Source organism: Dromiciops gliroides, chromosome 3, assembly GCF_019393635.1.
Source record: "Dromiciops gliroides isolate mDroGli1 chromosome 3, mDroGli1.pri, whole genome shotgun sequence".
Taxonomy (NCBI): Eukaryota; Metazoa; Chordata; class Mammalia; order Microbiotheria; family Microbiotheriidae; genus Dromiciops; species Dromiciops gliroides.
The window spans coordinates 300,407,871-300,479,959 of NC_057863.1; the positions used below are offsets into that span (position 1 = coordinate 300,407,871).

At 38.1% G+C, this 72,089-nt stretch overlaps 1 protein-coding gene across 1 annotated transcript; it reads right to left on the reverse strand.

The window, feature by feature from the left end:
• Positions 1–15,266: 15,266 nt before the first annotated feature.
• Positions 15,267–58,326, reverse strand: MBTPS2 (membrane bound transcription factor peptidase, site 2). Its single transcript, XM_043996837.1, has 11 exons — positions 58,098–58,326; positions 55,264–55,412; positions 54,483–54,621; positions 48,301–48,404; positions 47,753–47,880; positions 36,702–36,820; positions 34,922–35,102; positions 25,458–25,552; positions 22,616–22,811; positions 17,913–17,988; positions 15,267–16,441 (listed from the first exon to the last, which is right to left on the reverse strand). Exons 1-11 carry the CDS (start codon positions 58,170–58,172, stop codon positions 16,219–16,221), a joined length of 1,485 nt encoding a protein of 494 aa, XP_043852772.1. The 5' UTR covers positions 58,173–58,326; the 3' UTR covers positions 15,267–16,218.
• Positions 58,327–72,089: the final 13,763 nt, after the last annotated feature.

Genomic DNA, 72,089 nt, shown 5'->3' on the forward strand with positions numbered 1-72,089 from the left:
TCTTCTGGGAACACAGAGGCAGTGATTCCTGTGTACTCTGCCCTTGTCAGACCACGTTGGGAGTATCATGCTCAGTTTAAAGAAAGTTGGAGAGTGTGCAGAGGTCAGCTGGGATAGTGAGGGTCCCAAGTAGTAGTAATAATAATAACAATAATAGCTAACATTTATGGAGGACTTTAAGGTTGGATATGCATTTGGCATATATTATCTTATTCGATCCTTACAAGAACTCTTTGTTATTATTATTGCCACTTTACAGATGTGGAAAGCTAAGAAGTTCAGTGACTCACCAGGGTCACAAAGCTAGTAAAGTGACAGAGGCAAGATTCAAACTCAAGTCTTTATGATCTGATGTCCAGCACTCTGTATACTAGGTCACCAAGATGACTCCTAGGACCATCTCCAATGAGAATTGGTTAGAGGTACTAGGCATATTTAAAATGAAAAAGACAAGTCTTAAAGGACTCATGAGAGCAGTGTTCAAGTAGTTGTGGGGCTGTGATGTCGATTAGACTAGTTCTTTTTGGGCTCAGAGGATAAAACCTGGAGCCACAAAAGAAATTGCAAAAAGGGGAAAATTCAGACTGGATGTCAGGAAAACAATCCCTAGCAATTAGAGCAGTTCAGGTGTGACGAGTTCCTCATAATTTGTTGTTCAGTTGTGTCTGACTCTTGGTTTTTGTAAGTTTTTAGTTCTTCCAAGGTGGTATGATTTAAGGAGAGGTATGTTTACTACTCTCTGGGCCTATGCTCTGGTCTGTAAACAACTACAGGCCTGATTTTCTGCCCTGGAATTGTGAGGAGCATCCTGCTCCACTGTGGCTGCTTGTGCTCTTCCCCTGCCTAGGACCACCACCCAAGACTGTGACCTGGATAGTGTGGGTAAAACAACAGAGTCCTGCCTCAGTGCTAGCAAAGAGACCCCTGTAATCAATTTCCTTCTGGCCAACTGTTAGACCCCCTTACTGTTGGTGGGCTAAGAGTTCCAGAAGCTGCTGCTGATTCAGTGGCTCCCAAGGCCTGCTCCTGGTTTGCTGGGTATGGGTCTGCACCTGCACTCCACTGCGCTCCATTCTCTCCCCGGTACAACAGACCTTTCCTGCCGACCTTCTAAGTTATCTTTGGCTGGAAAAATATTTCACCCTGTCCTTTTGTGGGTTCTGCTGCTCCAGGAATTGTCTTATGGCATTATTTAAAGGTATTTGGAGGGGTCTTAGGGAGAACTCAGGAAAGTCACTGCCTTTCCTCATCCATCTTGGCCCTGCTCTCTTATGTCAGACTCTTTGTGACCCCATTTGGGGTTTTCTTGGCAGAGATACTGGAGTGGTTTGCCATTTCCTTCTCCAGCTTATGTTACAGATGAGGAAACTGAGGCAAACAAGATTAAGTGACTTGTCCAGGGTCACACAGCTATTGTCTGAGGCCAGAATTGAACTTAGGTCTTCTTGACTCCAGGTGTTAAGGAATATTAAGGGGTCCCCTAAACTTGTCTTTTGAATTGCCATATTTTCAAAAACACTGGACCCAGAGTATGTAGGAGACCCTGAATATGTCAAGGACAAAGCCTCCCTTGAGCTGACATCATTTGTTGTCTGCACCCTAAGCTGGACTCCCTTGTGTGTCCTTGGGAGTTGATAGATGCCAGTCATTTTGCACCAGACTGAGAAACTGCTTGTGAAGCTGAAAGGGACTGTTGCAGATAAGCAAACCATCCTATCTTCATGGTCTAGCAGTTCCCAAGGGAAAAGAAAGTCACTTTTGCCCTCTCTTTTCTCTTCCCCTTCAGGAGGGCTTTTGTCCTTTTTCCACTTTTACCCCTTTCCATGCCAAGCCTCTTTAGGAGGAAATTTCTTGTTACCCCCATCCTTCCTTTGTTGTACTGTTAGAAATATGCAAATTTCTATATGAATTGTTAACTCTTTGCTCTGCTTTTGGGTTCCACATGCATGTTCATTTCTCTTGTAATAAATTTCTTTGTAACATAATGTCTCATAGACTTGTGATATTGTTTTTGGTTAACAAAGTCCCCGGTGATCCCTCCACTGCACCCCCTTGATGTCTTCATCCTTGGGGGGGGGTCTTCCTTTAAACTAAGGCTGAATGACCATTTTGAAGGTGGACAAGGGGGCCGATGATGTTCCTACCAGTTCTAAATTCTGTGATTGTGACTAGGGGCAGCTAGGTGGCACAGTGGATAAAGCACTGGCCCTGAATTCAGGAGGACCTGAGTTCAAATCCGGCCTCAGACACTTGACACTTACTAGCTGTGTGACCCTGGGCAAGTCATTTAACCCTCATTGCCCTGAAAAAAGAAAAAGAAAAAAAAATTACACCAAGATTGTGACTAGTCTCATTTCCTCAGGAATAGAGTCAGAAGAAAGGACCTCCTACAGAGGATGCTTTTCCTTTCAGCTTTTGTTTCTGGTAAGCAACTGTAAACAGTTATCTTTTGATTAACTTACCCATCATGGAGCTGTGGGAATATAGACGAGGGCAGGCCAAGCTCAGACAGAGCCCGTAGTTGCTCTGCCTGCTGTCTTTCATGCTTTCTCTCTTCTCCTTTGTGTCTGATCTCTAATCCTGTAGTTCCCATGTCCAGTGGTTGAGAGCTATCCCATGCTTCTGTCCCTTCAATTCACTTCAGCTTTTTGACTGCATGGGTGGAGCTGACTGGAAATATAGAGTCCCAGGCCTGAAAGGGGGCTAAGACCTTTAAGCAGGTAATTAAAATTTTTACATGGCTGTAAACTCACCTGCCTAGCAAGCATCCTTATCTTTTCTGAGTGAAACCTACTTTTCCATTTCCCCCAATTCATATTCAGGCAGCACATTAGCCAGGTTCCCATGACAACAATCAAGGAAGTAAAATCGCAAATCAGAATCTCTGAGGTGTAGGAAATCTCAGAGGCTATCTAGTTCAACCTCTAGTTAACCTTCTGTTGATTCAGCTTTAATTTATCCTGTTATAGCTTGTTTGTATGTAGTCTTTCCCGTAGACTCTGAACTCCTCAAAGGTAGGGACTGTCTTTGACCTTTCTTTGTGTTCTAGATCTTAATAACTGTTGACTGACTGATGGACTCTTTGCAATGTAATAATGATAATGATGATAACTAACAATTATATAGCCCTTTAGGTTTACAAATATGTCATATTATCCTCACAACCCTGGGAGGTATGTACTGATGTTGTTCTCATTTAACACATAACGAACCTGAGGCAGACAAATGGAGGTTAAGCGACTTGCCCAGGGTCACACAGCTAGTAAGTATCTGAGGTTGTATTTAAACTCAGGTTCTCCTGATTGCAGGCCAGGCATTCTATCCATTGTGTCACCCCTGACAAGTGGTCATCCAGCCTTTGGCTAAAGACTTCAGTTCAGTAGAATCCACTCTTTTAGGATTTTCAAGATCTTGAGGGAGGAGGAATCTCTCCCATTTATTGTGCATTCCAATTTTGAAAGGCTATAATTGCTAGCTCATGCTATTCATTCCACAAAGTCTAGATTTGCCTCTTTGCACCCTCCATTGTATTGCACTTAATACTGCCCTTTGGAGCCAAAAAGAACAAGTCTAATCTCTGTTCTTCTACATCCCCTCTCTGCTGTCCCATCCTTCCCCACCCTCTTCTAATAGTTAAAGGCAGTTTGGATGTTTCCCCATCTCTCCTTCTTTAGACTGTAAGGGGCTAAAATTCTAGCTAGTCTGTCTAAAATATCTAATGAGTGGTTGCCAATAAATTATAAGCTTTAGCAAGAGTTTAGACTTTTAAGCATTTATTAAGGAGAATAAGAATTTGGTGGAGAGAAAGAAGCCTAGATTCAGTTATCTATCTCAGGGAGCCAACGTCACCAGCTCTTCTCCCCCAAGGTCCTCCAGAAAGAGAGCGAGAGCGAGAGCGAGAGAGCAAGTCTTGCTTCTTTTAGAGACAGTACCCAAGAGCAAACGTCACTTCCTGATGCCAAGGAAAATTGAATGGCTTACCCTCAGACGCCTTCTCCTCATGGCGGAGCTTTCCTACAGTAACTCCCCAGCAGGTGGCATCATTCCAATTGTTACAAGACTAAATATTCATAGATCCTTAAACGGAATCATTTAAAGTTAAAATTCAAGTCCCTTCACTATTCTTTTTTTGTTTTGTTTTCATTTTTTGGCCAGGCAATGAGGGTTAAGTGACTTGCCCAGGGTCACATAGCTAGTAAGTGTCAAGTGACTGAGGCCGTATTTGAACTCAGGTCCTCCTGAATCCAGGGCTGGAGCTCTATCTACTGCGCCACCTAGCTGCCCTCTCCCTTAGTGACTATCCTCTGGATAGTCTCTACTTTTTCAATGCCCTTCCTAAAATATGGCACCCATAATTGAACACAGGGCAGCTAGGGGGATAGAGAGTCAGAAAGACTCATCTTCATGTGTTCAAATCAGGCCTCAGACACTTTCCAGCTGTGTGATACTGGGCAAGTCTCTTAACCCTGTTTGCTTCAGTTTCTTCATCTGTAAAATAAACTGGACAATGACCAAGGCAATCCCAAATGGGGTCATGAAGAGTTGGACATGACTGAAATGACTGAGCAACAACAACATAATTGAAAGAATAGTCCAGATGTCTGAATAGTGAACTGACGTCTTATTTGTTTAGCTTACTGAGCCATGCCACCTCCAGAGCAGCATTATGAAAAATGTGCTGAGACAACTACTCATTATTAAAATTTAACAACAATAAAGAAAAACTATCATGAATATTAAGACTAGAATAACAGCCTGATATTTTGTAAATATAGAGTAGGTTCACCAGAGAAAGAAATCCAAATTTAACTAACTCTTTCCCTATTTATTTATACTTTTCCTAAATATAGGGCAAATTCCATTCCATAGAATCATAGCTTTAGACCTGGACTTCAGAGGTCATCTATTTTAACTCCACCACTTTGCAGATGAGGAAATTGAGGTACAAGGAATGACTTTTCCAAGGTTATACAGGCAGTAAGTGGTAGACGTTGGCTTTGAAGCCATATCACCTTACTCTAAATCTGGCCTTCTCTTGAGTTACAGATTTAGAGCTCAGTGAGAATAATCACAAGAAGTTTGCTAAAATAATGATCTAAGTAATAGCAGTTTTCTGGGTGTAGGTATCTAATAACATATGTAATGTCTATGTTTGAGCCATGTCAGTTATGAAGCAAATCTCTATTTGTGGATGCTTAGTTTACCCTCACTGATTTCCATTTTTAAATGGGTGATATGATCTAGGATAATGTCATGCACGTTCCATTTTAGGACTGTAGGCAATAAGAAAATGGAATCTCTCCCAGTCTCATCAGATAAATGTGCACACAGTAAAAATGTGTATGTTTTGTGTATCATTGTGTTTATACGAATGGGGAGAATCAATAAAGGAAGACAAATTCATATGTGTTATTTGCTTATTATCTATCCATACCCTTATTATGTCACCTACATAGTACTTAAGGTTCTGTAACATAGAATTGGAAGAACTTTTGTTTGTGCTTTTGGTATACTGTGCTTTAAAAGTATATTTAGGGGGCAGCTACTTGGTTCAGTGGATAGAGCACTGGCCCTGGATTCAGGAGGACCTGAGTTCAAATCTGGCCTCAGACACTTGACACTTACTAGTGTAACACTAGCTGTGTGACCTTGGGCAAGTCACTTAACCCTCATTATCCCACAAAAAATAAACAAATTTAGATACTTGGTCCTTGGCTTCAGTGAGTGTAGTGTCTACCTGGGGAATAATGTATCCCTAACACAAGGACCTATAATAGACAGTGATAAGCACATTAATGAGATTAACAATCAACCAATCAGTAATTATAATAATGCTAGCATTTATGTAGTACTTTAAGGTTTTCAAAGTGCTTTACACATACTTTCTCACTTTATCCTCACAAGAACCCTATAAGGTAGGTACTATTAGTATTCTCTCTCTCTCTCTCTCTTTTTTTTTTGGGTGAGGCAATTGGGGTTAAGTGACTTGCCCAGGGTCACACAGCTAGTAAGTGTCAAGTGTCTGAGGCCGAATTTGAACTCAGATCCTCCTGACTCCAGGGCCAGTGCTCTATTCACTGCGCCACCTAGCTGCCCCTTAGTATTCTCATTTTACAGATGAGGAAGCTGAGGTAAATATAAATGACTTGCCCAGGGTCAAATAGCTAGTAAGTGACTGAGGAAGGATTTGAACTAGGGTCTTCCTAACTCAATGGGCTGTGCCCTGTTCACTATACCATCTCCTATATAGTAGGCTCTATGCTAAATGCTAGAAATAGAAAAGTGAGAGTTCTTGCCCTCAAGGAACTTATGTTCTATCAGAGATGTACAGAATGTTTACAGATAAATAAATACAGGTGAATATGCAATAAAGTGCTTTGTCTGGTGATGGTGAAGGGAGCATGTAGCTAGCACTAAATGGGACAATCAGAATAGACCTCTTGAACGTGGGACCTGAGCCTTAAAGGGAGCCATCCCAAGAAGTGGAGGTGAGGAGTGAGCACATTCCTGGCACGGTTGACAGTTTGGGCAAAGTTACAGAGACAGGAGATGGAAAACCAAGTAGACTAGTTTGGTTGGAGTGTTAAAGTGGGGAGTAGTTGGTAATCAGCCTGGAAAGAGAGGCTGAAGCCAAGTTCCCAAAGAGGAGTATTTTAACTTAAGAGTCAAGAGGGATCCAACCAAAGCTTAGTGAGCAGGGAGTGACTCTATTAGAACTTTGTTTTAGGAACCTCACTTGGGTGGCAATGTGGAAGATGGATTGAAGAGGGGAGAGACTAGATACAGGGAGACCAAATGGAATATTCTAAGCTAGAAGTGATGGGGGCCTGAATTAGGCTAGTTGTGGTAAGTAGACAGAAGGGGAAAGGTGCAACAGATGCCTTGAATGGATCAGGTGTCATTGACAAGACTTGATGATTGTTTGGGTATAGGAAGTGAGAATAAAGAATAGAGGAAAAATCCTAGTTTATGAGCAGCTGGAATAATGGCAGTGCCCTCAACAGAAATAGGGATGTTGGGAGGAGGGATGGACTTAGGGAGATAATCAATTTTGCTTGGGTATATTTTGAGAAGCATCTGGGACATCTGGGTAGAGATGGCCAGCAGGTACTTAGAAATGTGAGACTGGAGAACAAGAGAGAGATCAGGACTGGTAATCTGGCTTTGGGAGTCATCTGCACAGAAATGGCCATTGAAACCATTGGGATTGAGGTTGCCGAGAGACGACAGAGAGCCAGAGGCCTCCTTCAGGAACACCACCATTAATGGCTCAGGAAGAACATAGGAAGAAGATGGAACCATGAGCAAGGTAAAACGACTAGGATAGTGTTGTGTCTTTGGAGTCAAAGGAAGAGAACTAGCATCATCTAGGAGGAGGAGGTGATCAACAGTGTAAAAAAGCTACAAAGAAGTCAAGAAGGATGAGGACTAAAAAAAATGTTCTCTGATTTGGTGGTTAGGTCACTGGTGACTTTTGAAAGAGCAGTTTCAGTTGTGGTGGCAGTAGGGGGAAAACACATTGCAAAAGGTTGAAGAGTGATTAGTGTGTTGAAGAGTGGGTGTTGTTGAAAGGGAGGCATCAGATGTAGAAACTTTTTCCCAAACAGTTTAGCAGTTAAGGGGAGGACAGGTAGGAGTGTGGGATATTAACTGGATAAGATAAAATTGTCCAGCGGAGGCTTTCTAAGGCTTGAGGATATATAAGCATGTCAGCTGCCAGAAAGGAAGTTGCCATTAGAGATGGGGCTGAAGATACATGAAAAATAAAACTCCTTGGAGCATGATACTAGAGGCTGTGGCATTAAAGGATTAGTCAGAGGGCATTTGTCTTATTGAAGAATAAGGCATACTTTTATCTGTGGCCAGGAAAATGGAACCAGAGTGACAATGCTATGAAGGTTCCGTAAAAGATGGGGAAAGGAGTTGAGGGAGTTCATATTCTGAGGCTCCAATCTTCTTAGTAATACGTAGCATAAGCAATAATGTAGACACACTAACTGTTGGGGAGGAAATTAGAATTGGGTGAGTTTAAAACATTTTAAAATAAGCAACATTTGTCTCAAAGATGTTAAATGGAAATAAAAATACAAATGCATTTTAAATTGAAAATTTATTATAAGTAGAAAAAATACTAAGATGAATTGCAACAAATACAATTCAAACACATATTCAAATTTCTTGACTTTAACATTGTCAGAAAGCAAGACTTTCTGAAATTTACAAATAAACAGTATATGTATGGGATGGCTAATCCAGAAATGCAGCATTCCAGAATTACTCATTTAATATACCCAAACAGATGAAGATAAAGATTACATACTTCTTTTAAAACTTAGAGAACCATCCATTTTATACATTTAAGATGAATGACAGACAATCCACAGGGAAAGGTATTAAAATCACAAAGCATAGGCAGCAAGCAGATTTTTCAATGAATAACACTGAAATTATATACATATTTAATGATACAGATGTACATATGCACATATAATTGAGGATAAAACATCCAGCATTTTTTGGAAATGAAGTCTAGTGTATTCCAATGAAATATGGTTAAAGAGAGAATTGTTCAAGTGTCCTATACATATAAAAATACCACATATATCCTTCCATGTGTAAGTTACAGTATTCAAGGGTTCCTTAGGGGAAAAAGTTATTATTAAGCCAACAATAGAGTTAACATACATATGTGAAAAGATCTAAACTTGATTGCCAAATATGATGGGAAGAATCCATGTATTTCTAGGTATTATGCTGAGAAAAATGAATTAATTGCACAGAAAACCCTCAAAACCAGATTTTTTCTCTTTACATAAGAATCATTAGATCTGTTGAAGGGTAAATTTTCCAAGTGAAGTTTCTTTTTTTGTTGTTTTTGTGAGATTTCTTTACAGCAATGAGAAAGAATATTTTTCATTTCCTTAAGTATAAACTGTGACTATACTGCTGTTTTTGTTAGATATTAATACTTATATCTAACATTTAGGTTAAACATATACAAAATCCTCCCCGCCCCCCCAAAAGAAGAGCTTCCAAGTAGGGCATGCAAGAGACTGCACCAGAGTGAATGAGGCAGAAAGGAAGGACTATGGGAATGAGAAAAGTTATGGCAATGGGAGAAAATAGGAGGAAATGCAAATACTCAGTAACAAATTAACTTACCATCACTCACTAACACATTCCTTAAAAAAAGGAATTCATCTAATTAGTTTCAAAGAGCAAACTCCTGGAGGGAATAAGGCACAGGTCAAAAAAAGGATGACTCCACTGCCCGTCTTTGGGCTTCTGCACTAGCTGTCCTCCATGCCTAGAATGCTCTGCTCCTTCTTGGAATCTTCTTTTCTCTGGATTCTTTCAAGACTCAGTTCAAGTCCTACATTTTGCTAGAGGCCTTTTCTGTCCCCACAGCTACTAGTGTCAGTTCTCAGATTCATCTCCTTTGATCCTATATTATTTTGTATGCACCTAGTTTCTTTCTTTCTTTTTTTAAGACATATTTCCTCCTTTATTAGAATGTATAATCCTTAAGGTCAGGAGCTGTTTTTGCCTTTCTTTGCTTGCAGAACATTAGCACGATGCCTGCACATAGTAAGCTCTTAATAAAAGCTTTTTGACCAATTAAAGAAACAAAACAAAACACCAGGCTAAAGGGAACAACTTTTGACAAGGAAGAGAAACTTTAACTTATATGGACATTTAGTACCTAAATTCTTATGCTGAGATTTTTTCTTTGCTTGACTCCTCTTTTTCAAAAGAAAAATCTAAAATATTAGGCCAAGCCTTTCTAGTTATTTTATTCTGGGCCATGGCCCTCCTCCCCCAGCAATGGTTAATCATGCTGGGACAGTTTTTAACATGTTAGAAACTGCTGCATCAGCACATGGACCACTGATTTATTTCAAATATTCCTTTTGACTTTTTATCAAAGGATACCTGTTAAATTTTTAACCATAGCATGTATTTTTTGGTTTTCCAATAAGGAACTTGGTGCCATTTCTTTAGTTTTCAAGTTTATAGCCCCTTTCTTCCAAAGGCTGTTCACATTTTTAGAATTTTTACTTCTGTTATATGAAAATATCTCTAGATAATTCCCACAAAACTAAAAATTTACAGAGTTCAATTTCATTTTTCTTGTTTCAGTTTAGGTCTCTTATAGATAAAGGAGAAAAACCACCAAAATATTTCCAGTCCCTTTATAATGACTTGGTTCTTTAGAACAGCACAAAGGTCCATTTTGATAAGCCATGCTCTGCCTAGACAATGGAGTCTTGCCCTACTAATAATCTTTCAATTATAATATTCCATAGGCTGCGTGCTTTTGGATTTGGATCATGTCCATGAGGAACAACTGGCTTCAAAACCCAAGTTTGGAAAAAGTTTAAGTATTATCTTGTCCAAGAAGCTTTCTCTGATCTTCCCATCTTAAAGTGATCATTTCTTTCTCCAATATTCTCAGAGTCCTTTGTCTGGCTCTCTTCTTTTTCCTTATCACATTCTACCTTGAATTGTATTTCTGAACATATTATGTAACTTACCAGAGTAGGTTGCAAGCTCTGTGTGGGATGGAGTTTTATTTTTTTTATCTTGGTATCCCTAGTGTACATAGAATGCATTTTAATAAATAAATTAATGCTTGTTGAAAGAGGGGTAATCTAGGCAAGTGTTGGCTCAGAGCTTTAAAAAAAATGCTTATGTCAAAATAAGTTAGGCTACAGACAAATGAGAAAGAATTCTTATGAAAACCAAAGTCATTATAGTGATGAGGCAGCGAGGTGGTACAGTGGATAGAGCACTAGGCCTGGAGTCAAAAAGACCTGAATTCAAATTTGACCTCAGACCCTATCTGTGTGACCCTATGCAAGTCACTTAACTTGTCTGCCTCAGTTTCATCAACTGTAAAATGGAGATAATAATAGCACCTACCTCTCAGGATTGCTGTGAGGATTAAATGAGATATTTATGAAGTGCTTATTAGCACAGTGACTAGCACACAGTAGGTACTTAATAAGCACCTATTTCCTTCTTTCATTCAAGTAAGTTATTTATGATGCTAAAGAATATTCTACATATATAAGGGAAGGCCTGATAGGGAAGGAAGTATATATTTGAAAATGAATGTGATGGGAACAAAAATGAAATTGAACTATGTTTTTTTTTTAAAAGATAAATGTGATGTAAAAGCAAAAAGTATTACTATAACTTTTTTAGAGTTCCACATTTTTCTCCCTCCTTCCCTCCCTTTCCTCCCCCCTCCACAAGATCACAATCAGGTTATACATGTACAATCCACAAGTTATAACTTTTTAAAAGAGAAAACCAGTATACTCCAACCTATTCTTTGTGAAGTAGTTAATCAAAAACTATTTCTAAGACAAAGTAATACTTGCAAATGTTTTACAATTTATTCTGTTGAACCAAACAAGCTCAGCAGAACATGAAATTTATAGAATGTTCATCATCTCCTGAAACTTGGGAGTCATGAAATAAAGGCATTATTTCCCCTTTAACACTAAAGTAAATTACACAATAGTGAACCTGGGTAATTAGAGTTGCAGCTTCCTGGATCCATTTTTCTCTATCTCCACCCTAAGGAGTACAACCTATTGTACCATTAATAAGGTCAGAAATAGAGGTTTTCCTTTCATTGAATTCGTCATGCTCTGATAAAATATACAATGGATCATTCAAATGAGTGAAGCCTCAGAAGCAAAATAAACATTTTACATACATAGATTAAAATAGGTTTATTGTCTCTTCAATAAAATGTAACCATATAATCTATTTAATTTTTCCCATTCTTTTGAAATGATGAATTTATTCAATTCAGCAGCAGGCCAATAGTCCAGGAATAAAACAGACTCTCTACTTAGCCCAAGTAAGATGAAATATAAACTTCAGTACTAGAAACTGAATTTTGATTTTCTTTCTAGCCTAACTTTCATATACTAGAAAAGTCCTATTCCTTCTTCTGTCCATTGTAAACATAGAACTCACACTTCTTTTGTTTTTGTTTTTTTTTGTTTTTTTTTGATTTTTGTTTTTTTTTTGAGGGCAATGAGGGTTAAGTGACTTGCCCAGGGTCACACAACTAGTTAAGTGTCAAGTGTCTGAGGCTGGATTTGAACTCAGGTCCTCCTGAATCCAAGGCCAGTGCTTTATCCACTGCGCCACCCAGCTGCCCCCTAGAACTCACACTTGAAAAGGGCTCAGGAATATAAAAGGGTTTGCCTAGAGGAGGGAGAACAACAGAATCAGTTATTACAAGGTAAAACAATTCAGGCATGAAAACTCCCTTAGCCAGTGACCATTTGCACAAAGTAAAATTACAGTTGTTCCTAACTTGTTTTGATAACTGTAACTAACTAGGTTTTAATGAATTACAGCCAGAGCTTGGGTGGAACAGTTTTTTGAAAGAAATATTAAGATATGGAGGTTTAAGAACTTGATACAGTGTAAAACTAAATAGCTAAAACCTCTTTCCTCAGAACCCCTCAAAAACTAAAAAATTAGTTTAATGTAATTGTTAAATTTTTAAAAATTATTTTTATTTTGTTATATGCAAAGAAAGTACTTTGCTATACCTAAAGGTCAAATATGTAACCAGAAACATAAAAGTAGTTACTGCAGAGGAACCGTATTTAGAACAGGCATCAAGAAATGTCTGAAATGACTTCATTTTAGACAAAAAATATGAAAGGATTCATAGGCAATTAAGATCTTATTCAACCAGCAGAGGAGAATTATTTTATATATATATATATATATATATATATATATATATATATAGAAATGGAATCAAGTCAGTATAAACATAAAGGACAAAATATGGTTCCATGTTGTTATTTATTAACATCAGTTGCCAGCAATTAAGTTGTCTCCAAGTTGAAGCCTAGCTTTCTTAGTGTGGAGGAGGGAAAGACCAGGTCTCCTTATTTTGCCCAGGCCAGAAGTTCAGCAGCCACTGATAGGTTAATCTCACTACTGATCAGTATGGAAACTTTGCCCTGCTCTGTTTCTGATCCAAGCTGGTTAGACCCTGTTTAGGCTGCCTACTAGTCCCCTTCTCCCAGGAGCTATCCGTGCTGGTTACTGTATTTGGTGTGGACACCTGATTGTCTTTGGCCCTACTATAGCTCAGAATTCCTGAGATTCAGCCTTTCCCAGCAGCAGGGAATACAGGCATGCATCTCCATGCCTGGGCATCTCTCTGTGTCTGTCTCTCTGTTTATCTCTGTCTCTCTCTCTTTTTTTTTTTTCTGGTGGGGCAATGAAGGTTACGTGACTTGCCCAGGGTCACACAGCTAGTAAGTGTCAAGTGTCTGAGGCCACATTTGAACTCAGGTCCTCCTGAATTCAGGGCTGGTGCTTTATCCACTGCGCCACCTAGCTGCCCACACTCTCTTTTGGTAAAGAAAAGGATTCACTGTACATCTAATATAGTATGGTCAATAGACTTTTTAGACAAAAAATATTTATGCATCACTTACATGTGAACATTTAATCCATGCAATCTGATGATTGTGATTGAGCCCAAGAAGTTGACAAGAAATCTATACATACATTTCAGTTTGGAATAATGTACTGATCTCTATAGAAATATGACCAGAAAAGTAAAATTCAACGTTTTTCCAAATTGAGATGCTTTACAGAAAACAAATTCAAGTGTCTCTAAGAAAAAAGGAAAAATAGAGATATGGCACCATGGTTGGAACACTACAGAGCTGGAAAACAGGGTTTCTGTTTAAATTAAATGGCAGCACAAAGACAACTTTCTTCATTCCTAAAATAATTCATTTTCCTAATCATGCTAAGCCATTAAAAATGCATAATAAAACACCAAGACACCTAGTTTGTCATGCCTATTATAGATAAAAAAAATTGGTCCAATCATGGAGTTCCTCCCTTCCTTAGCTATCTTCTAAGATATCAGAGGTATGTGAGATCCAAAGGGAAGGAAGTAAAGACAGCATGAGACACAGAGCAGACTGTGACCCAGTGAAGGATAAAGAAAGTCAGTCTAAAACAGGGAGGACACTATGTTCAAGGGGAGAATTGAATTTTATTTTATTATATTTGGGCAGGGCAATGAGGATTAAGTGACTTGCCCAGGGTCACACAGCTAGTAAGTGTCAAGTGTCTGAGGCCAGATTTGAACTTAGGTCCTCCTGAATCCAAGGCCAGTGCTTTATCCACTTCGCCACCTAGTTGCCCCTCAAGGGAAGAGCCTGTAGTTGTCAATGGCTTCACATAATTTGAATAGGGCAAAGAGAAACTGTAAATAGTAAGTTGCCTTGAACAAATTGGAACCCTTGTCCTCAAGAACTTTGTAATAATTTGGACAACAGAAAACTCAGGGAGATTCATTCTATACATTTATTATAACAAATGGTCACACTATTAGTGTCTTGGGAAGGAGTGCATTGAAAGAACTCTTCCCAAGTTCCTGGGAGAATAGATGATCCTCTCCTAAGGCCTGGTGGCTGTGAAACCACTTATTTCCAGAATGGCTGAGCTGAGCCATACTGATTTTTCACCATAATAAAGTCCTAAGACCCAATCTCTTCTAGTTTTTGACATCAAACTCAAGGATCTGTTTGGGCTGGAATGGGATCCCATTCCTCTATTTCTACCTTCCCACTTAACTGCCTGCCCTGAAAAGTATTATAAAACTTATATTATAAAACTCTGAGACTAGGGCTAGGACTAATTGAAGCAGCCACAAATGCCTTTACTCTAGTGGAAAGTCAGACTCCAGCCCAACCCGTCAGGCACAAGAGAGTAAGGGCCCTGAAAGAACATGGTACTCATAAAACAACCTTACCTGTACTGTCATTTGTAGGTTTAAAAACCACGATCAAGGCCGACTGATAGAATGTTGCACAAGTGAAGGACCTGTGCCTGAAGCTCACAAATAAACTCACCATGAAGGCTGCTTTTTAAAGATGAGGTGATACCTCCTCCAAGAATCAATTGTTGTTACAAAGTGTTAAAAAAAACAAACCCAACAAACCTCATGGGGGCAGCTAGGTGGCCCAGAGGATAGAGCACTGGCCCTGGATTCAGGAGGACCTGAGTTCAAATCCGGTCGCAGACACTTGACACTTACTACCTGTGTGACCCTGGGCAAGTCACTTAACCCTCACTGCCCCACAAAAAAATAAAATAAAACAAAACAAAACAAAAAAATCCTCATGTTGTGGTAGGTCCCAGTTTCAACCTTCTTTATTCTCCACGCATATTTGGAGTCACATAGAGGGTCTGAAAGATAATGTCTAGATTTTTATTTCTTTTTATGTCATTAATTTATACATACACACACAAGTCCCTGAACAATTCGGGGAAATTTTTGAACACTGTATCTATATAAAAAAAATTTTATCAAGAGAATAATGTTTAATCAAGAGCTGCTTTAAAAAACAAAACAAAACAAAATTTTTGGTCTGGATCTATAGTTGCATCAGTGTAGGGAACATATGGTGGGGAAACTCCCTCTAATAGTGTTAATCAGTAACAATTCTGCAACTTACAGTCTTGGCACGCTACATAGAGCATCAAGGACATTGTCTTATCTAGGGTCACAAAGCCAAGTTATGTGTCAGATTCAGGATTTGCACCCAAGTCTTCTTGACTCAGAGGCTAGACCTTTCTCTATTACCCAAGCTTCCTCTTGTGACAAATGATCCAGCACTAAATTAAAAACACTGAAGACCAAAGATATTCTGATTCAGTTGTGAGCAGCCTAGAAGATTCTCAGCCTTCCAATGTCGTTACAGACTATCTCTTGCTTCCTTCAAAACCTGATATACTTCACCTCTTCACTTCTATTCCCTTACCCTGAAGGGGTACTTAGATATGACACTACTACTTAGATATGACACAACAAATATTTTTTATAGATGAATTTATAAAGTCCAAATGAATGTATATGTTGTCACAACCAGGCTGAAATCCTTTGAGTCAGAGACCAGGCCTTTCATGTTTATTTTGTTATTAGTTGGGTATCAAGGGGTATCGTGGAGCATACCTAGTACAGACCTCTCAATTTAGTAGTATCTCATTAGTTTTAAGGAAGTTTTTTAGATTTCAAACCAAGCAAAGTTGTTGTTGTTTTTTAATCAGCAACAAATGTTATGGGGTTTGTTGTTGTTTTTTCTTTTTTTGCACATGATAGCAATTCACAGATTTTGTCAAATGAGTCCTGATACATACACATATATATTATCGAGCTGTCACCATCCAGAGTCCCAGGGCCACATTGGCAGCCAAAAGTGTACTACCAGCAAGCAAGATTAAAAATCCTAACAAATCTCTATTTTGCTTGTCTATGATCAGTGAACTAAGGGTGGCTTCAAGAAAAGAGTTTAACATCCACTGTCCATCTAAAGCAAAGCAGGGTACAGCATTAATGACAGCCAATGCTCCTGAGAGTGAAATCAGGTATCTGGTTATAAGTAGTTAAGCAGAATAAACAATAAAGGCACCAACAACGTATTTATCATCGAAAATGATACTTGAACAATTCCAGGGAGTTTTTTAACACCACCAAATGTAAGACTACAGTGGCCTTTCCCACTTAAAGGGAAATCACTCTTTTCCTGAGCTTTTGAAATACAGAAGAGGATATTCCTTTTTTGAAAATCAAATGAACATATCTTTAAGTCTGATTAGTTTAAAGACACAGGTAATGAAAGAAGACAACTTTTTTTCTTCCTTTTATCATTAGCCTGTATAACTGGCTATAATGATACAAAAAAAGAGAATAGTTGAGGAGGGAGAGGAAGTAGAAAATAATTACTTTTTGACCTTGTGGATGTCATGATAGGACAAATGAAAACTTTTATTTCTTTCACATTATTCAATGTAACTTGTTAGAGGTAGGCTGTAGAGGGATAATTCTCTAAGATAATGGTTATACAAATAAAGATTATAGGACATATGGAACAGTCCTTTTGGTAACTTGTGAATTAACTGCTTATATAATCTTTTTTTCATTCCTTTCTCTGTTAAACCTTTAAAGTAAGAAACATAGGAGAATGTAAAATCAATACAAACTAACATGTCTTTCAAAATATATATTGCAGTTATCATCTAGTTTATTAAAAACCTGGTATCATATTCATTTTCTCCCTAATGTCTTTCACATATAAAGAAGATACTATTGATATACCATGTGACTGGATTTAGTTTTCAAGGAGGTGGTAAACAGATCGATGCTGTTCTGCTTAGTTTCTCATGTGTTCCACTTTAGAAGCATCCCCCCTCCCTCAATGGCACAGACTAGACAAAGAGTTAACTGTGTTTCCAGACAGTCTGTAGCCATGACAAAAAAATCAACCAAATTAACTGGCCCAAATGGGGGCAGAAAGCATGTCTCTGCCCTCATTAACAACTCAGAGATGTTTTACCCATCTGAGGTAACCAGCCATAAGCCAAATAAACTGGAAGGTTTCAGATTCACCCATCCAACTCTAATGTGGCTTCTACACATTCCCAAGAATATCTTATCCTTTATTTTCCTCCCTAGAAATCTTGTTCCCTGTCTCATATTCAAGCACACTTTTAACACCTCTACAATTTTAAAGGGACTTCCTTCAGTATAAAGATTCCTGTCAGGTCTATCTATTCTAAAGATAAAAACTTACATTTTTAGAGCATTTAAATATGCATGATCTCAGTTGATCCTTGTGAGGAAGGCAAGTATTATTTTGCCCACTTTAAATGGAAGGAAACAGGTTCAGAAAAGTTTCATGACTTGCCTAATGATTCAGGTCTAAGTGATACAACTGGGACTCAAATCCAGTGAGGGTTGTTGGCCCTCTGCCCTGCTACCTAACTACTGTGTTCATACTCTAAGCAACACACTTTTCATACGAACCTTTTGTATATAGTAACTTACACACTTGAAAGGATACTTGAAAAATGTCTCTATTACCACAGGTAGATCAATGCTTAGAAAGTTGAATCGTGGGATGAAACTGCTGAGACTCACTAAAAAAAGGAAAGTGGTGATGATGAATACTATTAATGAGTCAACTGATAACACATTTAATGATATAAGCATTTATCCAAAGTTGATTAGGACTCTCCGACCTTCCAATCTGAGAGTGGGCAAAAATATTTCAACAAAGGAAATTCTTCCTCAAAATTACCTAGGAACGTTAGGAGCTTCAAGTGAAATAGTAACAAAGGAGAGAATCCCACTGTTTCTTGAGGTGTTGCTTTGGGTCAATACATAGTAACAGATACACTCCTAGTAGCACGTACACTCCTATTTAAGGTGGGAAATGGGGTCAAGCTGAGTGTATCCTGGATGTGATTAAAAACAAACCAACATACAAGAAACCAGACAGCCCAAATGAGTGTTATCGCCTTTAACATGGCCACACCTTGTCCTTGGCTTTCCTCAACAAGCCCAGATCATTCTAAGCCTTAGCTCAACATTCTTTTTTTTTTTTTCCCTGGGTGAGTCAAGAGAAACAAGTATTCATTTATTTGAATTAATTCACTATATATCTTAGATATCGGATTTTTCTCCCCAGTTAACTCTTTACCTTCTTTTTGTTTTATTTTTATTTATTTTAAATAATAAACATTTTTATTTATAGTTTTGAGTTCCAAATTTTATGCCTCCTCCCCCACCCCCACCCCAAAAGTGGTTAACAATCAGTCTCAACATTATTCTTTTTTTTTAAATTTTTTTTTATTTTTTATGGGGCAATGAGGGTTAAGTGACTTGCCCAAGGTCACACAGCTAGTGTCAAGTGTCTGAGGCTGAATTTGAACTCAGGTCCTCCTGAATCCAAGGCCAGTGCTTTATCCACTGTGCCACCTAGCTGCCCCCTCAACATTATTCTTAAAGGATCACACTATTCTTTTTTTTTTTTTAGTGAGGCAATTGGGGTTAAGTGACTTGCCCAGGGTCACACAGCTAGTAAGTGTTAAGTGTCTGAGGACGGATTTGAACTCAGGTACTCCTGACTCCAGGGCCGGTGCTCTATCCACTGCGCCACCTAGCTGCCCGATCACACTATTCTTATATATTCATGCTCCCTTACCTGCCCTGGCTTCCATTTTCAGTATACATCTTTAAAAAATTTAACTCAATACAACATGTATTTATTAAGCAGGTGCAAAGTCCTATGCTGGGTACCAGAGATACAATGACAAAATTAAAAATCTCTTCCTTCAAGGAGTTTACATTATGGTGGGAGCGACATACAACACTTATATGGACAAATACAAAGTAATTTCAGGAAGGAGATGGGCTGTGGGTAGATGTTTTTCAGTTGTTTCAGTCATATCCGACTCTGTGACTCCATCTGGGGTTTTCTTAGTAAAGATACTAAAATAGGAGCAGCTAGGTGGTGCAGTGGATAAAGCCCTGGCCCTGGATTCGGGAGGACCTGAGTTCAAATCTGGCCTCAGATACTTGACACTTACTAGCTGTGTGACCCTGGGCAAGTCACTTAACCCTCATTGCCCTGAAAAAAAAAAAAGATACTAGAATGCTTTGCTATTTCCTTCTCCAGCTCATTTTACAGATGGGGAAACTGAGGTAAACAGGGTTAAGTGACTTGCCCAGGGTCACACAGCTAGCATTTGAGGCCAGATTTAAACTCAGGAAGATGAGCCTGACTTCAGGCCCAACACTCTATCCATTGTGCCACCTGGCTGGCCCTTTGCATAGACAACATTGGTTAAGTTGATGAAAGAGTTGATCTTGAAGAAAGGTAGGGATTCTATGAGGAAAACGAAGAGGAGAAAATACATTCCAGGAGTGTAGGAAGAGAGATGGGAGATGAAATGTTGATAGTTGGTCTGGAATAACAACATGGAGTGAGTGAAAGGGAATAACAACATGAAGTAAGTGATATGAAATGTCTATAAAAGCAGGAACCAGACTGTGGAGGGCTTACAGGCTGAGGAGTTTGTATTTTATACTATCAATAAGCAGCCACTGAAGATTCTGATCAAGGGACTGCCATGGTCGGACAAGCGTCTTAGAAATATTTATTTGGGTGCTATATGAAAGGTGGATTAGAGAGGGGAGAGAATATAAGTAGAGAGAGCCATGAAAAAAAGGCTCTAGTATAGAACCAAGACATTGTACATACTAACAGCAGCACCATGAGGATGATTAGCTATGAAGGATTTAGCCACTCCACTCAAGACAAAGATCCAAAACAACTGCAAAAGACCCATGATGAAAATGCTATCCTCCTCCAGAGAAAGAAATGATGAACTGAATGCAGACTGAAGAATACATTTTTTACTATATTTTTTCTTGGGGTTTTTGGTCTATGGATTTGGTTTTTTTTAACTTGGCCAATATGGAAGTATGTTTTGCATGACTTCATGTGTATAATCAATATCAAATTGCTTCCCTTCTCAAGGAGGGGTGGAGGAGTAGGGAGTGAGAGAATTTGGAACTCAAAATTTAAAAAAAATGAATTTAACTGAAATATTTAATGAAGTAAATTAAAAAATATTTTTAAAAAAGGCTACATAGTCCAGGCTTGAGGTGATGAGAGCCTGAATTAGGGTGGTGGATTTATAAGTAGAGAAGGGGAATCTATACCAGATGTTATACAAATAACAAATGTGCTAACTGATTGACTCTGGGTTAAGGAAGAATGAGGAGTTCAAATGTCACTGAGGTTGTTGTGAACCAGAGTGAATGGAACAACAGTAAGTGCCCTGGAAAGTCATAGGAAAATTTGATCGAGGGGTGGGTTTGGGAATAAAGATAATGTAATGAGACTGATGATGTAGATTACAACCCATTTGACACATCTGGCTCATCCTGAGTGACTTACTCTGTTTCACATAAGAAGTGAGAAAGAGGGAGAGGCAGTACTCTTTCTTCTTCACTGGTGTTAGCCCAGAGGGCCTTATTTAAAACAGTCAGAGTTGACTGGGGGCGGGAGTGGGGGTATGCTTTGGGGTGTATGTGAAATTTTCTCAATGGTATTTGCATAGCTGTGGCTTCCAGATTTATAGGTTATATTTGCCCTAAAGGGCCAATGCCTAGAATGGGGTGAGGAACTGTGAGCCTGAATAACTGAAGGAGGAGTTGGTTGTGTTACAGACAAGTCCCAAGGCTGCTTATCTTGAGGAGAGTGGGATGAAACCCCTCCTCTCACTCTGATTGGTTGATAATACAGTCACAAACCTTATTTTGGATTTCACTGCTCTATAGAATAACAGGGAAAAACTGGAAGAAGGATAAGTTTTTAGGGAAATATAATAAATCAAAAAGCAAATATCAGAGTTGGAACAGACTTCAGTGACCATCTCGTCCAATTCATATTTGAAAAGGAATCCCCACTCTAACAATCTGGTCACCCAACGTTTACTCTAAGACCTCCAAAGACAGGGAACTTGCTAATAAGGAAGCCCTTCCACTTCAAGGCAACTCAGATTGTTGGGAAGTGTTTTTCCTCAAACCAAACCTATATGTATCCTTGCAACTTCCATGTATTATTCCTGATTCTACCAGTGGAGTCAAATAGAATAAGTCTAATCATCCTTCCACACGACGGCCCTCCAAATGCTTCAAAACAGCTATCATGTCTCGTTAATGTCATCTCTTCTCCAGGCTAAATATTCTAAGTTCCTTCAACTAATACTCATTTTATGAATTCGAGACCTAATATCATCCTGGCTGGCCTCCTCTGAACACTCTTCAGCTAAATGATATCTTTCTTAAACTGTGGTGTCACAAACTGAAAACAGTACTCCCAGATGAGGTCTGACATGGAGAGAGTATAGAGGGATTATCACCTTGTTTCTGGAAGCTATAACACTCTTCTTTTCTTTTCTTTTCTTTTCTTTTCTTTTCTTTTCTTTTCTTTTCTTTTCTTTTCTTTTCTTTTCTTTTCTTTCCTCTCTCTCTCTCTCTCTCTCTCTCTCTCTCTCTCTCTCTCTCTCTCTCTTTCTTTCCAGGGCAGTGAGGGTTAAGTGACTTGCCCAGGGTCACACAGCTAGTCAAGTGTCAAGTATCTGAGGCCAGATTTGAATTCAGGTACTCCTGAATCCAGGGCCAGTGCTTTATCCACTACGCCACCTAGCTGCCCCCCTAGTATTTATTTTGTATAGATTTCTTCTGAGACATATTGTTTTGTATCTTATAATGAGACAGGTTTCCTCCCCAGTAAGAATGAAAGCTCCATGAAGTAGGAACTGTTTGATTTTTGTCTACTGACAGTGTCACTCTGGTCCAAGTGCTAGTTTCTTAAGTAGCTCTGAAAGGTACTGGGAGAACTAGATGAGCTAGTGGCTGTCTGCACTGCCAGCTAACACAAAAGACTCTAGATTTGAAATGGAAATTTTGTAGGAGAGGTACAGTTGGTGAGAAATGAAAGATCTCCCCCACCCCGCCCCTCCACACCCATCACTGTTATATATTGTCCAGGGATCCAGAGAAAAATGGCCAGGTAAGGATTCTAAGCACACTTTTAGTTTGCTGCCTAGATTTAATTTGACTTGCTTTGAGCACATTCTCAAAGAAACCTGTGAAAAAAATTGTTCACTTTAGAATAGAATCAATGCAAAAGATTTTCCAAGAGTATTTGGTATTTCAGGGATTCTCCAGAGTCCTAACATAATTACTAACCTGTATACTGAAGGTGCAGTGGATGTCCTACAAACAGCATGTCAATCTGAGATGAGTGTTTCACTCTTATTAATCGAGTTTGATTTTCCAAAGACGGTGTTACACATAAACTTGAAATAAAGTCCTTCTGACAATCTGCATTACTCCTACACACTTGATTGGCTTCAATTGTTTTCCGGGCTGGCAGGCAGGCATACTAGAAATAAATTTTTAATTAGTCATAAAATCAAAAGCATTAGATCATAGGTATGAGTCATAACCATACCAATTATGTCTCCTTATAAAAACAAAAGTGATTTATTTTCAGGAAAAATACAGGAAGTTACATTCTCTCATACAAGATGATATAGTACATCTCTTATTTTGATACTTTTAGGCTTTTTTGGCATGGACCCCCTTTGTAAGTCTGATAAAGCCAAGGATCCTTCTGAGAATAACTTTTTAAAAAATTCACAATTGAAGGAATACTACATTTCAATAAAAGGTTAATGGAAATAAAGATGTAATGTTTTTCCCATCCAAGTTCACAGACCACATGATATCTGTCTGTGGACCCCCAGCTTAAAAACACCTGCTTTTAATGACTTGTGATTTCATAGGCCTGGGCACTTTTTCAGATTTTTAAATTCTATATCTTTCACAGAGGCTCTATCCAATACATGGGATGTATTCTTTAGGTTCTTTTAATACTCTGAAGATTCAATTGTATCACTCAAGCTATCTACTATTTTTCTTTTTTGGGGGTGGGGTGGGGAAATGAAAATGATAAGTACTTTTTTTTTTTTCTGGGCAATGAGAGTTAAGTCCAGGGTCACACAGCTAGTAAGTGTCAAGTGTCTGAGGCAGGATTTGAACTCAGGTCCTGCTGAATCCAGGGTTGGTGCTTTATCCACTGAGTCATCTAGCTGCCCCTACTACTATCTTTCTTAACAGCTGACCAATCTACCTTGTTTTGGTGGTCATATTTATACATTAGCTAATGCCTTTTACACCATAACTGTTTTAACCTAAATGCCTCAGTAAGGGAAACACTTCATAAAAATAGAATGCTACCATCATTCATCTAATTATGGGGACTCCCCTTATTTAAAATGGCATCTCAATGAGCAAGTACTTTTCCCCTCTTGCTCTTAGTTTACCTGTCAAATGAAGTGATTAGACAAAGGCATGGCAGCTATGAAGTTCTGACACAAGATAGCAAGGTTTGGCCTATACAGAAATCACCTGAATAAAATAAATGGGTACTTAATGCAGGTATGTCTTTCTCTAGTTGTACTGAATCAATGCCATTGAGAGGTATGAAACAGACTATGGGAATGCAGGAAATTAAGTCCCTAAATATTTAGTTCCTACATTATTTCCTTTTTTCCCGCTAAAATCTTCTGATGCCTTATCATGGTGTGATGTGACCTTGGGTAAATAAAGAGGATGGTTTAGGGAGCACAAGTGAAGTCTTACCAACCTGGAAAGACTTTGATTATGGACTTAGCAGAGAGCAAAGTGCCTGTCAAATGAGCACTAGTTTAGTCAAGTTCAGAGATTTATCACCAGAAGATCAGACATCAGGTGATCAAAAGTTTTCAGTCGTAAAAATTCAGTAAGAGCAGTTACTAAATAATTTTGTATTTTTTATCAGTGGAGGTGATGGAAACTTGGGCCTTTGCATTCTTTGCCTTTCTAGCCTTATCTTATGTACCATAATCTATTTTACATAGGAATATTTTTACAAACATGGGGCCAAGGAACTGAAAGAACTTGCTTATTTCTGACCAACACCGGTCAGCAGGCTGTCTTGTGGTACACTGGTTATCCAAAATCCCCAGGACTGTACCCTAGTTGCAGACCTACTTGGCTTCTTTATTCAGATATTCTAAGGCAGTGATGTCAAACTCAAATAGAAAGGGGTCACTAACCTGTACATAAGCACTGGCCTGGGATTCAGGAGGACCTGAGTTCAAATCCAACCTCAGACACTTAACACTTACTAGCTATGTGACCCTGGGCAAGTCACTTAACCCCAACTGCTTCACAAAAAAAAAAAGAAAAAGAAAAAAAAAGGAGAGAAAAAGCAGGGCCTGCTGAAACTACCTAAACAAACTATTTCTACATTTCAAAGGGATTTATATTTCAATTAGGAGATAGACTAGATGACCTCCAAGGTCCTTTATAGCTCTAAGATTTTGTGATCTCATGATGCTTTTAAAGATTGTCTCACAAACACATAAAACCCAAAACATGAAAGTGTTGGGATTTCTATTATTAAAATAAGGTATAGTGGAAAGAGTACTGGATTTTTGACTAAATATTAGGTGACAAAAATGGAAGTAATAGTAATAAAAATTCTATTTTAATTTCCTATGTTCGTTTTATCCTTCAAACACTCCCAAAGATTCATGATTTCATCTGGGGGGATATTTCCTCCATCAAGGCTGATCACAACCCCTCCTTTGTAAATGGCTTCATAAAAATGCTGTGGCCAAAAAAAAAAAATCGTTACTGGTAGTCAGGCAGCCTTCTGGTGATGAGCCTTTCTAAATTTAGGCAGGCTGGTCCTTGGATACTCTATCATCAGGTCTGAACTTGAAGCCTTTTTAGCTTAGTGGGTCTGGAGCTCCACTGACAAATCTTCAAACAGCTGGGGTCACTTGTACCCTTCAATAAAGCATGAGAGTATGATTTTTATAAAGGCAATAAATAAATTTTTTAGTAATTATATCTTTCATTAGTTTTTCCATTGTCACAGTTATTACTTTAGGCCTCTTCTAACACTTGGTTCAGTTTTTGTTTTTCCTAGTTCTGTTTCTGATAGATGTTTATCAGTCCCACTCCAGGGGCTACTCACCAAATGAGCGTCCATATTATTACTATAGGAAAAGCAGACATCTGTGAGGCTGTTGTTGCTACAACATTCAACTGTCCCATCGAGCCTTTTGTACACTAGAGAGAGATATAATCAGTTACACGAAAAATACATTTATAATAGTTATTTGTCTTCAAGGTAGAAAAGTGAAATGATTTATAAGTGAAAACCAAATGAGTCCTAGAGTCGCTATGTCATAATGGCTTAATGATTTTTTAGTCTAATTTTAGTATTTTATTAATATTATGAGGTAGATGTCCATTTTTCTAATAAGCAAATAGGATTGATAACTGAGTTTAATTATAGAAATTTAATTATACTCTAAAGTCATAATATTTCACCAAATCACTCCCAATCAATTAACTAACAAGTCTTTATCGAATACCTATGTGCCCAGTATATAGTAGGTTTGAGGTACATTGTACTTCATTCATCCAGGTTTTCCCCTGGAAGTTCCATACTACTGCTCAATTCAGAACACAGTAAAAGACTGTCTAGGGAGCATTTAGTACTACATGCATCATTACAAGCTTCAAGAGGGATTATTGTACTTATTATGCTTGAATTAGGGACCAAAGGGAGAAGCTGTAAAGAGGCAGATTTAGGCTGACATCAGGAAAAACTTCTACCAACGCTGTCCAAAAGTGGAATAAGCTGTCCTGAGAAGCAGTGGGGTCCCCTAAATAGAGATCTTGAAGCAAAGGTTGGATGGCCAGTTGTCAGATCTGTTAGAGAGAGGATTCTTGTTAAGGTACAGTTTGGACTGACTAATAAGGTTCTGAGGTCTCTTCGAATTCTGAGTTCCTGTGAAGTTTGCCAACTATAAATCCACTCACCTTGGGAACTTTCTCAAAGGGGCCTATTTTGACCAAAATGGACTGTCTGACTATTTATTTCTATGGATTTCTTTAAAATGTTCTTTGGTAGAATACGTGAAGACACCACTTTCATTTGGGGCCGGATAAAGAGGCTAGCCTTCTGGTCCACATGGGGAAAAGGTAGATTTCATTTCATCATTTCTGGTCTTCTTCAATGACTTTATTTATTTATTTATTTTTTTAGTGAGGCAATTGGGGTTAAGTGACTTGCCCAGGGTCACACAGCTAAGTAAGTGTTAAGTGTTTGAGGCCGGATTTGAACTCAGGTACCCCTGACTCCAGGGCGGGTGCTCTATCCACTGTGCCACCTAGCTGCCCCTCTTCAATGACTTTAAATGTTTAAAATATCAAGTGTATTAGACATAAGGGAATAATTAGAATTTCTGATTTAATTAAAAATTAATATACTCAGTCTGATGAGACTATATTTCAAGAAGAAAGTTCTATCTTTTATATGTGTAATTCTTGGGTTGTGGTTCAGCTTTAATATCAGCCTAACATACTATATAATCAATGAATTTCTTTAATAACATTAAGAAATTCTTTACTTTAACACTACTTGGCACAGCATGAAGATTTTGAGCTCTCTTAGTGTGCTCAGCTAGGATGCTTACAACCTCTATAACCTTTGATCTTAGTTTTCTCATCAGTAAAATGAGGTTCTTTGAAGATGATTCTGAAGGTCCTTTCCAGCTTTTTAATTTATTATGTATTAGATGTTAATAAATGATATGCAAATATATATAAAAGTTAGAAAATAATATGTATGATATATTAGTAGATATGAAATATGATTATATAAAATGGCTAGCAGGGACCTTCAAAATCATCTAATTCAACCTCTTCAATTACTGATGAAAAAACTTAGGTTCAAGGTCACAGGGCTGGGAAGAGTAAAGGAGTTAAAATTTTCATGCCAAGAACTGCTGACATAAAGCATTTATTAATGATACTGAAGAAAGTCTTGGATTATAGAAATATTAGAATTTTATGCTGACAGGAAGGCTAAGCCAAGCACTTACAAAAACAGCTTTTTTCTTGAATATGTAGTCTTATTAATCTGAATTAATAATATTTTAAATTAAATCAGAAATGTAAATGGTCTAAGACAGTCCATTTGACTTGTTGGGATGTCCACATGCAGGTATACTTGTACAAGTGTACATAGACACTCATAAACACACTTTAAATAGACCATTTTCCCAGCCTTCCCTATCTACACAGGTTAGCTATTTCTCCATAATGAAAACAATAATTCAGGTAAGTCATGCTCAGATTTTCAAAGTATGTCAATAGTTGCTTCAAATTTTCTCTTTGTTTTGGCTGTTAAGACGTGGTTATTTTTTAATTAATAACTAGAAAAATAAGTATTTGAGGATGCTTAAATATCTCTAAGACCTGTGATTTTATTGTTATGGGTTGTTAATGGCTAAAAAAAAGAAAGAAAGAAAGAAAGAAAGAAAGAAAGAAAGAAAGAAAGAAAGAAAGAAAGAAAGAAAGAAAGAAAGAAAGAAAGAAAGAAAAAAGAGTGAGTGTCCAAACTTCCACCAAGCTCTGTGAACTTTAGTCTGGTTCTCAGACAAAAGGCCTACAGTCCATCCCAGGCCTGTACTCAAAGTCTTTCCAGTTTGAGAGAGCTGGATAGAGTGTGTACCATGCTAGAATAATCTTTAGGAACCTTTACACTAAAATGAAATAAAGCATTTGAGTAGGACTTTAATGGAAGTTGTTGATGCTCACCTATTTGAAATTCTTACTGTAAACTCCTATGCATCTACTGACACAGACATCTCTAGAATATATCATACTTAAAATTATTTGTTTTATTTTATCTACCACTTAATCATCAAGTACTAATCAATAATCAAGATTTTACCTAGTTATTATTTTCCAGGCTCTGTCCTAGGTGCTGAGGATACAAACAATGAAATAGTCTATGCTCTCAGGAAAATACATTCTGCCGAGGGAGACAGCTTATATAAACATATGTATACACAATAAATGCAAGTTTGTTTAGGAAGAGAGAGAACTTGTAGTTGGGGGGATCAAGAAAGGCTACATGTAGTAGGTAATGCTTGAGATCACTCTTAAAGGAAATAAGAAACTATAAGGTGAATGTGAGGAGGGAAATCAGTCTAGGCATGGGGAATGACTAATACAAAGACACTGAAATGTAAGGTAAGAGTTCTGTATGTGAAAAATAGCAAGAAAGTCTGTTTGGCTCATGTATAATGAGGCTAGAAAGGTAAGATGGGGACATGTTGTGAGGCACTTTAAAAGCCAGAGGAATTTATCATCATTCCTAGAGGTAATAAGGATCCACTGGAGTTTACTGAGCATTATCAGACCTGTGCTTAAGATGTAAAATCAATTTCTAGTTTGTTTGTTTTTTGGGGGCAGGGCAATGAGGGTTAAGTGACTTGCCCAGGGTCACACAGCTAGTAAGTGTCAAGTGTCTGAGGCCGAATTTGAACTCAGGTCCTCCTGAATTCAGGGCCAGTGCTCTATCCGCTTTGCCACCTAGCTGCCCTCTAGTTTTTAATAATGAATAGTGGGGAAGTTAGGTGGCCCAGAGGATAGAGCACTGGCCCTGGATTCAGGAGGACCTGAGTTCAAATCCGGCCTCAGACACTTGATACTTACTAGCTGTGTGACCCTGGGCAAGTCACTTAACCCCAATTGCCTCACCAAATAACTAACTAACTAAATAAATAAATCAAACGAATAGCAATTGTAACTGGTATCATCTGGCATTTTTTCAATAATAAATCTTTCTTTTGTTTGTTTTTGTTTTTGCAATGATACATTTAAAAAAAAATTACACAAATAAAATGCTGAGTATGACTATGTGTCCTTTGTACACTATATATTTTTCTTAAATCACAAAAGTAAAATACTGAATCTCCTACTAAGTATCAAGTGCTGAATTAGGAATCATGAATATAATTGATTGTAAAACTTGGATCTTCTGTATGATAGCACAAAAACCAAGTTACTTAGCTAAAGTTACCATGCCTTAATTTTAAACCTCTAAAACAAGAGTGCTAGACATATGGTCACTGTATACTCTAGCTAATATCACTTCATTCCTAAGAATATTTAGAGACTATAAACTGCTTGAAGACAGGGACTACTTTATTTTTGTCTATGTATTTATTCCAAGCATGTAGCACAGTTCTTTTCACATGGTAGGTGCTTAATAAGTACTTACTGAAATGAATGGAAATGTAGGTCTAATTCTACCCCAGGAAGTAAAAATTAGAATTGGACTGAGATGAGCCTTAGAGACATTCTTCCATCTCCTTTGATTCTGGAAGGTCATAACTGAATCTAGGCTATTTTCCTTGAAAAACATAAAACTAATCAGTCCCAGAATTCTACTCTAGGATAAGGTTCAGTACTCTTGGCTCAAACATAATCCTTGGGTCTACTTTGACTTAGTCCCCAGAGAGCTCCTGAAGCTGCCTGTGACTGATTCTTCAGAGATGACTTGGTCAAGCGTGGACTAAAGAAAATAAATGCAAATTCATATAGCTCAGGACCACTCTCTTAAATAATAGGAATTGAACACTACCACTGCTGCTTTATTCTACCAAGGGTACATGTAACAAGATTTCCAAGGAACAAAACCAATGTGCATTTATGTAAAGTATAAAAGAAATGTGGCTGAAAGGAGATGTAAAGGCAGGCCAATGCTAGCTGAAGTGTGCTCAAATCCCTGTGAGATGGTCTGATAAATATGCTTACTGACAAATCATTTGAGATGCCCAATTGCAAAAACTTTTAAGAAACAGCAATTATACTACATTCTTTTTTTTTTTTCAAGGTAATGAGGGTTAAGTGACTTGCCCAGGGTCACACAGCTAGTGTCAAGTGTCTGAGGCTGGATTTGAACTCATGTGCTCCTGAGTCTAAGGCTTTATCCATTGCACCACCTAGCTGCCCAATTATACTACATTCTTATACAAATGAAATCAAATCTCTATAAACCTGGAATATACATTATTGAGATTTTCCTACCCTCAACTGACTATTTCTATTATGTACTGAGATACTCTCTAGATTCCATATAATAGAGAAAACATGGGACTAGGAACAACCTAGTATTCACATGAGGTAGGGATATAGGGTCCAAGGCATTTTAGTTCTATTAGTCTCTAAAGTTAGGTTTGGATGGTTCTCATTACATTACTTTGTTTGGTAAAGACTAAATTGGACAATAGAATAGTCCTATCCCATTCCACTAAGTGCATATGCCAAGGGTGCCCTCACCTCATTTAGATGGGGATTAAGGTTGTCCAAGTGGGATATGTGAGATTTGACCCCTAGCTTCACTTAGGGGTCTCAATTTTCTCCTTTAGTATTCAATCCCATTCTCCTTAAAATAGTAGGTTCATCAAGGGCTGGATTTGCTGAATATGTTGCCTCATAGCCAACACAATGCTTTCAAAAAAGAAAAAAGGAATTTAAGCTCCATGAAAATATGAAATGCAATGCCTTTCAAACAATGAAAAAGAGGGGGGGGGAATGTGAACTACCTTCAAGGTTAAAAAAAAAACCCAAACAACCAAAAACAAGCAACTAAGAACTAGAATAGCATTAACTTTCATTTCTATTCAAAACAGTAAGTGGGAGATGAGTGTGCAAGCAAGACAATGCCAAAAAGGCATGTCAACTAACCAGTAGATCCTCAGGAATTTGGATCTGGATGCTGGGCTTGGGAGAAGAGTTTGCCTGCTGTCAGCTCTAACTCACAATAGCTATAGAAAATTCCCTTTGAGGAATTTTTAGTTCCAGAGGCACACTGGGAATTTTAGTCTACTCTTGGGCCTATTATACACAACTGCTGAGGGGCAGTGGGAGAGAAGTGGGTAAAGACTTGGTCACAGAGTTAAAAAGACGTGGATTCAAGCCTCTTACACAGATTGGCACTATGACCCTTGGCAAATCACTTAATCCTCAGTGCCCCAGGCAGATCTCTAAGACTAAATTGAAGGGGTACAGATTAGCATTGGTATGAGTTGAATTTCCTCACTGGGATTTCCATACATCAATGAAATCCCAGGTCTAGACTACAAAGACCCCTAAGAACAGACAACTATTATAGACTTAAGACTTTGAGTTACCCTTCCAGAAACTCAATTTTCCCAACTTTGAAATGGATAAATGCAAAACCAATGAGAATCCTCCCAGATCCAGTGTTATCTTGCCCCCAACTCCAAGGGCTGTCCAGGATTAGATTGTTCTTTAATGGGTAAGAGATGGCAATAATTAAGAGTGATGTGATATTTAACCTAAATTAAGGAAGTGAGTGAAGATTAAGATAGTGAGAAGTTAGTTCTAATGATTTTTATAAAATGTAGTTTTTCAAGTTCTCACTAAGAGTGACTTTTAGTTTAATTAAATACTCTCTGGCTGTTCAATATAGGTCTCTTATTTTCTATTTGAATTTGTGTCTTAAGCAACAAAGCACTTAATTACTTCTGACAGACTTTCTTTTCAATTTTCATGAGAAAGACAAAATACATTTTCATTTCATTATGTCAGGTGTTTGTCTAGATCGTCCAGATAATTTCCTCTTGAGTATGAATGAACAAATGGTATGAAAGATCTTTACTTTTTCCTAATAAACTGTAATTTATTACTGTTTCATCAAGGAAACATTGTGTTCCTCAAAGAAACAAATCTCTCCCCTCTGGCTTCTGAGCTGACTAGAGACTGGCTGCTGACTCCCATAGAAACTACAAGCCCCTGGTGGTGAGTTATCCTCTTTCCCTATTCCCTTGTCTTTGACTTTATTAATTTCACCTTTGCTGTGTATTTCATTCCCATTAATAAAACCTGATTCGATTGTGGAAAAGAGGCTGTTAAGCTCCTTTCTTATTGGCCTGGGAGAAATAACTAAAAAGGCAGTTCAGAGGGGAGGAAGTTTTGGATCTAGAGGTTGCTCATTATTTTTTGAGCCCCGATATTATGGCAAGCCACCCAGTTAACTCTTCACATATTAAATTTGGCCCCTACACTTCCTTTATCCACCTAGGGAAGGCCAGTAGTTTGTATCAAACTAAGAAATGACACAATGCATTCTCAATATGCCAACACAAAGAAGTGGGGGTGAAGAAGAGTCAAGAAAAAGGATCAAGTAAGGTGGGCAAAATGGGGAAATTGTTCTTTCCACAGTAGCTTGATGAGTGGAAATACTGTAGCATATCCTCCTGCCAATTCTGTATACCAACATTAAAATGAAAATACAAAAAGCTTGTTCCATATTTAATAAAAATTACTTTTAAATGACCTGGGCTTCACATTATGAAATGATTATAATTATTTTTTCTGAAACAGGCAGAAAATTAACTTTTAAACAAATGTAGGTACAATGCCTATATGAGGCTTGTTTATTGACTTAGTACCTACCCATTTGTCACTAAGTTTTATTTTAGAATACAATTTTAAAGCTATTTATAGTTCTTAAATGAATGGACAATATTTCTATAAATGAACTAATTATCCCCATTAAAAAAATAAATGGTTAAATTGAGACAAAGATTTATTCAGGTACCACATGACACAGTAATGGAGCTAATTATTCCAAGTTTTAGTGTAGCATTCAGGCCATTATGCCAAATTAAATACGATAGTATAATCCATAAGTAGCTGAAATGAAAGCTACAGGAATATATTTTGATTTTGACTCTGATTTTTTAAAGTTTTACACTAGCATGGCAAGATTGGTAATCATTTTTGAATATTTAGAAATACCAATCAAAAAGCATTTGAACCAAGAAAGCAATAAAAAAAAATTAGAAAGATTTCTGAGAAAATTCTTACCTGAATTCTATCTGATAAGAAAAGAGCTCTATTGCATTTGGCAATGCAGGTACCCTTATAAAACTTCTCATTAAACTCAGAATTGGTTGGGTCTCTTATTAGATTAATAAATCACTTGAGATTTCAGTTTAAATTGGAGATGAATCACAGGAAAGCAGAGAAAATGACAAAGGTTTGAAAACAAAACTTTTGAGTGAAACTTAACATAACTAGAGTCATTTATCTAGTTATCTAACTACCAGGTAAAAGGATAGCTTAGTAGTCTTCAGTTATTCAAATTCTTAAAGAATATGGTATCCTTTTTTGGTCACCCTTGAGTCTAGATTAAGAAAAATGTATAAAAACATCAACCTAAAAGAACTACATTAGGTATAAGGAAGAACAACCTTATTATAAGGTATCTTATACAAGTAATTTTTTTAAACTAAGCATTCACCATTTACCTTGCCTTGCATAAGCTATAAGCTGTATATATAGTACTATCATCTAATCATTTATCCATAATACTTTAAATTTTATAAGGTATTCTTAAAATTCACTTTCTGATATGAGTCTCACAACCATCATGCAGGTTAACAAGATCTATTACATGATTTGAAAGAGGTGAATAGTGAGGCTTTGGGAGGTTAAGGGACTCATCCAAGGTCACACAGCTAGATATGATAGGCACAAGCTGGAACTCCAGTCTCTGGATTCCATGGCCACTGCTCTTTTAACTACCCTACCCAAACCACTAAATTTTATTAATACTCCACTCTAAATTGCTTTTGTCTTAAGAGAAACATAAACATCAATCCAGGATACTTCTTTCTAGCAACAAAGATACACCCTGTGTTCTCAACTCCTGTAGTCAGACCTTAGGTAAGATGGGCTCCTTCAGCTTTTAAAGCACAAGAGGGAAGTGCTTAAGTGTGGTGAATTTGTGGGACCTCATGGAGCTCAAAGTCAGCCTTGTGTGTTCATCAAGGACTCTACCTGTACTTAGACCCTAAGGGCAGCAGAATCCCATAATAACTGTGCAATCTGAAGAATTAGAGCAATGGAGTTGTCTCTACTACCCAAATGACCATCTGTGCATATATGGGCTCCCACAAGCAGCGGACATTGCAATAGAGTGGACAAAGTCCAGGACTCAGAAGACCAGGACTTGATTCCCTGTTTTGGCATTTACTAGTTACATAAGAAAGCATCTTAGTCATCTGAGCTTCGGTTTCTTCATGTGTAAAATGGGAATAAAATACACACCTTGCCAAGATCATAAAGTTGTTGAGAACTCCCAGTAAGATAATGCTTATGAAAAGGCTTTTGTAAGTTATGAAGAACTATAAAAATAATTGATTGCTAATCTCTGCATAGCCACCTTTCATACTGTTAGGCATTAAGATAATAATTATCTAAGTTTTGATACATTTCTGACAGAGGCAATATGAAGTTCAATTTTTTTACTCTACTTCTGAGTTTCCTTATCACTGTTGACTGTGCATACTGATTTTTAAAGTATAGAGAAGTAACTTTAGTAATCTTGAGATTTAAGAATTAAGCAGAAAAACTGGATAGAAAGTTAAAATGGATTTATAAAAAATTTAGCAGGGAGAATGACCACTAGTATTTTTTAGTACATTGCTATTCAGTTTTTTAAAAAGATCTATCTTTGAACAAAGAAACCATAAAGAAATTATATGTTGTAAGTAGAAGGGAATATTCAATATTATAGGCTTACTATATTCAGCATACACACACCTCTGGCTGGGAAGCTTAACTGTTGCAAAGTTGCTGAACTTATACAGTAACCAATCTGTGGCTCCTGTGAGATGATCCCTAGACAGGAATTCCAGTCTTCCACTTTATGAACTGAACAGTCCTGTAGCTGGGTGACTAAGTCTCCCACAAAGAGGCCTCTGGGTCCATTAGCAGGTGAGTCCTTAAGAATGGGGAGAAGGGTTTGGGGGAGAGAAAAACAGGTTGGAAACAATCCCTAAAGTATTTTCACTTTACTCCACATACATATAACATGTGAAGACAATTCATAATTACCCTAAATATATAGTACTTCAAAAAAGGTGAGTCAATTTATCTAGAATATTTTTGTTGCTACAGAAAATTTTAGGATGGATTCCAAAGAACAACATTATTTTATTTAAATCAATGTTAGAATTTTATTTTCCCCCAATTACATGTAAAAACATCCATTTTTAAAACTTTGTGTTCCAAATTCTATTCCTTCCTCCCTCATCACCCTCCCCCTTTAAGAAGGCAAATGATTCAATATAAGTTATACATATGTTGTCATGCAAAAAATTTCCATATCAGGTTGTGAAAGAAAACAGATCAAAAAAACTGTCAAGAAAAATAAAGTAAAAAAAAATATGTTTCAATCTGTATTCAGACACCATCAGTTCTTTCTCTAGGAGTGGACAGCATTTTTCACCTTAAGTCCTTCAAACTTGTCACGGATCACTGTATTGCTGAGAATAGCCAAGTCATTCACAACTGATCATCTTACAATACCGCTGTTACTTTGTACCCAGTACATTTCATGTTGCATCAACTCATGTAAGTCTTTCCAGGTTTTTCTGAGATCATCTTGCTTATCATTTCTTATCACACAATAGTGTTCCATCATAATCACATACCACAATTTGTTCAGCCATTGCCCAACTGATGGGCATCCCATCAATTTCAATTTCTTTGCCGCCAGAAAAGAGCTGCTATGAATATTGTTTGTACATATAGGTCATTTTCCTTTTTGTTTTTTATCTCTTTTTGAGTACCAACCTAGTAGTGGTATTGCTAGGTCAAAGAGTATGCATGGTTTAAAACTCTTAATCTAACATTTCTCAATGGATATAAATTTTAAGATTTTTTTCCTTTTAACTAAAACTTTCCATGATCCATTGATCATTATTTCCACTTGGAAATTGTTGTTTTCTTCTATCCAGAATTTAAAGAAAAACTCTATATAGCACTCATAATATTTGTTGAACTTAGGGAATTAACTTGCCCTCCCACTAACTCTCCTATAAAACAAGCTTCAGTTCAATGTCTTTATTCCTTAACAATCATCACATTTGAAAACTTCAGCTACAAATTTATTTATTTATTTTGGTGGGGCAATGAGGGGTTAAGTGACTTGCCCAGGGTCACACAGCTAGTGTCAAGTGTCTGAGGCCACATTTGAACTCAGGTTCTCCTGAATCCAGAGCCAGTGCTTTATCCACTGTGCCACCTAGCTGCACCCCCTACAAATTTAAACAAAAAGAAATCATCTATGCTCATCAATAAATAACATGCATCACATTCTACCTTTGATGGATTCTATCACCTTTTGTCTTCTTAAAAAAAAAATCTGGTTTACTCCATAGCACAATTTGCTAGAATTATGAAGCATGAAGTAATATCTTTTGAATAAAACTGAGTCTTCTGAATATAACGACATATGGACAACTGTTCATATTAAAGAATGTTATATTGGAATTTTTGCTGCTGCTGCTAACCAAATGATCAGCCTGATTTGTCTTACCTCAGTGACATCAAGGACAAGGGCCCCAACTCCGGTGTAGTACAGTGGGAAAAGAATTACAGGGAGCAGAAAAAGAGTCAGAAGACTTAAAACTCCAAGTACAAAATTGTGCCAGACACCTGAAAAGAGGGTAAAATCTATGAATAAGTGCAGACAACAGCAAAACGTAGACAATCTTAAGAGACATCCTAATTACTTCATACAAGTTACTATAAGTGACACAATTTTTTTTTTTTTTGGTGAGGCAAATGGGGTTAAGTAACTTGCCCAGGGTCACATAGCTAGTGAGCATCAAGTGTTTGAGGCCGGATTTGAACTCAGGTCCTCCTGACTCCAGGGCCGGTGCTCTATCCACTGCGCCATCTAGCTGCCCCCTAAGTGACACAATTTTGAGAAACTGAACAATCTCCTGATCTCTTAACAGAGAAGGTAAATACCTGACATTATTCAAGATTCCCTTTCCCTTCTAATGCTAAAATATGAAAATAACCAATATGTTAATTTCTATCCAGGAAAATAAGCCATGTTTTAATCTAAAATAGACTTCATAAATTTTTTCAACTAAATTATTCATTTTTATTAAAAACTAATTTTTCAAAAATGTTCATATCAATTTTCTAAAATTTCCCCTTTTGCTATTATGAATTTGATAAACATAATAAATACTACAAATTATTAATTTAGGCATACTTATGACAATTGAAATAAACTCCCTGGCACATTTATAAAAGCTATTTAAAAAAAAGAATATCAATTTATTATCTCACATTAACATCTTAATGAAATGTCACCATCATTCTACTCCCTGAAATGGATTTAAGTCCAAAGGAATCTGGATAGTGAGTTCGTTTTTAACCAACATACTCTGGATAGAAATACACAAACTGTGAGCAAAATGTGATATATAATTTGCACAGTGGGAAAGCTAGACCTTGTGAGAGCCAAAATTTGATATTGGGGTCCTGGAAATATGAGGGACCTTTTAGGTTCACCCTCCCTTCTGAACTGCCCTTTTTAGATATTTCTCTCAGGCCAATAAGAAAGGAGCCTCTAAGCTTTAGTTCACAAAAGGATCAGATTTCATTACTTGGGAATTAATTAAACAACAAAGGTGAAACTAATAAAAATCAAAGATAAGGAAACAGGACAATAGAAATACAGATAAGTACTCTTAACTCTAAACTTAACCTATTCAAAATGCAGACTGTTTCCAATTAAGCTAGTTCAAAGGAATTTAGGGTTTTCCGTAATTAACTCACCAACACCAGCCGCCCAAGACAGAGCACGAACACGCACCACCACCACCACCATCACCACCACCACCACCACCACCACAAGGGCCCAGAACAAAAAAGGCCAGTTTGGGAAGCAGCCTAGCGTTCCGGAAGCACCCTCCGCCTCCCTTCAGGGAGTGTTCAATCTTTCCTTCCCCAAAAGGGGAGATCCTTCAAAAACTGCCTATGGAGAGTTCTCCTTCTGACCTCAGTAGCATACGTAACCTCAGAGTAGGCCAAGTGTGGCCCCTCCTAAATGAGTCAGCTAAAAACTGCAATATTAATCTTTACCACAAATAATTTTTACCACATTCCCCTCCTTTGTTTCTTTGGAAAACATGCTCAATGAATGTTTGCTCAATGAAACAGCCAAAAATAAAAATAAAAGAATATAATACCCTATGCTAGAAAACAATATGTTAATATCAATATAGAAAAAGGAGAGAAAAGTTTTGTCCAGAGGGGCGGTCCCTCACGAACCAGCGCTTTGACACTGGCCTGCAGAGGGAGGGCCTCCATATTATGACTGTCTGCTAGACACAGGCCCTCTAGATCAGTATTAGTGAGTAAACCTGACCCCAGATGAGCAGCTGAATGTAATTCCTAGTGAGCAAACCTTAACCTGAATCACCAGCTGAATGTAATCACTTACTAGTTGAATAAGCCCCTATGGCAAATTAGTGGCACAGACAAAGTCAAAGCATTAGAAAAATCAATGACAATTTGGAAACCCCTGCCACTTTGGCGTGCAGAGAATTGGGGAACCGGTTAAAATGATGTGGTATATCCCCAAACTCTAGCAGCATAATAATTTAACCTTAACAAGCTTTTCCTTCTGCAGGTAAACCACTGAAACACATGGCCTTGTTTTCTGGCCTACCACAACCTGGAGTCAGGAAGACCCGAGTTCAAATCTGTCTTCAGACACTTAAAGCTGTGTGACCCTGGGCAAGTTACTGTTTGCCTCAGTTTCCTCATCTGTAAAATAAATGATCTGGAGAAGGAAATGGCAAAAACCACACTTTGCCAAGAACACCCCAAATGGGGTCACAAAGAATTGGAAACAACTGAAATGAATGAATAACAACAAAATATATTCCCAACGAAGATGTTTTAAAGTCGTACACAGCAATATTTTAGGCCCAAATTTGGAAAATACATCAAGCAACAGAAGGTGCAAAACACATTAGTTTGCTTGTTTACTTAGATACATTTGTTACACATGTATTTAAAAATAATTGTTAACATGTTAAATTGGTAACATGCTTTAAGGATTGTAAAGCAGTTCACATACATTATCTCATTTGATCCTCAAAACACAGTTGTGGGAAGGGTGCAATTATTATCCAAATTAAGGCTGAGAGAAGGTTGAGTGACCTCTCCAGGTTCCTATAGCCAGTAAGGGACAGAGACGGGATTCAATCTTAGGTCTTCCTGACCCCAAGTTAAGTTCTCTGTTCACTATGTTTACGAAGTACTAAATAAAAAAACCCAAACATTTATGTAATTTTATTTTATAGGAAGGACGTAGCAGTGTAAGGGTCCTTAGCGACCCTTTAATATCACTTCTTCAGTCTGTAGAACTGCTAGTCATCCACAAACAAACTTTTATTCTTTTCTTGTTCAATTAAAGACATATAATCCTGTCTGTCTCTACTTCAGCTAGCTTATAACTTTAAAAGTTTACCAACTTAGCAACAAAATACTCTATTTCCCAAAGTTCTCAAAACTGTGCATTGAGTACCTTAGTTTTGGTTGAGGGTCATTTTATATTAAAAATGTAAGGATAGGCAAAATTTGACAGGGCATTAAAGTTCAGTTACAATACTGTTCTCTTGGGAAATAAATGCCCACTGAAATGCATTTCCCTAACATCTGCCAGTCCCAAAAAGGGAACAGGATATGAAGTGTAGGTAGGCAAATGAGAAACTGGCCCAAGAGGTTTCCACTGGGCCATAAAAGTCACTAGGATGGAACACAAGTCCTTGTCCTTGAGAAATCTTACAATATTAGAGAAAAGATAAAACAAATACACAAATAAATACAATGTAGAGAACCATATAAGTATCATAGGAATTACAAAATCCTGTGATGATTCAAAAAGGCATGAGGGAATGACTGGTTGTTGGGATCAGAGAAGACTTTATGGTTGTTGTTGATGTTTAGTCATTTTCAGTCATGTCTAACTCTTTGTGATCTGTTTTTGAATTTTTTTTTTGGCAAAGATACAGGAGTGGTTTGCCATTTTCTTTTCCAGCTCATTTTAGAGATGAGGAAACTGAGGCAAACTGGGTAAAGTGACTTGTCTAGGGTCACATAGCTAGTAAGTATCTGATGCTGCATTTGAACTCAGGTCTTCCTGATTCCAAGGCTGGTACTCTAGCCACTGTGCCAACTAGCCACTCAACCTCATGCAGATGGCAAATAAGTCAGGTCTCTAAGGATGATTATAATTTCAACTGTTAAAGATCAAAGGAAGGAGCTCCTTCTCATGTGGGAGTAACAGTAAATGTAAAGACAGAGAAATATTTTCTTTTTAAAGCAAAAGTTTAAAAAAAATCTTTTTCAAGTAACAAAATAAAAAAATAAATAGGATGAAATCACAATAAATTCAGAAGAAAAAGAATTAGAATTACCATGGTTACTTGCCAAGAAATCTAAGCATTTAAAAATCGACTACCTACAAAAATATAAAACATTCAAATTAATAGAACAACAAATAGAGATGTTAAATAATTCAATCTCAGAAAAGGAAATTAAACAAACTATATAGAAATTACCAAAGAAAATAATTGCTGGTCCAAATCAAACCTTTAAATAACATTTAAATGGTCAAAAGTATCAAATGTTAGAATAGTTGAAGAAGATGGTGACTGAGACAAATCTAACTGATATATAGATTAGAAAGTCATAGATGACCCTCCTTTGAGGGCAATTCTTATAAAGTAACAGAGGCAGATTGGAAGGGATTAGGGAACGAGAAAGTAGAAACTATAGATGTCAGTGTCTTGTTTGAGAAAAGATGTTAAGATGAGCAGGAGGAAGACTTTTTTAAAACCTAGAGAAAATTTTTTTAAATAACAGTGAGAGACAATGATAAAGAAAACCTAGGATAAAGTATTCAACATAAAAATCCTAATTGGACAGCCAACAGAAAGATTTGAAAATAATGGCAAAAAATAAGAGATTAAAAACATTAAAAAACAAGGTCCTTATCACAGTGGCAAATATAATGAAAAAGAGGAATGTTGGATGTTGGAGCGGATATGGGAAAACTGGGATGCTAATCCACTGTTTGGTGGAATTGTGAATCCATCCAGCCATTCTGGAGAGCAGTTTGGAACTATGCCTAAATGTGTAAAACTCTGCATACCCTTTGATTCAGCAATACCACTGCTAGGTTTATATTCCAAAGAGAAAAATACCTATTTGTACAAAAATATTTATAGCAGCTTTTTTTTTTTTTTGGTGGTGGCTAAGAATTGGAAATCAAAGGAATGCCCATCAATTGGGAAATGGCTGAACAAGCTGTGGTATATGATTGTGATGGAATATTATTGTGCTATAAGAAATGACAAGCAGGATGATTTCAGAAAGGCCTGGAAAGACTTATATGAACTAATGGATAGTGAAGTGAGTAGAACCAGGAGAATATTGTGCAGTCACAGCAATACTGTTTGATGAAGAACTGTGAATGACTTAACTACGCTTAGCAATACAATGATCCAAAAAAATCCCAGAGGACTAATGATGAAGCATACTACCCACCTCCAAAGAAAGAACTGATACTAATTGAACACAGACTGAAGCATGCTATTTTTCACTTTATTTCTTTCATTTTCCCCCTTTTATTCAAGTTTTCTTGAACATAATGACTAATATCCTAATGTTTTAAATAACTGTACATGTATAACCTATATTTGATTGCTTATCGCCTTAGGGAGGAAGGAGTGAAGGAAGGAAATGAGGGATAGAATTTGGAACTCGAGGGGGCATCTAGGTGGTGCATTAGATAAAGCACGGGCCCTGGATTCAGGAGGACCTGAGTTCAAATCCCACCTCAGACGCTTGACACTTACTAGCTGTGTGACCCTGGGCAAGTCACTTAACTCTCATTGCCCTGCAAAAAAAAAAAAAATTGGGACTCGAAACATTAAATAAAAATGTTTATTACAGAAAAAAGCAACAACAAAAAGCAAGGTTCTAGAGAAATTTAGGCTATGTAAAAACAAAAGTTATCAATAAAACTGTAAAAAAGAAGAATGCTATGAAATTACAATAACAAAGGCTGAGTCTCAAGAAAAACATATGAGAATCCATCTCCCTCCTTTTTTTTCTCCCTCCCTTTCTTACAGAGGTGGACTTTATTGTTATGGAACACTGTATTTAAAATAAGATTTGGCTGAGCTGTTGCTTAGTTTTGCTGGTTTTCCTATTCTTTTTTCTTCCTTGTTATAAGGGATAGCTCCCTGGGAGAGGTAGGGAGAGGAATATATAGGGAAATGTAGATAATATAAAAATAAAAACTATCAATAAACATTTAAAAAACTCTCTCTACCCCCAAACAACCAAACCAACCACAAATTTCCTAGGAACACAGAGACTTATTTTGATGTCCTTCAAATATATAATCAATATTCTCTAAATTCTCTCAAACTGTTATTAAGTTAGCTATATATTTGACTTAAAACACATGTGCTAAACTAAAGTAGACAGGGATAGAGCAAGGGGCAAGAACTTTCCCAGAAGCAGAATCTGACAGAGAATGGCTTCTTTAATTTTTGGGTTGAACCACTAAAAAGTTATCCCAAGCCCTAGTGATGCAGAAGGGGCTCAGCCTAGGGGAGCCTTTAGGATGTTTTAGTTGAGCTTTTGGCATGGGTGTGGCCACACTTTGCTGTTTTTGTTTTGCCATAGAAGAGTCTGTCAGGACCAGAGGACTCACACTGGGATGTAGTAGAAGATAACATTATATAATTAAGAGTGGGATTATATTATGGAGAGCCTTAAATACCAGACTGACACGTTCAATACTTTATACTCTACAGTCAGTAGGGTACCAGGGAAATTCCTTGAACATGGTCAATGCTTTACAAACATCTCATTTGATCCTCATAACCATTCTGAGAGGTAGGTGCCAGTGTGATACCCATTTTACAGTGAGGAAAACTGACACAAACAAAGGTTCAGTGACTTGGCCCGACAGTAAGTGTCTGAGACGAGTTCTGATCTCAGGTTTTCCTGACTTTCCTGGCTCTACCTATTGCACCACGTAGTGGATTACTACAGTAGGAGAAATAAGAAATATTAGAAATATATGTTCCTAAAGACACATATAAGTATATAATTCATAAGAAGTTTGCCTTTTTGTAAAAAGGATGAGCTAACAACTAGGAATGGTTAATGATACTATAGAAAATTTTATTTTAGAAATGTATTTATAGGGGGCAGCTAGATGGCACAGTGGATAGAGCACTGGCCTTGGATTCAGGGGTACCTGAGTTCAAATCCGGCCTCAGACACTTAACACTTACTAGCTGTGTGACCCTAGGCAAGTCACTTAACCCCAATTGCCTCATCAAAAAAAAAAAATGTATTTATAAGAATACATTGTGGGGCAGCTAGGTGGCGCAGTGGATAGAGCACTGGCCTTGGATTCAGGGGTACCTGAGTTCAAATCCGGCCTCAGACACTTAACACTTACTAGCTGTGTGACCCTGGGCAAGTCACTTAACCCCAATTGCCTCACTTAAAAAAAAAAAAAGAATACATTGGAGCAGCTAGGTGGCATAGTGAACATAACTCCAGGCCTGGAGTCAACAGGACCTGAGTTCAAATCCGTCTCCAGACACTAGTTGTATCACCCTGGGCAAATCACTTCATCCTATTTGCCCCAGTTCCTCATCTGTAGAATGAGCTGGGGAAGGATGGCAAACCACGCCAATATCTTTAAGAAAACTCCTAAAATGGGGTCATGGAGAGCTGGATACAACTGAAAAGATTCAACAACAATAACAATAACAACAGAATAAATTGCTATAGCAGAGATTCTTAACCCAGGGTCCATGAACTTAAATTAAAAAAAATCTATATCTATATCTATATATACATATATTCTGATAACTACTTCAATATAATTGAGTTTCCTTTGTCATTCAATGTATTTTAATTTATTCTGAGAAGGGGTCCATAGCTTTCTGCCCATGGGCAGTGGGTAGGGTGGGGGAATAGAAAGAAGGGAAAGGAAATAGGATCTTCCTTTTTTTTTGGGTGGGGAGAGGTATGGCTGGCAAGTTTATTGGATGGGTGTTTCAGTGAACTCCAAGCTCAGTACAAGAAGTAGATGACAAACAAAGGTAGCTCCTGGGTCCCACCCAGGAGGGGCAACCCCCTACCTCCAGGGGAGGCTCCCCAAAGCCCCTCCAACCCCAGCTTCTCCAGGGAGATCTTTCTTCTTATAGACAGTCAAAGGAGTCCATTAATAAAATAAGGTTAAGGACATTTAAATGAAAGTATATTTAAACTATATAGCAAAAGGGATTCAGATTGGCATCAGTTTCACAAGGAAAGAATGCCCTCTGTTGGACTCATCTAAATAATGCTTCCAAATATTTGAATGAAAAAAGCTTAGTGATTAACTGATAATTTTCATTCTTCCCCAGTGCCAGTCACACCTAAAACATAAACTCATATCTAACATATATGTACACACACATGTATGTGCATATAAAAATAGTAACAAACCATATCTAGATTATGCCACAAAATTATTGTATAATTTCTAATAAATTCTCCATAATTTATAGGAATATCTGTAATTAAAAAAAAGTTTTAAGTAAATCTGAGTCAGATAAGAGAACATACTGCTTTATATAAAGTCCAATTATGTACCATACCTGGGATGAATGATACTACATCAAAATGTACAACAGAACTGCTGAAGCAATGTTGAATGAAGGCTACCCTTTCCTTTCCCAGAGTTATGATGGTGCATAATCTTTCTTTAAAGTATTCTCACCAGAATCAAAGAAGAATCTCTAGTGCTCTGACTGCCTACTCTGGAGATGTGATTTCTCAATCTTACAGAGGGAAGAAGTAGCAATTAAGGAGAAGTGTCTAACTTAGTTGGACTTAAGTACAATTAGGCAGTCTTTCTTTACATAGTATACCTCCTACCTTCCCAAGGTCCACCAATATCTTCTTCGCATTTCTTTTCTTGTACTCAAAAGTCCTCCCTAACTTTCCAAGAGAGAGGAATTGATCAATCAACTAATCAGTTAATAAGTATTTATTAAATACATGCCAGGCACTATGCTAGGTGTGGGGGATACAAACACAAAGAATGAAACAGTCCCTCCTTGCAATGAGCTTATATTTTAATGGAGTAGACAAATACATGCATGCATGGATGCATGTATAGGTATCTAAGTATATACATACATTATATATGTATACACATGTACATATATGTGTGGATATGTATGTATGTATGCATATATATATATATATATATTACTATTCTCTGCACATAAATGTTGATTATCTATAGAGGCAAAATTAAGTACAGTTTGATTTGGGAGTAAATACAAGGAGAGAGGGCACAAGCAAAATGGGGCAATCAGGAAAAGCTTTGTACAGAAGACTATCTGAACTGCTTCTTAGAGGAAGGCAGGGACTCTAGGAGGAAGAGAAGGCAAGGAAGGAATGTATTCTAGGCATGGAGGATGGCAAATGCAAAAGCATGGAGAGGGATATGGGAGTGTCATATGCGACACAAAGAAGGCCAGTTTGGCTAGATTACAGAGTGAGGGAAGGGGAATAAAGTCCATCGAGGCTGGAAAGGCAGGCTGGGGCTAGGATAAGGAGGGCTTTAAAAGTTAAAAAGAGGGGGCAGCTAGGTGGCGCAGTGGATAGAGCAGCGGCCCTGAAGTCAGGAGTACCTGAGTTCAAATCCGGCTGCAGAACTTAACACTTACTAGTTGTATGACCCTGGGCAAGTCACTTAACCCCAATTGGCTCACTAAAAAAAAAAAAAAAAGTCAAAAAGAGGAGTTTTTATTTTATTTTAGAAGCAATAAGAATCTAATAGAATTGCCTAAGTATGGGAGTTACATGGTTAGATCTGTGCTTAGGGAAAATTGCTTTGGCAGCAGCCAAAGTGGTGAAAGACCTGACACAGGGGGTCTAACCAGGAGGTTGTTGCAATGTGATAGCATACATCCCTTCAACACTGGAGCAAATTTTAGAAACTCCTTATTTATAAAACCTTATGGTCATTTAGAAATTAACAAGGGATTCAGATTGATTTATATGTCCAGACCTATAATTGCAAGTATGGAAACTCCCTCTGCTGATACAGATCAGCAACTTTAATTTACAAAATTGCAGAGTTCCACAATTGCCAGGGACACAGGACACAGTGAGGTTAAGTGACTTCCTTATGGTCACAAAGGTAGTATGTGCTAGAAGCAGGATTTGACCCCAGGCCTTCCTGACTCCAAGGTCAGCTTTCTATCTATTATACTAAAATGCTTTTCACATTTAAACACACACACACACACACACACACACACACACGTGCAGCTTGTGGAGGAACAGAAGTAATATTTAGATTAAGCCAACTGAAAGTACACTTTGTATAACATCTGTATGTTGAAGCATTTACTTCCAGTTGTGACCCAAGCTTTCTTAGCAACTTCACTGTAAAGTAAATTGCTTTCAGCGTACACTAACACACTAGAGGCAGCTGGCTGCACCTGGAGTCAGCAAGAGCCGAGTTCAATTCCAGCTTCAAACATTTACTAGCCACATGCCTTTGGGCAATTCACTTAACCTGTCTGCCACAGTGTTCTCTTCTATAAAGCAGGAATAGTAATAACACACACCTACCTTGCAGGGCTATTGTGAAGAAAAAAGGTAATATTTGGAAAGTACTTTGTAAACCTTAAAGCACGACATAAATACTAGCTGTCATCAGCATTATTGCTATATCACTCATTCATTCAATCAATAAACATTTATTAAGTGCCTACTATGCTAAGACACAGGGCCTCTATTAGGTACTGTGCTAAGCACTAGGGATACAAAAAGAGGCCTCAAGGAGCTCACAATTGAATATCATCATCATCATCATCATTATTTATTTTTTTTTTTGCAGGGCAATGAGGGTTAAGTGACTTGCCCAGCGTCACACAGCTAGGAAGTGTCAAGTGTCTGAGGCAGGATTTGAACTCAGGTCCTCCTGAATCCAGGACCAGTCCTTTATCCACTGCATCACCTAGCTGCCCCATCAGTATTATTAATAAACTAAAAACCCAAGTTAGCATGATAATGTGAAAATGCTTGAGAGGTAAGATAGAAATGAATGGCTAAAATACTTTAAAATCTAGAAGTATCCATTTAAGTCTCTAGATTTCTAATTTATACATCCAGAACGACAAGTTGCAGGATCTAACTGTAGCAAGTAAGTATATATTGCAACATATGGCAGTTTTCTGAATTACATAAGGGCATTTCAATGTACCATGAAAATCCATTCACCATAACCCTAACAAAATATTGACACAAATGGATAGTTTATTTTTTAAGGTTCAACTAATCTTCAGTCTTCTTACCAACCTTTTCTACTAATAGCAGTAGTGTCTCCTGCATGATATAGACAATCACTAAGAAACAAATTCTGACAAAGACATAATTTCTTCACTTGTGATAATGTAAGGGATAGAAACAAAATGAACTCATAAAGTTGATATTTAAATTAAATTTCAAGTAACTTACCTGCACAGAATATTCTTAGCTGTTGGACGGGAGATATAAGTTGCAAATGGGTAGTGAATAGATCAACAAATGCTCCAGGATAAACAATGAAGATAAAAATTCCAAATCCATTAAATCGAACTTGTTCTCTAAGAAATAGAAAGAGGAATAAGAATTTAATAATGTTATTTCAGTTCACATATCAAGAGCTAATACAACACTAAGCTTTTACACACCAATTTAAACTTTTGCTAAAAAAAGTTCCTTTTATTCAAAAAGTTCTCAATTTTTATTTTTGCCAATGGTACAAAAAACTGAAGGTAATCTATGTGAAAGAAAAACTGAAATGGATTGCCATGTTTTGTAGCAGCATTAGAGCTATCTACCTTAAATAAGATACTATTCTGCAAAAGGGCAAGTTTAAAATTGAACGAATGACTGACTGTAAATTGAATTTTCCATTTAAAAATTGTTATTAGATGTCAATCTAAGTGGTGAGCTTTGAAACAATACTTCCTTTTAAAGCTTTGGTAACATACAATAGAAGAGATAAAGTCTGATTACATTACCGGATAGCTGCCACCCCATGGCCAATTTCATGTATGACACCACTAATAAGGATTGCAGTAAAGAAATAGGTCAGTTGGCTGACAGGTAAATTTACACCAGGAACCTGTTCAAGCAAACAACAAAACACACACTAGTGTAACAAATGATTAAGAAAAAAAGATTATTTTAAGTTGTTCTTATCTTGGCTTCCAATTACAGTAGTAGTATTATTATATTGTCATGGCTCTTCTAAACATTCCATATAGCAAAAAGAGGCATGAAAATAAATGGTTGTTTTTCATTTCCACCATAAGTTTTACTTTATTAAAATTTTTTCTATTATAAACTAAATAGACACAATTAAATAAACACAAAATCAATCAACAAGCATTTATTGATAGCTTACTCTATGCTGGACAGTGCTAAGCCCTGGGGACATATAGATAAATAAAAAGTAGTCCTAGGCCTCAAGGTACTTTTGAGGTGCCTACGATGTGCCAGAGACTATGGCTATAATGACAAAAAAGAAACAGCCCCTGGACTCAAGAAGCTTCTCTAATTGAAGGACACAATGTGTGTATGCATGTATATGTGCATGCATCCAGTGAGAGAGGGAGAAATTAATGTATATAAAGTTCTGATCTCACTTCATAGACATCATTCCCTATTTTTTTTGGATACTTCATATTCCTGTCACTCATTCATAGCTCTATATCTTAGTATTCTATGACTATCCCATAATACAGTCTGTCATTCCTTAGCTGTTGGTCACACAGGTTATTTCTAGTTTGTTGCTATTACAAATAAAGCAGTTAATATGTATATAAATTTAAAAAGATATAAAATGGCTACTCAATTATATGAACTATGGTCATTTTCCTATAACATATGTAATTGCTAATCCTTTTTCTTTATCCGGCCAGTCAGAAGAAAGAGAAGTAAAAGGAGTCATGTCATATGTGTTAGGTTATCTAGTACTTGTGCTACCTCATGAGCTGAGAGTGGTCCAGAGCAATGATGAAGGTGGTACCTCCCCTTCTTTCTAGGAGTGAGGGACAACAGATGTGGAATACTGCAGATCCTGTCAGATTCCACTGAATCTGCTTTTGCTGAACTACTTTTATCCCCCTGCTTTTTTTTTTTTAAATCCCTTGTTATTAGGCATAATTTGCTGGGTGAAGGAAAGAGGCATATAGTTAGAAATAAAGAAGATACAAAAATAAGAAACTTTATTGATAAAATATTTAAAAACAAAAAAAAATAAAGGGAAAAGAGAAGTTACTGGCAAAACTAACAAGCCAGTATAGGAACATGTTAGGGTTCCTAAAGGGCCCTCTGTTATTACTACAAGGTTCCCAACATCATTTACCAGTCATTACAACTGTTTTCCCTTGAAAACAAAGTTAGTTCAATTTTAATGTTCCCACATACAAGTTATATTAATATATATACACACACACACAGAAGGCATTAGGTAGAGAGTATAGTATAATATAGTGTATGGCCTAGAGGCCCTCCCTGATGTGATTTTTTTTTTTTTTTTTGGTGTGAGGCAATTGGGGTTAAGTGACTTGTCCAGGGTCACACAGCTAGTAAGTGTTAAGTGGCTGAGGTCGGATTTGAACTCAGGTCCTCCTGACTTCAGGGCCGCTGCTCTATCCACTGCGCCACCTAGCTGCCCCGCCTGATGTGATTTTAAGGGAAAATTATAATCTTAATTTCCTCTGTTTCTCAACTAGAAAATTATACTTGTGAGAAAATAAAGCTATATACAGAAACTAAGCACTATTAAAAATTAAAATAATTCAGAAAGTAAAGCATTTGCACATATAGAAAAGACATGATGGCTACAGGCCTAAGTATTATATAGGTGTACCTTTTAATAGCTGAATTAACCAAAAAGTTGTGTATAATACAACATTTATAAAGCTATTGTTATTTTTAATGTACTAGGGGAGTCTTACTTTTTCTTTCTTTCTTTCTTTTTTTTTTTATGGGGCAATGAGGGTTAAGTGACTTGCCCAGGGTCACACATCACATCTAGGAAGTGTCAAGTGTCTGAGGCTGGATTTGAATTAAGGTCCTCCTGAATCCAGGGCTGGTGCTTTATCCACTGTACCACCTAGCTGTCCCCGGGAGTCTATTACTTTAAAAGGAAACTTACAGCAAATACTTCGGTAGGGTTAACATAAATAATCATCCCTAATGTAACTGCTTTGTAAAATGTTATAATTAGGATTCCCATTTGTAAGAGGTCTCTCTACTTAAAGTTCATGAATACTCTAGCCCTCCTCCAATCTGCTTAGAGAACCTGAGTGTTTTGTATGGAGAAAAGGAAGACACTGAGAAAAGCAACAATAATGGCATAGGAGCAGACCAAGGTGGCCAAGCCCACAAGGAAGGTCCTTCTAGCTTGCCTGCCTATGAGGGAGGACCTACCTGAAATTTTTTTTTTTCATTTCTACTTTGTTATAAAGCCTGAAATCTCATCAATTGGAGATTCTTTTTACAAAAGAATTTTAAAAGAATTATAGTGACATACCTTTTTTAATATCTCTTTCATTTCTAAATACACGCTGTCCCCAAAGTCTTGGTGCTGTTTTAAGCTACTAAAGCTTAAAATATTTGAAAACAAAGGTGATATTAAAAACAAACATAAAAGAAAACAGATAAAGGTGACATAAAAAAGACTTGAAGTAATACACTAAGACTTTTGGAATGCTCTGCATATCCCTCTCCCACTTTCTACCTATGAATCCATCTCCTGAAACAAAGAATTTTTTAAAAAAAGGGGAAAAAAAAGCAGTTCAGCAAAACTAACCAACATGTCAACCTTGCCTGCTGGGATATGCAATATTTCACACCCATGGTCCCCCTTCTTATTTCTTCTTTGGGCCAACCTTGGTCATTATATTTAGGATCACTGCATTAGAGCTGAAAAGGACAACAGAGGTCATTTAATCAAGGCTCTTGATTAAATGGTAAGGAACTGGGGCTCAACAAGATTAAGTTATTTACCCAAGGTCACACAACTACTAAAGAGTACAGCCAAGCTCTGACCCTAGGTCCTTAGCTCCAAATTCAGTACATTTGCCATGGCACAAAATGTGTAGTCTGTTGTTACTGTTGTTTTTTCCACTGATATTGTCAGAGTCCATGTGTCACCATGTGTATTATTTCCCTGATTCTGTGGCATCCTCTTTTAGACACGTTATTATCCATGGGAGGATTAAAGGGCTCTATCAGTCATTCACTTATCACTCTAAATTAGTTCAATTAAATTTCTGTAATATTAACACCTGGCTGAGATCAAATATGTCTAGAGAATGGGAGTTTTGATTGGCAAGATGGAATAGAAGATAATTTTGGAGTATGGACAGTTAAGGGAAGATTGGGCAGGACGTTACAGTAGGAAACTTAAAGCAGCATGAGGACATTGGTTGTCTGGGGATAGGAGCTCTCAGAAGTGGGAAAAAGATTCACAAAGGAAGATGAGGAAGATGCATGTTTATTCTCAAACTTCCTCTCTGTATCACTCACTAGCCAGACAGCCTTACCTTATTTGAATAAATCAAGAGATGACCAATGGGTGCCATATTTTCTTTTACTGAGAGATAAGCAGACATTTGTGACAATATAAAAACAACAGCTGGCAGCTCATAATAGCTAGCTGACCAGCACCTGATATGACCCTCCCTATGCTCTACCCATGCCATGAGTCCACTAGGAATTAGTTGTACTAGAGTACTGATCTCTACACAATTCTGAGTCCCAAATTCTTATGCAGTAATAATACTAGACTAATCCCGCAGGGCATCAAAGAGTAAGTAGAACACAGGTTCCTGCAGCTTCAGAAGCTCAATCTAATTCTGCAGATATGACATGTACATAAAAAATAAAAATACACGGGGATCTCAGGGCAGTCTAGAGGCTGTCCAAATATAGCTCTGACAATACAAGGAAATACTTTAGTAAGCTCAGTAAAGTGAGAGGGCAACCTTTGAAATAACTTGTTCTCATTGTACACAGTGACAGCAACATTGTGTGATGATCAACTGTGATAGACTTGGCTCTTCTCAGCAGTGAAATGATTCAAGACAGTTCCAAAGGGCTCATGATGGAGAATGTTTTCCACATCCAGAGAAAAGAACTGTGGATTCTGAATGCAGATTAAACCATACTGTTTCTACTTTTTTTTGTTGATTTTTTTTTCTTTTTTGAGGTTTTTCCCTTTTGTTCTGATTCTTCTTTCACAACAGGACTAATGCAGAAATATGTTTAATGTGATTGTACATATATAACCTAGATCAGATTGCTTTCTGTCTTAGGGAGGGGGGCAGGAAGGGAGAAAAATTTGGAACTAAAAATCTTAGGAAAACAAATGTTGAAAACTATTTTCATATGTAACTGGAAAATAAGAAAATACTTTTGCGATAAAAAAGAAATAATTTGTTCTCTACATGAATGATATTTTGCCACTCTAGACATGAAGCTAAGGAGAGAAGAGTAAATCTTTCTGGGACCTCCTAATCCTGATAAGCCACTGACTAGATACTACCATCAAATGACTAATTCTCTGCAACTAATTTCTCTTTAAAATTTTAAATATGATTTATTTTTAACATTTAACATTTTGAGTTCCAAATTCTCTCTCCCTTCCCTCCTCTGCAAAACTGAGATGGCAAACAATATAGCAATTATCCATGTGAAATCTGGCAAGACATATTTCCATATTATCCATATTAGAAAAAATTTAAAAAGCAAGCAAAATAAAGGGAGAAAACTATACTTCAGTTTGCATTTGGAGATCATCAGCGCTTTCTCTGGAGATGGATCACATTTTCCAGCATGAAGCCTTTGGAATTATCTTGGATCACTGTATTGTTCAGAGCAGCTAAGTCTTTCACAATTGATTATCATTACAATATTGCTATTAATGTGTGCAATGATCTACTAGTTCTACTCACTTCACTTTCTGCAACTAATTTCTAAGTCCGTCTTCACAACTACTAGTGACCATAAGTAACAAGCCTACTAATGGCTGTAAGTAACACATTAAGACTAGGGTTAAGTTGCTAGCTTGTTTTTTTTTTTTAAAGACCTGCTACAAAAAATTAAAGACATTTTTCAGTTAATATAGATCTTATCAGTAAGACCACATCCTTGACTGAAATTGAGAGGACAAATGTAAACATTTCTAATAAAAATCAACTGACACCAGCAAAGTCAACAGGGAAGAGGGTATTTACTCAGGAGAAATGTAAAGTTGCATTATTTCTACTATTTACATGATCCATAAATGTAAAAACAGATACATTAAAGAGACAGGATGTGACCTCAGAAAGAGCTCTATGGAAAGAAAGCGTGATGATCTTAGCCTCGGAAGCCCAGAGTTCAAGCCACAGCTATGATACTTAATAGTTGTATGAAAGCATCACTTCACTCTTTATACCTTAGTACCCTCATCTATAAAATGGAGAAGATAAAACTTGCAATACCTAACTTGCAATATCTACTTTCAAAGGGCTACTTCAAGGGAAGTGTTTTACAACCTTCAAGTGTTAGAGAAGTGTGAGTAGATGTCACCAAGACACCCTAACACATAACTGACAATGTTTACTCAGAAAAATATTTTACTATGAAAAAAATGGGCATTAATTCATAGAATTTAAGTGTACTCTAAGACCTGGGGAGGTGTAAAATTTTGCTAAGAACAAAATTGCAACTTTCCCGTATAGTGATTTGAAGCTAGCCCTGTTGTCCCTTTACTATACTACTTTAAGAGATAATCTTTAAACAGCAACATGAATGACATGTGTTTACCCCAAAGTATTAACTCAATTTCGTAGTAGGTTTGAAGAAAAAAAGAAAACTTCTACCTTTACTAGTAATCTTGCACATAAAATGCAAGTGTATAATCTTTCTAGTATTCTTATCTTTATCAATCTAAAATGATTACTATTACTGCCCTACTAGTCTTTATTAACCACTAATTACTTCTATTAAAGGCATCAATTCACATTAATTTCTCTCATTTTTGAAAAGAGATCTACATATATTTTGGCTAAGTCACAATATTTGGAAAGCTATGAGACTTATAATCTATGTTCATGTCTACCTTTGGAGGAGTTGTAGTGAAAAACAGCTATGGGAACATTTTCTGTACACATTTCAAGAAATGGGGAAAAAAAAGGCCACTGACCACAACTTGTAGCATCCGATCATTCTGAGCTGAAGGGGCTTCAGTCAACATTTGTGACAAAGTTTGTATCAGGGTTTTTCCAAGGAGGAGAATAGAACTGAACATGGCAATTATTCCAAACACCATTCCTAAATTGAACCTGTCACAATGAAATTCAGATAAATATGGAGTATTTCACACCTCAAATATCATTAGGTTCAATGATCAGTCATATATTTTACTTACTAACTCAAAATAATGACAAATAAAGAAAATGTAGCTATGTCTCTGCTGTATCAATCTCAGACATGTCTACTGAAGTAGGAGAAATTGATCAATCTGAAAAATAAATTATATCTCCAAAAAACTGTTTTGTTGAAAAAGGCACCACTGACAAGTTTAGCTAACTCTCATAATTTAAGTACACATAACAATCAGAATAGTGCTTGGCACTTTATCCAAACAATATATCCTCCCCATTCTTGTAACCTTTGGATTTATTTATACATTTTGTAATTATTGGACTTATTTTACATACATCTCACTTGTTTTGCTGAATAGAGGCAATGTATGTGTACATATATTACCTAAATGTAATGAGTATCCAACTATTCAGTACCATTACATGTATGACCTTGTATTACATTTGTTGATTGGGTATTTTGATTTTAAATCATCATGTTTTTATATTGCAATAAATACAAAGTTATGATGTTAACAAATGTTAGTGCTAACTTGAGTAACAAATTAATATCATTGTTCCTATCACCAAATAAAGCCAAAAACAGCACACAAGGAATACCACTGGTAAAGCAGCCTGGGTTTCCATCGTCCCCAATCGTAAAAGAGACGATTGAAGACAGGGGTTTGCCATCGTATATGAAAAGGGGAGATGCTCAATCCAGAAGATGTCAGCCATTCTTCATAAGAAGTCTTCAAAGAATCTGATGCCTAGGAGAAAGAAGTGATCATGTAATTTTTTTTTTTTTTTGCGGGGCAATGGGGGTTAAGTGACTTGCCCAGGGTCACACAGCTACTAAGTGTCAAGTGTCTGAGGCCGAATTTGAACTCAGGTACTCCTGAATCCAGGGCCGGTGCTTTATCCACTGCGCCACCTAGCCGCCCCCGATCATGTGATTTTGAAGACCAACTTTTAAAGATATTTATGAAAACCAAATAGAGCATTTCCTATAGATTATCAAGACTAAAATAACAGATTTGGAGCTAGGAGTCTTAGATATCACCTAATCCAACGCTCTCATTTTATAAATAAGGAAACAGCATTAGTTTAAGAGGCACTCAACAACCTACTTGAACACTTTAAGGTTTAGATTTTTCTCACAATAACTCTGTGATGGAGGGAATGTACCTGTTTTAGAGATGAAAGGTACTAAGCCATAGAAAGCTTATGTGCATTACCTATATTCAGTTAGGAAGTACTAGTACTAGAACCCAGAGCCTGTAACCCTTAGTTCAGTGTACTGACCATTTTATGGCACTTAGAGAAAGATGCTGCATTGTTTTTTTTTTAAATCTATAAGCACAGTGAACATGTTAGTTGCTCTTCACAGAGTGAAGAGGGACTTGAGAAGCTATCTAGAACAACCTTCTGATTTTACAGAGAGCCAGGGGAATGAAGAAATTTCCCTGAGGTCACACAAGTAATAAAAGGGATAGAGACAGGATTTATTTTTTTTCGGGGCAGTGGGGGTTAAGTGACTTGCCCAGGGTCACACAGCTAGTATGTGTCAAGTATGAGGCCCAATTTGAACTCAGGTCCTCCTGAATCCAGGACTGGTGCTTTATCCACTGCGCCACCTAGCTGCCCCCTAGAGACAGTATTTAAAGTCAGGCCCTTTTACTCAAAAGGTAGGATATTTTCTACTGTACCAATCTTCCATTTCATCATTAATGTGGTCAAATAACAAACTATCACATTCCATTTAAAAATTGATACCATGTAAAGAGTGCTGACTGTTCCCTGGTTCAAATTGTTTAAAACTCTGCCTGTTTCCTCATCAATAAAATAAGGGAAGAAGACTAGAGGGCCTCTGAGCTCTCCTCAATCTCTAAATCTACAATCAGTGATCTTTATTTATGGAATTTTCTTTATGTAAAGTGGGATTTCATTCTTTTCCTTCATTGTTAGGGGACTGAGGAAGGGGGATGATATAGCAGGAAAAAAAAAAAGACTGGAAACTAAGAAACTTGGCTTTTGACTTTGCCACTAACTAGCCATGTGCCACTCTGCCACCTCTGAGACTACTTCTTGTTCCATAAAATGAAGGCACTGGACTAGAATAGAGGTTCTTAACCATTTTTTGTGCCATGAACTCTCTCTGCCAGTTTGGTGAAGCCTATGGATCCTTTCACATTTAATGTTTTTAAATGCATAAAATAAAAGCTAGGATTTATATAAATGCTTTAAGGTTTGCAAAACACTTTACATATTAATTTACTTGATCCTCCCAACAACCCCATGAAATCGGTGCTAGCTGTGGGAGCCTAGGCAAGTCATTTAACTTTTCTTGGGGCTTATTTTCCTCATCTGCAAAACGGGGACAATAATAGTACCTATCTCCCAGGGTGGTTGTGAGGATTTAATAAAATAATTAATTGTAACCCCCTTAGCACAGTGTCAGGTATATAGCAAGCACTACAGAAATGTTAGCTATTATCCTTATTTTATTGACTGAGGGGTAGATAGTCGATTCTGTCCAGGATCTGCACAATTACCTTAAGTGTCTTGAGTTAGGATTTGAACTCGGACGTTACTGACTCCAAGTCTAATCACCTCTATCCACTGTGCCACCCTTGGGAGAAAGTGAGGTGCCTTGCTCAAAATCATCATATTGCTAAGAAGCAGAACTAGCAATAACGTTTCTTAGAAAACAGAAAAAAAGGGGCAGCTAGGTGGCACAGTGGATAAAGGACTAGTCCTGGATTCAGGAGGACCTGAGTTCAAATCCGACCTCAGACACTTGACACTTACTAGCTGTGTGACCCTGGGCAAGCCACTTAACCCTCACTGCCTCGCAAAAAGAAAAAATAAACAGACAAAAAGACAACAAAACAAAACCCACGTAACTTGACCCCCACCCGGCAGGGTATCCCCACTCCCAAGTCATTAGAGGGACAAGGCTACAGTAATTTGCAGCCATGGGCACGAAGTGAGCCCACGTGCTGGGAAGAGGGAAAGAGGGGAAGGGAGGAGGAAAAACTGGAGGGAAAAGAGGGAGGATTGGGAGGAGGAGGGAAAGGCCAAGACTGGGAGGAGGAAGAGGGAAGGACTGGGAGAGGGGAAGGAGTGAGGGGTCAGGGCTAAGAAGGAGGTGAGGGGACCACCAAGGAAGAGGAGGAGGAGGAGGAGGAGGAGGAGGAGGAGGAGGAGGAGGAGGAGGAGGAGGAGGAGGAGGAGGAGGAGGAGGAGGAGGAGGGGAAGGAAGAGGACGAGGAAAAGGGGCGACTACTTGGAAGGAGGGAGAAGGGGGCAGCACTGGAGGGATGGGCTTTTCTTAACCCCACGCACTTCCCACCCCACCCCCACTTCACGCCCTGGTCAGTTTCCGCTCCCGTAGCCTGAGCTCCGGGATTCCGGAGCTGAGAATCAGGAGGGGGAGGGGCCCGGGCCCTCACCTTCAGCAAGGTGTCGGCCAGGTAAATGGCGCACCAACCCCCCATCACCAGCACGACCAGCGGAATCGGGATCATGGTAGGGGCTGCCAGGAAGGAAGGACAAATCTCCCTCCCGGCATCCACCGACCCTTCTCCGAACCGCGGCGTTCCTACTGACAGGCCATCTGGGCCGGAACCAAATTACCGCCGGCCTCTTTGCGTTAAGAAGCTACGTTTTCCAACCGGATACTTCCGGCTAGAGAACGCACAGCTGAGCAAAGGGTCGCGCTAAGTATTTCCTCTTTTCAGCTTAATGCGTCGGCGCGTTTGCGTCTGGCGTCAGCTTTCTTAGCCCGGGGATTTAACCCTTGCGTGGCTGTAGCTTTTTTTCCCCCCTACGTGACTTTACCTCCCCTCTCCTTTTCCCCTCCCTCTCCCCTGCCCTGTGTTAAATGGTCTCTGTTGACTTACGTTTGCTGCCTTCTCCTTTTGTGATCAAATACCTATTGTCCACGGAATTTTTGCAAAAGGATTAGTTAAACAATATGTGAATAATGGAATTTCCTTGCTTGAATTTATTATAAATAAGATCTTTCCTTTCTCAATTTGCGTAATGGTTTAAAGTGATCCTGCAGTTTGAACCCAGTTAAGCAAGCTTCCATTACAGCAGTAAATATCTTTTTATTGTCCTATTTTGATTCAGCTTGAACAGACATTAGCCCTCACTGCAGGGTACTGTATCTAATTTCCTGTACAATATTGGGCCTCAAATGTAATAAGAGTTTGCAGTCTTACTGAAAAACAGCTATGAATTATCCGAAAGTAACAAATCTCTAGTCTAAAATCTAGCCGCCTACAGGAAGTAGTCCCTCATCCCTCTTAAATCTAGTTCTTTCCCTCTGTTAATTAGTTCCTATTTATCCTGTAAAGTAAATTACTTTGTACATGCATGCATGTTGTCTCCCCTTTTAAATTGTTAGCTCCTTGAGGGCAAGAACTGTATTTTGCCTCTTTTTTTTTTTATCCTCCTTTGCTTAGCACAATGCCTGGCACATAGTAAATGCATAATAATATTTTTTGATTGATTCCCTGGATAATTCATGTTCCTAGGTGGATCACCTCTCATGGTTCAGGCACTCAATGTAGTGTCTACTGTTATCTGCTGCAGAGTTAATTCTTTTCTGCTGAACTTTTGACATTTTTAAGAATTTTTGTTTTTGTTTTTTTGGCTTCTGGGGCTTCTTTCTCCAAAGGCTATATTATATGGCTCTTTTGTAAGACTGTTCTGGTAGCATGTCTAGGAGTAATCAATAAATTTTAGCCTTTTTATTCATTATGCTGTCACAACTGCACAGCACAGAAAATGGAGCTTCAGGACAAGATCTTTTTATTCCAATCAAGTCCCTCCCCTCAAATTATTCCCCTAGGCTCCCTCTATATTTAGATGGGGATGAGTAAATTCTATCCTCATTATTTCTGCACTCCCACCTTCACTTACCCAAGTAACCACTGTTGTTCAGTTGTGTCTGACTCTTCCAGACCCCATTTAGCATTGATACTAGAATGATTTGCCATTCCCTTCTCTAATTCGTTTTACACATAGAGGAAACTGATGCAAACAGGGTTAAGTGACTTCTCCAGGGTCACACAGTTACTAAGTGTCTGAGACCAGATTTAAACTCAGAACGATAAGTTTTTCTGACTCCAAGAACTGTACCACATAGCTGCCTCTAAGAGAGAAGAAAAGTATAAGAAGACTGGAAAAATAGAAAGGGCCCAAGTTATAATGAGCTTTAAATGCCAAACAGAAGTTTATTATATTTATTCCTGGAGGCAACAGAAACCACTGGTGCTCACTGAGAATGGTGATGTGGTTGGATCTATGCTTAAAAACAGCCACCTTTGTAGTGGAGTAGAGGCTATATTGGAGTGGTGAGAGACTTGAAACAGGGAGACCAGTTTGAAAGCTGTTGCAGTAAAGTAGATGAGAGGTAATGAAGGCCTGAACTAAGTTGATGGCTGTGTAAGCGGAGAGAAGGGTGTAATGGAACGATTATGAAGATAGACAGGACAAGACTTGGCAAGGGATTGGGTGTATGTGGTGAAGGAGAGAGAAAAGTTGAGGGTGACACCAAGGTTGTAAGCCTGCCTAGTTGACCGGGATGATGGTGGTGTCATTGACAGTAATAAGGAAACTTGAAAGGGGAGAAGCTTTTGAGGAAGGCAACCATCATATCCTTCCTGAGTCTTCTCTTCTCCAGACTAAACATACCTAATTCCTTCATCCTAGCCTCATATGGTATGCATTCAAGGCCCTTCACCATCCTAGTTGCCATGGACTAGACATTTTCTAGGGTATTGATATTGTTCTTAAGTTATGGCTCATGGAAACTGAACACAACACTCCAGAGGAGATCTGACAAGGGCAGATGTCAGTGGAACCATCACTTCTCTCTTTTTCTTTCTTTCTTTCTTTCTTTCTTTCTTTCTTTCTTTCTTTCTTTCTTTCTTTCTTTCTTTCTTTCTTTCTTTCTTTCTTTCTTTCTTTCTTTCTTTCTTTCTCTCTCTCTTCCTTCCTTCTTTCCTTTCTCTCTCTCTCTTCCTTCCTTCCTTCCTTCCTTCTTTCTTTCTTTTTGTGAGGCAATTGAGGTTAAGTGACTTGCCAGGGTCACACAGCTAGTAAGTGTTAAGTGTCTGAGGCCAGGTTTGAACTCAGATCCTCCTGAATCCAGGGCTGGTGCTCTATCCACTGCACCACCTAGCTGCCCCAAACCGTCACTTCTGTATTCCAGGATGCTCTGACTCCCCTGGAAACTATGGTAGGAAGCAGCCCAACATCCCTCAAACCCCTGGTGTGTTGTCCTGTTGTCCCAAAGAACTGTCAGTCCCAGTTCTTTCTTTTTCAGATTAAATATTATTAACCCATGTCTAACCCTTTTTTATTTGGGAAGTTGATTTTTTATTTTGAAGTGCAAGACTTCCATTTACTGCCCTCCCCCTTAAACTCCTGAATTTAATCTCATTAGATTCAGTCCATTGCTCCAGCCTTTATCCTTCTAAACTCTTCCTGTCATCTATTGTTAGTGATCTCTCCCCAGATATGTGTCATCTGACAATTTGACCAGTATACCATCTATGCTTTTAAATAATTGTGGCAGTGACTACCCTGGCCCCATGCCCGACTGTCAGGGATGCTAGATATCATCCTTCCCCCAGGGTTCTTCAGTATTCTTAAAGGAGATTAGGGATGTCTAGGTCACTATTTCACTGTTTAGGATCCAGCCCATACTGATGGTGTTTCTCCGATTGTAGGGGTAATTTGCCTAAATTCCAGTTCTGTTTAGCCACTAACAGATCAACTTTTACAAAGGAATATTTATTTCAAAGGTATATTAATAAACACACAAACATTCTTTAATATGTGGGGCATATTCCCATTCCCCCCTACTACTTCAGTCTTGGGGGAGGGGAAGGTGATTAGGCTCCTAGTTTAGCTCAGTTCTTTTAGAGAGCACATTCTCAATTTTCAAGTCTATGACACCCTTTGGGTTTGAGTCCCAGGCACCCTGACTTCTCAGGAATTCTCTGTCTGACTGGCTGGCTGTAACATCCCATCAAGAATGATGGCTCCACTAGACCCTTGGGATGGAGCCAAGATGGCAGAGGAAAGGCAATGACTTCCCTGACCTCTCCCCCAAGCTCCTCCAGATACCTTCAAATAATGCCATAGGACAATTGTTGGAGCAGCAGAACCCCAAAAAGGACCGGGTGAAATAATTTTCGATCCAAAGACAGCTTAGAAAGTTGGCAGGAAAGGTCTGTTGTACCAGGGTAAGAGTGGAGTATGGGGAGTGGACCCAGCCCCAGCCTCAGCCCCAGAGAACCAGGCCTTGGGAGCCTCTGTCTCAACTGTGGCAGCAGCTGCTTTTGGAACTCAGCCCAGAGAGGAGCTCGTTGTGCAGTGCAAACTGTGATGTTTAAAATCTAAATTGTGGTCACCTTAAATTAGAAGCTTTAGCACCAGTCCTTGGGCATTAAACATTTATTAAAACATACAGATATTCCCATGGAGTTCAGAAAGTTAAGAAAAAAGCCTATTTAGCCTAGAGTTCCAGCCTGGTCTGGTTCTTCCTCAAGTCCTCTGCCACAAGCCTGCTTCAATCACTGATTGTAGAAGCTTTTTATAGGTCTGGAACAGAGGTGGTCCTTACACACTGCTTCAAGCTGATTGGTGGGCATCATTGGTTCTGAAGGTGTTCTCAAGGTGTGATTACAATCCAGTTAATTTGAAGTAGGCTAATCAGCAGTTAATCACTCTCACTTGATTCAATCAGTCTAGATTAATCTCCAGGTGGGTCTTTGAGTATCTGCTAAATCTCATTATTTCATCACAAGACCCAGCCTGAGACAGTGCTTCCAGGACCTTAGAGTCTTTGCCTCCAGCAGCTTCTTTTGAGGCTCAGCCCGAAGACCTGTGAGGGGGTTCGGCAGTTGGCTGGGGTGAAGTGGCTGTGGTCTTTGCTGAAGTTGGGGTGAAGCGCTCAGGTTCTGATCCAGTGGGCTGACACTAGTGGTGGCAGCCCAGTGGGGGAGGGACACAGGCATGCAAAGCTTCTGATCATAGAGAATCAGATTTTAATAAGACATCTGCTTCCCGGTAAAGATGAGTAGGCAAAGAAAACAGTGGACTATAGAAAGCTTTTTTGGGGGCCAAGTAGATCAGAATACACCCTCAGAAGAAGGTAATAACAAAGTCAAAGCTCCAACATCCAAAACTTTCAAGAAAAATATGAACTGGTCTCAGGCCATGGAAGTGCTCAAAAGGGACTTTGAAGAGTAAGTAGGAGAGATAGAAGAAAGATTTAGAGAGAGGGAGGAAAGAATGGAAAGAGAAATGAGATCGATGCAGGAAAGTCATGAGAGAATGATGGCTCCAAGGTCTGGATGTCGAGAACTTCTGGGTTGGGTAGAGATTGCCTCCTGCACCTGAAACTGAGGACAAATAAAACTGAACAAATCAGTCAATCGATTAATAAACGTCTATTAAGTGCCTGCTCTATTGCAGGTACTGTCCTAAGTGCTACAGGTACAAAAAGAGGCAAAAGATAGTTTATGTCCTTAAGGAGCTTACATTCGAATTGGGGAGACAATATGTAAACAGATATGCATAAAGCAAGCTATTAAAAGAGGGAAAGTATTGGAATTAATAGGGGCTGGGGAAGGCTTCCTGCAGAATATGGGATCTTAGCTGGGACTTTAAAGAAGTCAGGGAGGTAAGTTGGCAGAGTAGCCCAGGGAGAGCATTACGAGCTTGGGGATAGCAGGGGAAAATGCTTGGAACTGAGAATTAGAGCATCTTGTTTGTGAAATAGCTAGAAGGCCAGTGTCACTGATTCAAAGAGTAAGTGTTGGGGAGTAAGGTCTAAGAAGAATAAGGAAGTAGGAGGGGGCCAGGTTATGAAGGGCTTTGATTGCCAAGCAGAGCATTTTGTATTTGATCCTGGAGACAATAGGGAGCCACTGGAGTGGAAAATCACTTTACTAGTGGCTGAATGGAGGGTGGATTAGAGTGGGGAGAGACTTGAGGCAGGCAGACCCACCAGCGGGCTATTGCATGAGGGCCTGCAGTGGAATGATGGCAGTGTCAGAGGAGAGAAGGGTTTTAAGAGATTCAAGAGACATTGCAAAGGTAAAATCGACAGGCCTTGGCAACAGATTGAATATGGAGGGTGAGAGATAGTGAAGAATCAAATGACTTCTACCTAGGTCATGCACCTGAGGGACTGGGAGGATGGCATTGCTCTCCATAGTAATAAGGAAGGTAGGAAGGGGAGGGTTTAGAGGGAAAGATAATGAATTCTGCTTTGGACATAGTGAGTTTAAGATGTTAACTGAACATCCAGTTCAAGATATCTGAAAGGCAGTTGGAGATGTGTGATTAGAGGTTAGCAGAGAGACTGGGAAAGGAAAGGTAAATTTGGAACCATCAGCATAGATGTTCCATGGGAGCTGATGAGATCAAGTAAAGTAGTATAGAGGGAGAATAGAAGGAGAACCCAGGACAGAACCCTGAAGGACACTCAGAGTTAGAGAGGGTATGATCTGAAGGAGGATCCAGCAAGAGAGACAGAGGAGTAGTCCAGTAGATAGAAGGAAAACCAGGAAAGGGGGAGGGGTATCTTGAGAACCTAGAGAGAAAAGAATATCAAGGGGGAAACTGATCAATTGCATCAAAGGCTGAAGGAGAGGTCAAGGAGAATGAGGTTTAAGAAAAGGCCATTGGATTTGGTAACTAAGAGTTCATTAGTAACTTTGGAGAGAGCAGTTTTGTTTTTTTGTTTGTTTGTTTTGTTTTTTGTTTTTGTTTGTTTGCAGGGCAATAAGGGTTAAATGACTTGCCCAGGATCATACATCTAGTAAGTGTTAAGTGTCTGAGGCTGGATTTGAACTCAGGTACTCCTGACTCCAGGGCCGGTGCTCTATCCACTGTGCCACCTAGCTGCTCCTGTGTTGTTTTTTTTAGAATGGGGAGAAACATGGATATGTTTGTAGGCAGTAGGAAAGGAGCAGAGAGAGAGAGAGAGAGAGAGAGAGAGAGAGAGAGAGAGAGAATAAGTGAAGAAGTGGGGATGATAGAGGGAGGGTTTCTATCGGAGGAGACAGGTGGAATGGGATCTCTTGAACAAGTAGAGGGGTTGGCCTTTTTAAGGAGAAAAATCACTTCTTCATGTGAGACAAGTGAAGGAGGAGAGATTGGTAGAAGGCATCTGACTGATGGAAGGTGAGGAGGACGTGTGAAGATGAAGTTCATGGCAAATGGCATCAATTGTTCCAGGAAAATATGAGACAAGAATCTCAGCAGAGAGAATTGGGGGGAGGAGGAGCTAGGCAAGGTTTGAGGAAGGGTGGAAAAGTTTGGAGGTATCTCTGTGAAGAGTGGAATAGAGAGTTGATAAGGGAAGTATGGTAGGATCACCTATCAACGGAGGCGGGGGGAGGGTCCCATTTGATTGTATTTACCATAAATTTGTAGTGGACCCAGTCAGAATATTTGTGTGATTTTTTCCACTTTCAGCAGCATGAGCTTAGCAAGAAAGGTGATGAATAGTGAGAATAATGTAAAGCTGGGACTTGGCTGGGCATTATCTGAGATAAAAAGGGGGCTAAGTATTCAAGAAAAAGATCCCAGGTCCATGTCTTGGGTAAAAGGGAGGGGGGAGGTAACTTCCCTCCTAGTTTAGTTCATGCACACTGACCCTATGGGTGAACTCTGTATGATCTCCACCCTCTGGACATAATAGGAAAGAACACACAGAAAAGAGAGAACAAGGCTGTCACAGTCTGCCAGTTTTAAAGATGAAGCCTGTTCTGGCTACGCCGATGATCAAAGGAGGTTATTTCCACCCATGTGGTGGGGAAGCACAGAGAAGAAGGGTGTCTCCATGTTAGGTGATCTGGGTATATGCCAAGCGAGCTCCTGTTACAGAAGCTATTGATAAATGTTAACCAGCACAGGGCCAAGCACAGGCTCCTAGGTCTCATTGTGAGACAATGAGGGTTAAGTGACTTGCCCAGGGTCACACAGCTAGTAAGTGCCAAGTATCTAAGGCCAGATTTGAACTCAGGTCCTCCTGAATCCAGGGCCGATGCTTTATCCACTGTGCCACCTAGCTGCCCCCTGCAGAACTCTTGCTATGAGGAGTTGAACCAAACTATCACTTTAATTATATGTTCTAAAGTAGAAATTCTCAAAATAGGAGTTCTTAAATGTCATGGACCCCTTTGGCAGTCTGGTGAAACCGTGAACTCCTTCTCTGAATAGTGTTTTTAAATGTGCAATGGAAACTAAGTAGAATTATAAAGGAAACCAATTATATTGAAATAATTACTAATATATTTACAACAAAAAAAACCAAGTTTATGAACCCCACATCAAAAACCCCTATTCTAGAACTTTCTCAGGAATCAATCAAACTCAATGGTTTATAATTTAAAGACTTCATCATTTTCCCTTTTTTGAGAACCATATCCTATAACACTTTTCTTGTCTCCTTCATATTTTCAAAGATATCGGTGGATAGTGATACAGAGATCATATCTAGCAGTTTTTTGAGTATCCTTTTCTGCCTCTGATGACTTGAACTCATTGAAGACATCTAGGAATTATTCTCTTACTATCTCCGTTAATTCCTTACTTTATTTATATACTTATATTTACCTATACTTATACTTTAGATAAGATCCTTTGGCCTACGGAGATTTTGCCCAGCTCTAGCTGACGGCAAAGTAGTTTTGATCTAAAAGGAGGAAAAAGAAATCTGAACCACTAATATCAGCTTTATCTTCATGTAATTAATATAGCAACTAAATTTCTAGTCTAGTTAAAAATTAATATTTTCAACTCTGTGATATGTAATGGATGGTTACAAAATTTGATTTGCTCTGCTTTTGGTATGTTTCAAATTTCTCTTTCAATCAACTAATGAACAATCATTTATTAAGTGCCAAATATGTCCCATATACTATGTTAAGCTTTGAGGATACAAATAAAATGAATGAACCAATCAAGCAGTTTACATTCTAATTGACTCCACTCTGTAGAACTATTTTATTTGGCTTGAGAAAAATGATTATTTCTCTCTTAGGTTAATAACCAGTTATTGAATTAGGACTAAGGTCAAGGTCTTCTCCCTCCTATTTCCTTATTCCCTGTAAATTATTCAACCAGCCATTAAAGGGCAGGGTTTACAAAGAGATTAAATCTTGGGCAGACTCATCCCACTGGGATAACTCAGATTTGTTCAAGAAGTAAAGAAATTTTAGTGTAGGTGAATGAATAAATTCTGGTCCATTGTGTTTTAGTCAGACAGATATGGATAAAAGTGCATTCCCTTTTGTCTGGATTACCCCTGATAGGGTGATAAATAAGTAGGTCTCTTTGCCCAAGACTGAGTATCAGAGTCATTATTATTATTAGAATAAGCCCATCTCTCATTATAATATTCATTCTCTCATTGTTAACCAACTAGAGTTGATTTCTACCCTCTGGAACACCCACTTTTCCAAAATATATAAGGGTTGAGTGGGTTCCATGAGGAGTCTTTGGCATTTGAGAGTGCCACTGACCCGTTTTATTAATTATCTGCTAGCATGATTAATAAAATGACAAATTACTCAGAAGCTTTGTCTCAAACTCTTTATATGTCACAAGCTCCAAATTCCCTTCTGTTAGTTTTTGCAGTCTACACTGTGGGAAGATAGTTTACAGATGAGACATACCATCTTTGGGGAAAAACCCCCACTGGATTTGGAGTCAGAAGACCAATTCTGCTATTCAGCTAGTCATTTTGCTCTGAGCTCTGGTTCTGGGGATCTTTAAAATAGGAATAATAGTACTTGTGTTACCTTATGTGTTTGTAGTGAGGATGGATTGAGATAATGTTCTAGCTTTGTCATTAATCAGCTGTATGACTTTGGATGAAAAAGTCATTAGGCCTATTTGGGTCTCTCTGTGTTTCTTCATCTTTAAAATAAGGATTCTATAACAATGTGATCTCTGAGATCTCTTTCTTCTCTTTGCCTGTAAATCTAGGAATATGAAACACTTTGTAAACTTAAAGTACTATGTGACATAAATATGCTTTAACACTGAAATAAACCCATAGATTACATGTCTGAGGAGATACTTTATCCGTTAACTGCAATAGTTCCATTAATTTAGCATGTAACTTAAATAACAGTTAAGCTCTTCTAGTAGACAGGCATACAAAGGATGAAGGTATTTCTCCCATACTGAAAGGTAGGAACAGTCTCCATGTTATTTGTTTACAAGTTGCAGAATTATTCTTAACCGATACATTTCAGAGTAGAAAGACATAGCTGCTACCTGCTAATTTTTTCCCAAAGATTGTACACAAATCATTTGGTAGAAGTATGACTTAAGGGATGGTTACAGGGTAGGGAGGGTGGGACAGTTATACCTGCATATATAATATTTTGTGAAAACACCAGTAAAAGTGTTTTGATCTTAGAATATAAGGAAGGAGGAACTGTTTTCTGTTCTGGCCGGAAACTCTGAGGGTCCTTCCCTTCCAGATTGATATTTTATTATTATTATTATTTTTTTTTTAAGTGAGGCAATGGGGGTTAAGTGACTTGCCCAGGGTCACACAGCTAGTAAGTATCAAGTGTCCGAGGTCGGATTTGAACTTAGCTACTCCTGAATCCAGGGCCGGTGCTCCATCCACTGCGCCACCTAGTTGCCCCCAGATTAATATTTTTTGATGGTAAATTGGGCCATCTTTTGTCTTAATTCTTACCTAGCCCTTAGTCTTTGAATGGGCATTGCCTCATAAAAACTGAGACCTGGGAAAGACCTTCATTTAGAAAGGCCAAGGTCATCCACTTGTGTTTTTCCAAAAATTTGCTATACCTGTATTTAATTAAATTGCTATTGCACCAGTTTTGGCAGTAAGCATTTATTATGAATTAATATTATATATCAGTAAAGTATTAACTGCATGTCTCCCTAACTTCTCATGGTCTCAAGCCTTCAAACCTACATTGTCCTAAGTGGAAGAGCATGCACCAAGAGAGAGCTTCCAGAGCCAAGAGAGCAAGGCCCTGGCATGGCCAAGGGTTTTATCCTTTTCTGATAAAAGCAGGTCATTATACATTGAACAAAGATAATTGGTTAGCATCATTCAGTTACATTGATTGATACGGCTTGAGGGTGGTCTAAATTAAAATGAACTTTGCAGATGAGATCCAGGAAGAGTATGCAAAAGACCCTTGCTGAAGGGCAAAGGTGAAGTCCAGTATCTAAGTGTGGTTCTTCACAGAGCTAGACAAAAGAGTCTATCTCCATTTCTTTTGTTCCCTTGGGCTCCTCCCAGACAAGAACTGAACTTTCTGGAGTGGGGGGAGCCGGAGGGAAGAAAGGACTGAAACTGATCCCTGGGTCCCTCCAAGAAATCCATTTTTTTAAAAATCCATCATTGGGGCGGCTAGGTGGAGCAGTGGATAGAGCACCGGCCCTGGAGTCAGGAGGACCTGAGTTGCTGAGTTCAAATCCGACCTCAGACACTTGACACTTACTAGCTATGTGACCCTGGGCAAGTCACTTAACCCCCATTGCCCCGCCAAAAAAAAAAAATCCATTATTAATAATTATTTTCTCACCCATTACGTCCTAGGTAGTTGTCTTGACTCTTGTCTTGCCACTGGTCTTTGATGACTCTGGAGGAGAGGATGAGGCTGATGACTGCACAGCTCTGCCTCACTCAAATCCAACCCATGTGCAAGTCAAGACATCACCCTTGTGATGTCATTGGTCCACTTTGAAAATGGATGAACAACAAAAAGGAGATTTTAATAAAGGTGGTAAATATTCCAGTGTCCCCTGTAAATGAAAAATAAAAAGGTAAAAAAAAAAGCAAGCATTGATTATTGGTTATTGGAAAGATGTAATTGAAAAGACAGAAGTATCCTAAGTTCTAGGATATGAATCTGTTTACTTCAAGATTTAGTTGCCAAAAAAAAAAAAAAAAGATTTAATTGCCAGCTGAGGCCTTATTCTAGCAGTTCCTTTTAAAATTCTGATGATAACTATATTAGTCTAAGATGACATCAGAAACAGTGTAGGGCTCCCCTGTCTTCCCTTTTCTAAGACAAGAAATTGTATCCAACACCTACCAATTTAATATGTGCCACATTAGTAATTCATCAGGTTTAAAAATTTAGTGTTGTCAGAATTCTCAAAAGAGATTCTTATGTGAAGAAATATAATTCTTTATTTAGAGACTGTCATTTATTAGGAAAAATGAGTTTCCTTGTGAAACTCAAATTATTTAGATTAGTTTCAAACAAATGTTTTCTAGGAGCTAAATTCTTAAATTGGAAGCAAAATATAAGCCTTGTTGGCTGTATTTATGGTGTATTTAGCAGAGTGTTTGGCTGACCTGACACATTCTATTCTGGCCAAGTATTAGAATGTAATTCAGAACTGAACCCAGTTAGTAATAAGTCCAGGACTGACTTTAAAGAGCATAATCCTCATGTACTGTCCAAATATTATAGTGCATATTTTGCAAACATCATTTCATTTTATTTTCACAAAAAACTTGGGAAGTAGGTTCTATTATTATCATCCCCATTTTACAGAAGAGGGAAGTGAGGCAGTTCCTGGGGTATTCTCAAGGTTTTTTGTTTGTTTGCTTTTACCATGCCTGTGATTTTATCCATGTGGAGATGTCCAAGTGAGAAACTACATCTGTTAATGTAGATTGGTACCTTTTCTGAAATTATAGACAAATGCTTGGGGCTCAGACAATAAATGACTTACCCAGGGTTGCTCAGACAGTTTGTCAGAAATGAGACTTGAACTCAGGTCTTCCTAATTCCAATTCTCTTTCCACAATGCCATATTGTCCTTTTTTTATCCATCACTTTGTTTACATGACTGACCCATTTATTTCTGATCATTTACTATTTTGATTTTTACCACTTCTGCACAATTCTTGGTTAGTCATGCGTTCTAACCTCTTCATATACAATGTGCATCTCTTTGCTACCCTTTGTGTGTGACCTTCTCCTTTAATTCTTTGGAGTCTCTGAGGGAAATGATAATTAATAACCAGTTACTAATATAATGGAGGGATCCAGGTTTTTTTCCCTTTCTGTTTCCTCATTTAGAGACCAGGTCAAAGCAACTTCTGAAGGACAGGGCTGATGATGGAATTGCTTTAACATTCTCCTCAATCTTGGCTGGGACCCCACCCAACTGGGAAAGCTTAGTTCTGATTAAAGGGTAAAGACTACCTTATCTAGGTGAATTCTTGCCCACTGTTCAGATATATAAGTGGCCTGGGTGAAAGAGAGATCCTTTTGTATAGATTGCTGGAGGTGAATGATCTGGGTATGGGGATGAGTCACATGTCTGTCAGTCCTTTATTAGATTAAGCCCACCCCTCATTATAATATTCATTGTCTCATTAAATTACTAACCCACCAGAATTGATTTCCTCCTGTTGGGAACACCCACTATCCAAGGGTATTTAAATGTTCAGTGGTCCCCAAAGTTCATCTTTAGTTTATGAAAGAAAGCCACTGTCTTCGATCTATTAATTATTTGCTAGCCATAATTATAACTTGATTATTAATTACTCAGAAATTATGTTTCTCAGACTTTTCATTTGTCACAGTTGTGATATTTCATACTTCATGTTTTATATTTTATATAGGCATACATGAGAAGCATATTGTTTAAAAGATGAACTTGTGTTTTGGATAAATGTGTATCTTTTCATGAATATACTTTTTTTTTTTGCAGGGATATGGGGGTTAAGTGACTTGCCCATGGTCACACAGCTAGTAAGTGTCAAGTATCTGAGGCCAGATTTGAGCTCAGGTACTCCTGAATCCAGGGCTGGTGCTTTATCCACTGAGCCACCTAGCTGTCCCCATGAATATACATTCTTGAAACATCTAAATACATGTGAAAATATAATATAAAGTTTATTGAAAGCAATATATGGCAATAAATGCTACATCAAATGAATGACAAAAGAATTAGTACTATAGGAATTCAGATTAAGGAAGACACAAACTTCAGGTGGGGTAGTCAAGGAAGGCTTTGGGAAAGAGGAGGAATTTGATGTGGTGCTTGATAGAAATATATATGCTGGTAAATGTAAACATTAAGTTTTCCAAAAGAAAAAAAATGTACACAATACCTTTTTAAGTTTAATCTGTAATATTAGTATTTTTGCATTACTTTCTTAAGTTTAGAAATCAACACAACAATAAATCAAGCCCCGATTTGTATCATTTGCATTTTCTAAGGAATGAAGTTCATCCTGAGATTTTAACACTTGGCTCTCATAAAATAGATGGAGTTGGCTCTCTCCCTGAGAGGAGGGCATTCTGGGCAAAGGAAGCAGCGTGAACAAAGGCTCAAAGGTGGGGAAGTGCTACTTTCAGAAAGCACAATGACCAGGTCAGCAAGTGGACCAT

Excerpts from the sequence above, each read along its gene's own strand:
- MBTPS2 (XM_043996837.1), bottom strand. The coding sequence starts at position 58,172 with ATGATCCCGATTCCGCTGGTCGTGCTGGTGATGGGGGGTTGGTGCGCC. Across the intron at positions 47,881-48,300 it reads CATGGGGTGGCAGCTATCCG|AGAACAAGTTCGATTTAATG; the intron begins GTAATGTAATCA and ends TCTATTTCTTAG. Across the intron at positions 16,442-17,912 it reads GTAATAGAGACATTTTTCAA|ATACCTGATTTCACTCTCAG; the intron begins GTATCCTTTCAA and ends ACTTATAACCAG.